Here is a 72,089-nt window from a genome sequence, read left to right on the forward strand (position 1 = left end):
TATCAAACTGAAGAAATCAGATGGTACTGCCACAGAAGGCTGGAGATGCACAACACAGTATTTCCTCAACAAACTACTTCCTGACGATGACCACTCATGACCATTCAGCATAACCAAACCCACATCGCCCTCCGCAGACTACTTTAGCGGTTGCATTGGTAATATACAAAATAAAGAACGAAAAGGCTTTGGGGTAGGATTTCATCCAGCCCGAAACCACCAAAAAAACTGCTCTACTTATCGTACCACATCTGACAGACTCACTGCAAGATGCTCTACTAGAAGAACGAAAACCGAGTATGGAAGACAGCAAATGCAGTTATAATAATCAGGAAAGCAGTGCACAAAGACCCGACTGACCCTAAGGCATACGGACCAATATGCCTCGTTAACATTATGGCAAAGATACAGGAGAGATTGCTGTGCTACAGTCTTCAGTCGCACCGGCAGCTCATCAGCCTCAGCCGACATCAGTTTGGTTTTAGACCACATAAATCCATCGACGATGCAGTAAACAGGGGCATAGAAATGACACAGGCAATACATGACGAATACACAGTAGCAAACCTAATTGACATAGATGGTGCTTTCGACAACCTTTGGTGGCCGGCACTGTTTGCAAGACCTGGAGAAATGAGTGTTCCACTCTGCACCACAGCTATAGAGATTATTGTAAAAACAGAATAGTGTAATCGTCGACTGGTCGTGAAAAGGTTATACAGATGGTAAAAAGGGTTGTCTGCAAGGATCCATATGGGGGCCGATTTTCTGGGACACAGTCATAGAACGTTTACTCATCGTGGTTCAAAATGGCTCTGAGCACTATGGGACTTAACTTCTGAGGTCATCAGTCCCCTAGAACTTAGAACTACTTAAACCTAACTAACCTAAGGACATCACACACATCCATGCCCGAGGCAGGATTCGAACATGCGACCGTAGCGGTCGCGCGGCTCCAGACTGTAGCGCCTAGAACCGCTCGGCTACCCCGGCCGGCCGTTTACTCAACGTACTAGAAGATAACGACACGGCAAAAATGGGAGGTTGCGTACGCTGATGACCTTAAGGTCACGGTATCTGCAAACTCCAGGTCCCAATTAGAGAGTAAAGCCACGCGGCTCCACTCGTTCATCGGTGAATGGTGTACGAACAACAAGCTCGTAACAGCAACTAACTAAACTGTTAGCCCACTTCTAAGAACCACACTGAAAAGAAATCCAACTACAAAGCTAAACAACATATCTGTGAAAACGAAAGTTATGACAAGATATTTCAGCATTTATATTGACTAGCATTTACATTTTAACGAACATGCCAGGCTAACAATTAACAAAGCGACGAAACTTGCAGGACTTAACACTATACGATACAGACTAGCGTTCCAATAAGGACATATTACGCAGCACTCTTTGAGTCAATAACTTGTTTTGCGCTAATCACTGGGCACATCGATTGTACTCAGATACGCATAAAAGCGTTGTGAGGCGCTGCCAGAGGAGTGTTCTACTCAGAAACTTGGGGGCGTTAGGCACGGCCTCGATTGAGGCTCTGTATGTGGTACTGGGTGTTTTCCTATAGACATTGCAATTCCCTTCAGAGTAGCGGCCTACTGGCTGAAGAGGAGAAGACGTGACAAAATAAGAGAAATAACTGGACAAGATATAATCGACAAACAGAAATTAATCAAGTGGAGAAATGATACTGGCACACAGAATGGAGCACAACTAATAACGGCCGGCCGAAGTGGCCGTGCGGTTCTAGGCGCTGCAGTCTGGAACCGCGAGACCGCTACGGTCGCAGGTTCAAATTCTGCCTCGGGCTTGGATGTGTGAGATGTCCTTAGGTTAGTTAGGTTTAAGTAGTTCTTAGTTCTAGGGGACTGATGACCTCAGATGTTAAGTCCCATGGTGCTCAGAGCCAGCCAATGAATCGAATCAATCTGAAAATGTAACGATCTATGTAGTTGATTGTTATACCATTTCATAGCATGTAACACTGTCTCAAGATGTAACATTTCTTTTTCTTTCGCTGCATCAGGTGTGACTGGCTCGAAGTTTATTGAGACCTCGCATCTGATGCAGCTGACTGTGACACATTAAATCAACTCCCAATCTCCACCGTTACCTTAAGTTCGGAAACACATAAATTACTTAATTAATTAATACATTATTAATTAAGTATCACCACAGTCAAGACAACATATGTAACATACGTAACGGTACATGTAGATGGTGTAAAGGGAAGAACTGTCACATCATATCTAAGTCAAATTACCATCTCTTATTTCTTCCATTAAATATAATTTTAATTTTAACCTAAAACACATCCAGAACTTATTAAGTATATATTTATTATCATTATCTCAAAATTGTAGATATACATTTGTAGTTTTTTACATTGTTAAATTTTTTTATTTTATCTTTTCGTAAAATTCTCAAACAATATACTAGTAATAAACCTAAATTTCTATCATATAACATGTAACTTCACTAAATGTGCGACCTGCTGTATAACAATAAGCAGCAGGTCTTTACTCGAGCAATAAATAAATAAACTTCGGCAACCAAGAACAGAGTAACAGCCTGTTGGTCCTGTTTCGACGCATTTGGTATTAGCGTCACCATAGTTCACATTTTAGCAAAATAAAGACACAAATTCCACACTCATCTCTTGCCCACATGTCGGTGTGTTGCGTATACACTGCAGCAACACCCTCAAACTAGAACTTTTTGATCGCCCCTTATTGCTCAGAAATGGAATATTAGCTACATATTGAGAATTTTTTTCTATGATGTTCGTGATCGTGTATTTCTCGACAAGCTTGTGTAAGACTATTGTATTTTACTAGTAGTTCTCATTTGTAAGTGTTCATACCCCTTGCGTGTCCTGGAACCACCGTCGTGTTTGTGACGACAGCTGCACAGTTTCGTGATTTGTTGGCTGAGGAAATCACAATTGTGTGTCGTAACTTATTTCTTTTGTTCCTAGCAAATAGGACAGCACCGCTGACAGTGTATTCACAGATCTGTCCGTGACGTCAGCGTGATCGTGTAGCGGCAGGAGGTGTGGTCGCCAGGTGTTGCTGCGGTAAGGGCGAGCGGCGATCTGTGACTCTGGCCCGGAGTAACACAACAAGAAGCGCATATAAAATACGTCATCTGCCAGCTGGGCGTCGCTCCGTCTGGGGACCGGCGTGATTCAGTGTTTAATTTCCTCTAGGACAGACTTAACGCGCCGTGACTCCAGTTACTGCGTTAAACAATCGATTCATATTCCACAGAATGAATCAAAATGTATTGTAAAACCAGGAATAAAAGTTGACAGACACTCATCTGTCACGCGACATAATATATTTTCAGTTATAGTTTCAGCTTATCCTTCCTTCTTCGTTCAAAATGGCTCTGAGCACTATGGGACTTAGCTTCTGAGGTCATCAGGCCCGTAGAACTTAGAACTACTTAAGCCTAACTAATCTAAGGACATCAGACACATCCATGCCCGAGGCAGGATTCGAACCTGCGACCGTAGCGGTCGTGCGGTTCCAGACTGTAGCGCCTAGAACTGCTCGGCCACTCCGGCCGGCCCTTCTTCGTCATAGATTATCTTCTGACTACGTATTAACTGGATTTCGGTATATAATTTCTTCCTCACATTACAAGTTGCTCAATAGAGGATTATAGAACATAGTAGATCAATGCTTCTGCCACTATTAACGTAGTACCTGTGTATTTCAAGTCTGACGTAAGAGCGTAATTTCTTAATTAGTCGTCGAATAACTTTCATTGAAGTGCAGTGCGTCCTTCAGATGTCTTTCAACAACCGTTCGTTTTAATGCTCTTGGTCCAATCACATTAATGTGGCCACAGCCTGCGTTCGACGTCATTGTGCAATAACTAGTCACAGATGACAGCTGGCAGCACTAGCAGTGGAGGGTATATAGAGCGTGCCGGGGGGACACAGCAAACAGTGCAGTAGCTGCCGGAATGTGGGGACGGACCGATTTCTCTGACGTCCAAATGGACATAATCGTTGGCTTTCGAGCAAAGGGCAGAAGCATTTAGGAATTGGCTAAGTTTTTAAACTGTTCGCCTGAAAATGTGGTTCGAATGTATCGCGCTTAGGAAAATGATGCTATCCAAAGCCGACGCCGAGGCGTCTGTGGATCACAAAGGGCCAAAAATGACAGGGATGAACGGTGGCTGGAGAGACGTGTACGGACGAATAGACGCGCCACTGACGAGAAACTGACCACACAGATCAACGAAGGGGCTGCCAACAGTGTCTCCCCAACGACCTATCAGCGAACGTTGCTGCATATGGGCCTCTGCTGCAGGCGCCTGGTTCATGTACTCATGCTGACTGCTTTTCATCGGCGACGACGGTACATCTACATCTACATCTATACTCCGCAAGCCACCCAACGGTGTGTGGCGGAGGGCACTTTACGTGCCACTGTCATTACTTCCCTTTCCTGTTCCAGTCGCGTATGGTTCGCGGGAAGAACAACTGCCGGAAAGCCTCCGTGCGCGCTCGAATCTAATTTTACATTCGTGATCTCCTCGGGAGGTATAAGTGGGGGGAAGCAATATATTCGATACCTCATCCAGAAACGCAAACTCTCGAAACCTGGACAGCAAGCTACACCGCGATGCAGAGCGCCTCTCTTGCAGTCTGCCACTTGAGTTTGCTAAGCATCTCCGTAACGCTATCACTCTTACCAAATAACCCTGTGACGAAACGGGCCGCTCTTCTTTGGACCTTCTCTATCTCCTCTGTCAACCCGACCTGGTACGGATCCCACACTGATGAGCAATACTGAAGTATAGGTCGAAAGAGTGTTTTGTAAGCCACCTCCTTTGTTGATGGACTACATTTTCTAAGGACTCTCCCAATGAATCTCAACCTGGCACCCGCCTTACCTACAATTAATTTTATATGATCATTCCACTTCAAATCGTTCCGTACGCATACTCCCTGCACCAAGTGCCTATCCGCTGCAGATCTTCCTGCATTTCGCTGCAATTTTGTAATGCCGCAACTTCTCTGTATACTACAGCATCATCCGCGAGAAGCCGCATGGAACTTCCGACACAATCTACTAAGTCATTTATATATATTGTGAAAAGCAATGGTCCCATAACACTCCCCTGTGGGACGCCAGAGGTTACTTTAACGTCTGTAGACGTCTCTCCATTGAGAACAACATGATGTGTTCTGTTTGCTAAAAACTCTTCAATCCAGCCACACTGCTGGTCTGATATTCCGTAGGCTCTTACTTTGTTTATCAGGCGGCAGTGCGGAACTGTATCGAACGCCTTTCGGAAGTCAAGGAAAATGGCATCTACCTGGGAGCCTGTATCTAATATTTTCTGGGTCTCATGAACAAATAAAGCGAGTTGGGTCTCACACGATCGCTGTTTCCGGAATCCATGTTGATTCATACAGAGTAGATTCTGGGTTTCCACAAACGACATGATACGTGAGCAAAAAACATATTCTAAAATTCTACAACAGATCGACGTCAGAGATACAGGTCTATAGTTTTGCGCATCTGCTCGACGACCCTTCTTGAAGACTGGGTCTACCTGTGCTCTTTTCCAATCATTTGGAACCTTCCGTTCCTCTAGAGACTTGCGGTACACGGCTGTTAGAAGGGGGACAAGTTCTTTCGCGTACTCTGTGTAGAATCGAACTGGTATCCCGTCAGGTCCAGTGGACTTTTCTCTGTTGAGTGATTCCAGTTGCTTTTCTATTCCTTGGACACTTATATCGATGTCAGCCATTTTTTCGTTTGTGCGAGGATTTAGAGAAGGAACTGCAGTGCGGTCTTCCTCTGTGAAACAGCTTTGGAAAAAGGTGTTTAGTATTTCAGCTTTACGCGTGTCATCCTCTGTTTCAATGCCATCATCATCCCGGAGTGTCTGGATATGCTGTTTCGAGCCACTTACTGATTTAACGTAAGACCAGAACTTCCGAGGATTTTCTGTCAAGTCGGTACACAGAATTTTACTTTCGAGTTCACTGAACGCTTGACGCATAGCCCTCCTTACGCTAACTTTGACATCGTTTAGCTTCTGTTTGACTGAGAGGTTTTGGCTGCGTTTAAACTTGGAGTGAAGCTCTCTTTGGTTTCGCAGTAGTTTCCTAACTTTGTTATTGAACCACGGTGGGTTTTTCCCGTCCCTCAGTTTTACCCGGACCGTTCCTGTCTAAAACGCATTTTACGATTGCCTTGAACGTTTTCCATAAACACTCAACATTGCCAGTGTCGGAACAGAAATTTTCGTTTTGAACTGTTACGTAGTCTGAAATCTGCCTTCTATTACTCTTACGCCAGTACCGCAACTGGATGTCTACTGAGTATCGACAGGTGGCCTTTTCAGATGAATCACTTTTTATGCTACATCAGACAGATAGTCGTCAGCGAGTGAGGCATGCGAAGTCCGAAAGCACACACGATGCAACAGTCGTCGGAAGGGTACAGGTTGGAGGAAGGAGCGTTATCTACATCTACATCTACGTCTACATCTATGTGATTACTATTCACAATAAAGTGTTTATTCCCAACGTAAGTAGCATAGTGCACTTCAGTAATTATAGTTATGATTAATGCTATTGTGATTTCATTATTTGTTTAACCCATGATCCTAAAATTTCAACATTATATGTAAACTCCTTCTTATGGCAACGAAATTGTCAAAGCATATGTCCGATGCCACCTTATCACGGTTTAAATATACTCATTGATTATATATATATATATATATATATATATATATATATATATATATGTATAATTATTTACAAGAGAGTTTAGTGAACAACCCTCCAGCCCTCAAGTTGTCTCTCTACCGTTCCATTCTCTAATGGCACGTGGGAAAAACACGCACTTATTTTTTTCTGAGGGAACCCAGATTTATCTTATTTTATCGTGATGATCATTTCTTCCTGTGTAAGAGTGTGCCAACAGAATTTTTTCGAAATCGGAGGAGAAAGCTGCTGATTGAAATTTCGTGAGAAGATCCCGTCGCAACGAAAACCGCCTTCGTTTTCATGATTGCCACTGCAATTCACGTATCATGTTTGTGGCGCTATCTCCCCTATTTCGAAATAATACAAAACAAGCTGCCCTTCTTTCAACTTTTTCGATGTCATCTGTCAGTCCCACGTGATGTCGATCCCACACGGCACAGCAATACTCCAGAATAGGGCGGACAAGTGTAGTGCAAGCAGTCTCTTTAGTAGACCTGTTGCACCGTCTAAATGTTCTACCAATGAATTGCAGTCTTTGGTTTGCTGTACCCACAACATTATCTATGTGATCGTTCCAATTTAGGTTATTTGTAATTGTGATCCCTAAGTATTTACTTGAATTTACAGCCCTCAGATGTGTGTGACTCATCGCGTAATCGAAATTTAGCTGATTTAGTTTAGTATTCGTGTGAATAACTTCACACTTTTCTTTATTGAGGGTCAATTGCCACTTTTCGCACTATACAGATGTCTTATCTAAATCATTTTGCTATTCGTTTTGGCCATCTGATGACTTTACAAGACGCGAAATGACAGCATGGTCTGCAAACAATCTAAGAGGGCTGCTCAGATCGTCTCCTGTGTCGTTAATATAGATCAGGTATGGTCTAGGCGGAATGTTTTCGTAATATTCCCTTGGGGATCTTCTCATTTTGAAGGTAGAAAGATCAGCACAAGTGTGCATCTATCCTCTGAACCTATGTCCATCCCTAAATACAGTTACTTTTGTTCCCGCGATGGTCTCTACCTGCAGGACACTGCAGCATGTTACACAATTCACAGTGTACGTACGTGGTTCGAAGAGCACGAGGATGAGTTTATAGTTCTTCCATGGCCACCAAACCCCATCGGGCCTAAACCTAATCGAGAATTTGTGGGAACACCCCCACAGGCCAGTTCGCGGCATGGAACCTCAACCGAGAAACCTAGCACAGCTGGTCCACTCGGTCAGCGTCGCTCCACATCCCTGTCACAATCTTCCAGAACATCACTGACACTTTTCCAGGAACTCTCGCAGAGCTCCTTGCTGCAAATTTTGTTTATTCAGACTTTACACAGGTGGTCACATTAATGTGACTGAATTGTACACCTTCTTTAACGTTTAGAAAAATATTCCCATTCAAAATTGTCGCTTCAAATTTGGATCCAGTATTCACTTGCATAAGTTTGTCAGAAGACTATAAATAATGCTAAACATGATTTTACATTAAAAATGCCGCTTAATATAAACCCTTCTCTTTGCTTATAAGGAATATGAAATGAACACAGGTCAGCTAAAGTTGGATGAAATTTGTCCGTCACAAAACACAATATACGGCTATACATCCGTTAGTATGAAAACCCGTAAATATTCATTTACTGAATTGCAAATAAGACCGCCCTAAGTTTTCCAAGAAAATCTTAAAGGTCGTTCAACGTAATGATGAATAGCGTGCACATTGCAGCATTTTGTCGCGAAATCACCTGCAGATTGTACCTTTGACCACGCGGTGATTACTCGTTGTGTGAAGTGTCATTCCTGTCGTCTACGTAAGAGTTCGCTATTCCAAAATTGTGGCAGATCTTGATTGAGTATGAAAAATAACTTCTACATTACTACATTACTAGCTTATCGCCAAAATCATTATCATTAGTTGTGTAAACGTACTTTGGACAATATCTCTGCGTACAGAGAAAGTAAAAATTAATGTAACTGAATGAGAAGTTCTGTCGACGAGTCGGTTGTTTGCGACGGAGGACAGGGCAGATGAGAGTATCTGTCGTCTGCCTTACGAAGAAATCATCCTGGCTTTTCCCATCAGCTGTTTAGAGAAACCATAAAAACCATAAAGCGCGATGACCCTACAGGGATTTGAAGTGTTGTACTCCAGAGTAAGAGGCTAGTTTCGTTACAACTGCGCTGCTTCATCAGGCACTCCTACCGTGAAATCAACCCTCAACGACCAAGCTCCTGAATTCTTGCCCTAAGGTTCTGTGACAACAGCAGAAGCAGTATAAAAAAAAAATATATCAATTACGATATTCGAGCAAAAAAATCGTCATCTGTATATATTTTGCCCACATCTTCAAAATAACTAGAGATCAAAAACCTGCACCACCCGTAAAGCACAGGCGTGACTGATAAAGTCTTGAGCCGAAATGTTTCGACTAGTGAACCACTGCAGACGTGTTGATACAGCCCAAAAAGCTTGAGGGATTGTAGATTTACATTCCGTTAGGCATAAAGAGAAAATTATGTGCTGATTTTTGTGTGTAGAAACCCGTTAAGGGGAGCCGGAACGTTCTATCTCCTCCCTGTTAATATCAATAAATACGAGGAACATTTTTTCTTAAACAATTAAACATATGGCTTCAAAATTTGAACAATATTTTCAATCAGTCTTTCTCTACAGAGTTATAATGCCACGACAAGAAATATTTATTAGTTTTTGTTTTACAATTTTTTTAAATGTAGTCAATTTTTCTTTCGTCTTTTCTTCTATAGCTCCTTAATTATACAATATTTTTTTACAATTTGTTATAACAATGGAGAAAATGAAATTAACGGTATTGTGTATAATTATGATGCATTTGCTGTTAGTAGTTTGTTAGAAAATTGTCCTTAAATATGAAAATTTGAAACTGAGAGGGAAAGGGCTTCCAAAGTTTTTTAATACATTCCTGTTCCATATGATGAATCATCAGCATTCTCTTCTTTTTTTAGTGTTAGTTTCCTTTTTACAGGTCTCTTCTTCCCATTTGCTGCATGTTGTATTATTTTGCCTCTTCTTGCTGCAACGCTTAGTCTTTCTTCATCAATTAGGCACGTTGTGGAAATGGTGTTATGCCCTGGTTGGAAACCTAAGCCTTTCAGCACAGAACGTTTTATAATGTTTCCAGCATTGTATGTTGCAACTGCATCATAAACTCCAAAGTGCAATGTTTTTATGTGTACAAACACTGGTTTTGGAATCCTATTCCAAATTAAATTGTTCACACTTTCATAGAGGATTTTGTGTTTTCCTATGTACGTACTTATCCAATAAATTTAGCTGTGACAATTCTCTCAATATCGACTCAATTACATCAGTTACAGCATTTGGCAAACTGTTTTGTGATCATATTCCTTTTCTGATTGGTACTTACACCTGTGGGACATAGTGCATGTTGTGGGTGCTCATTTGTTGATGTAGTATGAAAAAAATAATGTCCTTACTGCTTTCCTCATATGCTCAGTGCTTCCTGTATTTTGCGTAACTGCACAACCATAATACCTCTTCAATCTGTAAACTGTATCATCTGTTAGTCTCCCTGTTCCTCCTAGAGTCTTACCATGACTAAACTTTTGGGATCCTAATGTCTGCTTCAGTTTGCACAAGCGAGCCCACATGTGCTTCTGCACATGTCTAATGCATTCCTGTATTTTAATGTGAATTTCTTTGTCGTAAGGTTTGAGTTACTCTACAGTCTTATATCCCTTAGACTCCCCGTCCCATAGACAGTTAGTATATCGTACATTATACCACTCATCTGATCTGGCAAAAAATTTCATTTCACGCCATCTACTTCCATCGCTCCACTTGTCCCATGAAAATTTGCTTCACAACCTTCACTATGTTCCTCCTTCGCATTGCCCTTACATCTACAATGTCTGGAGAGGATAACAACACCAGTAACTTTGCACTGGTAGCTGTCACGTCTCCATTTAGAGATTTATGACCTCTACATTGCCATCGTCCATCTAAAGCAACAGTTAAATCTCTACAATTTCCATTATCAGTCACAGTTTCTTCAACTGCTTTCTTCATTATTGCTTGTGCAACATCTTCAGCAGAAGATCCCACCAATTCATTATAATATCCAAACTTGGTTGGTGGTTTGGGCAAGTTCATATTTCCACATATCATTCTTCCTGCAGCACTACCCTTTCCTATGCAACGCAAGTCGTACACTAGCCTAACATTTATGTCATACAAGTTCTTTCCACGATTGACACTAAGAGGAATACTATTAGAACTATAAAACCAAACTTCTCCACCACATTTGTCACATTTCAGTAACGTTTATGTGCTAAAGCCATGTGTGAAAGGAATTCGATTCCTCTTTCTTTACAAACTTGGCACAATGCATTATGTTTTAAAACACTAGACAGCAAAGAAATGTTATTTATTTCATTCACATATTTACTGTCACTTTCATAGTTTTCAAATTTTTCTTTGTTCTCAAAAAGTTTGTTGCTGGAAGAAGTTTTCTCACACAGATATGGAGTGGTTGGTGAAGCAGACGGAACAGCATCTCCCTTCGAAACAACAAAGGATTTCTTCTTCCACTCATTGCGTATTTTCTTATACACTCGATTGATGAAACGGGGCATATTTATATCCACAAACCAAATACGTAAAACATATACTAGCAAAATTTGTCAAATACGCCAAATTGCTGGGCCGAACAGCAAACACATAGCAAACTTCATAAGTTAACAAACTCTGAGTGCCACTTATGTTTACGGATATGAACATTCACTTGACACAGAGATCAAGACCTACAACGTTGGGAAACAAAACACTTGCGAATTCCGCCAAGAAACGTTGCCTAAAGACAGCGAGCGGTGCCGTCAGAGATAACACACCAACTCGCTACAGCCATTTACACAGTCTTACCATCACTAAGCTTCTGGGATCCTAATGCTTCAGTTTGCGCAAGCGAGCCCCCATGCTCGTTTTCTAATGTAAATTCCATTGCCATAAGGTTTGAGTTGCTCAATAGTTTTATATCCCTTATACTCACCATCCCATAGACAGTTAGTTTTAAAACAACGGGAGATAACATAAAATAAACGCACACAAAATTATGCGATATCTCATTTGTTTGGAAAGCTCTCTCGTTTAAGGATCGCACAAAATTGTAAACACAGATTTTAGTTGCTCCTGACTGATAGGCAATACACCATACGATAGTGTATTGCTGGAACCATAGTTGGTAGAGGGAAGAATGAGCCACCGATGGCACACGCGACCCATTGGGACGATTTAGGGTGAGCCACCGTGGTACACGTCCGCAGAAACTTAGTAAATTACGGATGTATCTGTCTTCAAGTAATTCTGAGTTGCTCGTAAGCTAATACAGTCTGGCCCAAGAAACAATACACGACTGACTGTGTTGTCAGAAATGTAAACACAAGATCCAATTTAGGAAACAAAAAGGGTTTTTCTTCAGCATTAACTAATCATTACGTTTCCTGCTGTTATATTTTATCTTCGCTTGCCTCTATTTTTTGTAATTTTGTTTATGTGCTCTCTTCAAAAACGAAAAGCAGGGGAGACGTGGTCTGGAGCTCAGCACAATCATTTTATGTACTGGAAGTAGTTACACAAACCACTCTTTGTCTTTATGATGGCTTTGCACAAGTACAGCGAAGAGAGCCGAAGTGATGCGTATATCTGGCTTACATGTACTAAATATAAACTGTTCTTTTAAGAGCATAATATTCCTTGTCTATAGGTAAATGGCATGCGTGCGAAGATGAATCAAGTGTGAAAAAGAGAGTTTTTGTATTGTTTGTTAATACAAATGGCTTATGTGGTAGTAAATTATTCTTACTCTGAAGAGTAGTCTACAATGTTTATTGTTCGTAACATATCTGAGATATATTGTTTCTGAGCAGTAATACAAAGTTAAAGAACGGAGATGAAATCTTAATCATTCATTTTGTTAATGTTTAGCTAAACGGCTCTGTATGTTTATGTACAGCTAGCATGCAAAATATAGAACGTAACATTTTTTGTTTTCAAGATGATATACACCCTCAACTAGACAGTTTAGCCGTGGGTAACTGCGTGACAGGAATCTTAGCAGACCTATTCATTGATCATAACGACAAAGTCGTTTATTACAAATTTTACACTGATGACACTACAATCGTATTAGATGGTAAAGAAGAAGGCATAGCCAACATACATTCACAGCTCCATAGTATACATGATAAAATCAAATTAACCAGTGAAACTGAATAAATAATCTATCACCTTTTTAGATATCACAATAAAGAAAGAAAATTCAGTTCATAAATTTGGAATTTTTCGAAAACCAGCCATTAAAGACATTAATCAATAACTAATCATGCCGCCGAGAAATCCATGAGAACGCGTATTTTCACTCAGTGATACGAAGATAAATATTTTTTCAATTTGTTGAAGATGAGTTCAACAAATAATTGGAAATATTACGAAATTTAACCAAAGTACGTAATTTTAAACCACGAATAACTACCATAAATAAATGTACAGACAGACATTGAAAGTTAAGCAAAATCAGACGCAAATGATATTACTCTAGAAAGGGAGAAGGCCAAACATAAAATTAAATGTTTAGTTCTGCTACATTATGCAATCACTTCTAATAAATTAAACAAAAAATAATCAACACTTTTAAAAATACGAATATCAAAATAGGGTTCCGCGCTGCAGAAACGTTAGTAATATTATAAGATGCGTCATCAACACAACAAACCTATTTAATAAGTCAGGGATATGCAAAACTGGATGTGACGATTGTGACGAAGTATACATTGGGTCAACTGGTAGAATTTTTCGGATATGTATTAATGAACACATAAAATCTAGCAATAAGAATGCAAGTGCCCTTCAGTACATCTCATAAACAACAAACGTACATCCAAAATCATCGATAAGCTCCAAATTTTACATTACACTAAGAAAGGTAAGCAAATATAGAAGAAATTGAAGTTTTCAGTCTTTCAAAAAGTCAGCCGGATACGCTTCATAATGGGTAAAATGATGACACAACTTCTGTTACATTCTGCTAATGACCAATGAAAATCGTCTATACAATAACATGTAATCTTACCTCGTCATATTTTTTAATATTTAATGTTTTTTAGTTTGTATTTCATTTTGCATACCATGTATTTCTTACTATTTTTAACTCTCCCTAAATAAAGTAATAAAGAAACAGTAACAGTATTTGAAATTGTTATTCCATTTGTTCCGGGCTTGTCTCTAATCTTTGATAAACGTAATACCTTTGTAAATGTCAAGCTGTCAGTCTGTTAAACCAACAAGATAGTATATGTGAACGAACACGAACAGAAGACCCATATTGAAAGACGCTACCATTTCAGTGAATATGGCGTAGTTTTCTACTGCAGGTAGACGTATTTACAATAAGTTTACCTTCGTATCATTAGGCGTTTCTATTCGCGAATATCCCACCTGCTTAGCTTAGTGGTAAGTGTTTGCCTACCATGCACCGGGTCCGCGTTCGATTCCTGGTCGGTTTTTTCCGCTCGTGGACTAGGTGTTGCGCTGTCCTCATCATTTCATCATCACTAGGGCGCAGGTAGCCCAGTGTGGCGTCATCTGATCTGCACCCGCCGGCCGTATTTCCCCGGATGGAGCCTCACGGCGGTCAATACCACACGATCATTTCATGTTTTTTATTCGCGGAGGTGGTATAAGATATTCCATTTTGTGCAGAATCGCAAACTCACTCGAGAAGAACCTAGAAGGCTTAAACTATTATCAGAGCAAAAGTAGAAAATGTCGTCTTCTTTTAATAACACATGTGACTTCAGCTCGTAATAGCTAATCTTTAATACGATGGTTGGAACTTAAATAGTGGCAAGTATTTATTCACAACCGATACAAAATAGTTACATGTTTGCACCTGTTAATGACCTTCAAAGTAGTCACCAGCGTTGTGTAGAACCCGTTGCCAGCGATGTGGAAAGCGTAGTATACCGTTAGCAGAGCCTGTTCTGCTGATGGTGCGAATGGAGCGGTCTACTGCCTGTCGAATCTCTAGAACAGTTCTGAAGCAAATGCGACAGCGTGGTTCCTTCATCTTCGGAATTAAATTAAAGTCACAAGGACTTACGTCCGGGGAGTATGGTGGATGGTACAGCACTTCCCAGTCCCATCGACCGAACAGAGCAGTTTTGGTAATCACTGCAATCACATGGTAAGAGTTCAGCCACAATTGTATAAATGGCGAACTAAGGTTCTACGCAAAATAATTTTAAAAAGTTGCTCAATGCAATACAGGGTGAAACCATATTCAAATAAGAAGTACTTTCTAAGCAAGAACAGCGCTGACAGACATTTGTAAATTTTTGTGATTACTTAATTAATCACGGCAGAGGTAATGGTTTTATTTAATTCCCATGATATGGGTTATGTAGAAACTTTGACTCTAACCTAACGGTTCAGAATTTGGTTTGACCCGCTGTGCAGTAGCAGGAATAACAGTATGTGTTACCAGTGATGAAATTGTGAGGAAGCTGCAGTTGGTGTCTCCAGCCCCATAGTTCTGAGCAAACAGTCGCACATTCAAATAACTTGGATATGCTTTTGTATCGCTACAGACATCGTTTCCAGAACATGTATCGCAATATTTGGCCTAGTAGTCCTGCACACGTTTGTTCTCGTTGTGTGATGAAACGGAGCTCTACCTTACGTTACACCATCTTCCAGTATTATACTCGTAATCCAACGGCCCTGTCTGCCTGACGGAAGAATATTTGCCAGAATTTACAAACATATGGTGAAAGTTTCAGTTCAGGATTTTTTAAAAGCAGTGCTGACGGCTTAATTTTACAATTAAAATAAAATTCTATTTTAGCATCTCAGTATTATTTACTCAACAATGTTACCTAATCATCCGACAGATGCCTCACCTGACCTAGAAAAAGACTGCACGTTAATCCCTTCGAGCATTTACAAACTCAAAATAATTATGGGTGGACTGGTCCATGATACCACAGGTAATTGTAACAAAAATGACAATAACGTGAACATCAACAATGTGATCAAAAATGTCCAGACATCCCCATGTAATGCGGTACTGACCACTGGATGTCACTAGACGCACATCCAGCAGTACAGTAAGAAGTGCAGAGTATTTGTTTTCAGTAGTGAGGGAGTAACATCGGAATAGGTCCGCCAGGAGTGCTCAGTGTCATCGAACATGGACTAGTCAGCGGATGCCACCTGGCTAATAGATCCTGCAGGCGCATTTCAATTCTTCTAATGCTGCGCAAGTCGGCTGATGTTGACTTGACTCTGAAGTAGAAATGCTAAGCAACAAAACCAAGACCAGGTAGCCTTCATATCCGTCAGGACATGAATAGTAGAGCGCTGAAATGAGCGAGAGGAATCACTAGTAAGTTTCGAAGCTCTACAAGCACTCCATCAGCAGAATGACTCCGAGTAATATCACCGTCTTCTCCAGTTTTGGCTCTTGATGAAAAATATGCTGTGAAAAATATGCTGCCATTGGGCACCTCACTGAAATACCCGCAACAGAGTTAACGCCGTCATAAAGACAAACGTTGGTCACACTCCACATTTATGTCCAATAGTAAGTGTCCAGATACTTTTGATCAGGTGCTGTTCCGTTGAGTCCAGAGTCAGAATGTAATTTCCACTTGCAAGATATTTACTTCTTGTCTTGACTTATGTCTGCAAAGCTGATATGGTCGTCACATGAAGAAGCCAGCAGTGTTGGGCACAGTTCACACTATCAAAATGCCATTCTTACAAGCTGAGACATAGTCACGAATAAAGACAGCTATCCAAGGTGTACAGAATTTGTTTCTTTAATTTTAACCAGTTTTCATTAATAAATTGTCGTCAGACAATAAAACAGAAGAAGTCTTATATTGTTCTAGTATGATTATGCCAAAGTGGCATCGTCATAAATCGTAGAGTTGGCTGGGCATCGTCGAACAGGCTGGCTTTGTGTACGTCTTTTGACAGTGTTACTTCTTTCAAATGACAGAGCACAGCAGTCAGTCGTCCTTTTCCTGCAGTTCTATTAAAGGTCTAGATTTCTGCTATTGCCTAGCCATTATCAATCCACTATTTCATGGTACCAGTACATGTCCTAGTACGCAGTACCCCCTTGTTCACAGTTCCATGTTTGGAACAGCTTGAAATCGAGACGAAAGTCCGACCAACAGGGGACTGATGTAATAGGACCTGCATTGACACTATGAAGTAGTGCATTGATAATGGCTAGGCACTAGCCGAAATCAAGATTTTCCTAATAAAACCTGAAAGAAAAGGATGCCTCATTGCTGTGCTCTGTCATTTGAAAGTCATATCACAGTCGTTTAGTGCACCGATATTCCTAATGGGAGGTAACTCGGCGGTGATACTTCTTTTGATTCATACTAAGATAATATGAGGCTCCTGTTTTACTCGGATCTGAAGCTATGTTGCTATGGGCAGAAATCGATAGTATGTTGAGAATTTCGTTCTAATTATCAATTAATAAAGCAGTCAAAATCGTAATAATCCTTTATTTTAACTGATGACCGTTTTCGGTGTTATGCTGGCCATCTTCATATCTAACGAACTGCACAGGTATACGGAGTACGAAATTAAATAGGGAAGTCAGAAAATAACACAGTGCGCAAAAAAAAAAACAAAGAATAACAAGAGTTAAAATATTGTAGTATTTAGCCACATGACTGCAGCAGGTGGTGCACCGAACAGTTGCGTCAAAAGACAGTTGTTTACTGCTGCTAATGGCTAATTCAGCTAATTCACCAGGGATTAAAAAGGGTGGGAAACGTGGCTTGTCCTGGTCAAAGACTTAATTAAGACAATAATATAAAAGTATTTGTATAACATTATACCAAAATAAGCTAACAGATAACTGCATCAGTTCGTTTATAGTAATCGTGGAAGCTAAAGACATTTCAAATTAAAAGACCCAATGTTTTAGGCTGTATGGTAATGGATCGCCTGAAGGCATTGGTTGCTAATTTCAAGAACGCTGTTTCCGCAGAGAAATCATCAAGATGGCTGGTGGTAGTCCAGGAGGACAACGTGCGTTGTAATGACGATGACGTGTGGTTATCGATATGCATCGGCAAGGATGCAGTAGTGAGACACCGCATACTGTGTTGGCGTCAGGGTATTGGTAAGTTGTCGCCAACAGTAGGCCGTTTGTTGAATGTTCATAAAAGAAGCCAAAAGGTCACTCATTCTAGTGACGACTATAAGGCGAAAAATAAGTATTAATAAAGGCACTTCCTAAAAATATAACACCATAATGAATAATTGTATAATTGAAAACACTGAAAATTGTGGCTTTCTGAAGCACGAGGATCTACTATAAAATACTTCGCTTTCGATTTTAAATTGTATACGCATTAATATTACAAAATCAGTAAGTAGAAAACGATGTATCAAAGAAATTATAATGAGAATACAGTAAAAGCAGGACAGAAATATCGTGCCATAAAAATATTACCATGGAGCCTGTCACATTGGCTCTTTTAAAAAGAAATGTTTTAAGCATATATGATTATTATCAGCGAACTGATTTAGTTATTTGTAAGCTACTTTTCGTATAACGTTATACAAGTACTTTTATATTTCCTTTCACATGTTTATTGGTACATATGTCATTTCCAGTGGCTGAAGCTCAAGTCACGCGCATAAGCGCGTGTTTTAAGCTCTACTTAATCCGTGGTAAATCAGCTGCCAGCAGAGGTAAACGACTGTGATTTCACGCCACTGTTAGGTGCACCGCTGGCTGCAGCCATATGGCCATGTACGCTATTTTAATTCTTGATGAGCTTTCTTTTTTCGCACACTATGTTATTTTCTGACTTCCCTATTTAATTTGACACTTTTTATATCGTACCAGTGTGTTAGATATGAAGATCGCCAGCATAAACGCCGGAACCCGTCATCATTTTTAAATAAATAATTATTGCAATCTCTTCTGGTTTGTTAATAGATGATTTATAATAGATCGCTATTAACTGTGTAAACCATATTATCCGAAATTATTGGTTTACCCATTGACTGGAATTAGGGTACGTTAGTAAGCAATGCTTCAAAAATTAAAATGAACAGTACGTTAGAAAATGCGTGCACAGGAACGTAGGATAACGTCACCACTCTCCGTACTACGTCGAAACGGCGTGTGTTTGTCCGTGAATGCGTTTGCCGCCTGTACATTATATTAAGGTACTGTATGTGATTTCGGGCTCAGGTGAACAATAAAGTACATGAAAATACTTTCTTTCACACAGATTGATTTTTCCTAGGATTCATTTTAACTAAATCATTAGCAGATCACAAAAGTTGATCGTAATCTTGCGTATAACGGATCGGCTGGGTAACTGAACTATGAACTCGTTTTTTGTGCGGAATCTAACAAAAAGCTTGTCAGTATTAGCAATTTCTAAGTTTCTTGTCAAAGTTTCATTTGAGGACGAGTGAGAACCCGTTAATTTCGTATTCTTTGCAAATATTAAGCCCCACGTATGAGCCTGCAAGACTGTATGTAGTAAGTAAACATGTCTCTGTGGGATATTTATTTCACGGAAAGTTAGCCGACGGCCTCCAAAGTACTGCTCGTTGCATATCGGCGCTAGCGCAACATTTCGTGTCCGTACAAGATGACTGTTGCCTAGCTCTGCGATCGAACAGTGGTGGCAGTGTTGCAGCTTGGCAAAGCTCAGCCGTGGAGAACTGGCACCAGACTTATTTTGTCCACGTATTATTGAGATCGATTGTGGTTGAGCTAAGCTATCTTTGCTTTTCGCGTCTCTTATCTTCCGGGTTGGCGGGCGAAGCGGGTTGGTTATTAGCCTTCGTCGGGTAACCCTCGAGATCTCGTGTCATTCGCTGAGAGACGAGTGTAAACGGTTGCCGAACGACCGTGATGACCTCTACATATTGTAGTGCGAAATTGGCTGGGCGTTTTGGCGACATGGGCAGCTTGGAGATACAAGTTCTGTGACCTCGCTGGGAACAAAATTTAAATTGAAGCGGCGAAGTTGTGGAACACGCTCCCTAGTATTGTGTACGTGATATGAAGTAAGTGGTCGTAATTGTCTTTTGTTGACCGACGCACTCACAGCTATTTAAACTTTATTATTATGGTGATACTTTCATAGTCGAACTTTAAGATGGTGTGGAAGAGTTCAGTTGCCCTAGTTAAATGGTGGCCGTTAACTGAAAGTTATCTCAGAATTTTACTAGTGCTTTGTGTCTCTTGTAATCAAATGATTTTATGTTGGCATTTTCAAAGCCTGCACTCTATTAATACAGTTGTCCATGTGTAAAATGCCTAATGTCAAAGTTGTGATTTTGTCAGTAGTGTAACGTGTTCCTTCACACGCTTACCCATATATCGAGTCAAAGGTTCTGCCCAGTGTTTCTATGTTTCAGAGTTACTGGAATGTCTTTGTGATTCGGGCAGAAACTTTTGATTGTGCCAGCACCTTGGCGGGGAGTGAAATGTCACCCGTGGTCTAGGCCTGGCAGTGTCAAAGAACCTGGCCACTACCGGGAGATGTTCACATATCGCCTTCCGAAGTTGAGCATTTATCTTCCTTCCGCCAAGGCGGGTTAAGCTGATATATACGTATATATTGTATGTAACCTGTTCGTACATGAACCTGTTTCCCTAAATAGTCGGGACTGGCAACTGGTTAAACCTTAAGCTGCATGGCATCTGCTGAGTTCCTTGTGCAGGTCTTTCCAGTGATTTCTTATTAACACGTCTGAGCTCGTGAACATCTATTTTTAAAGATCAGTGTTTCTCCTGTAGTTTTTTTTTATTTAAGTGGCTCTGACGTGTTATGTAATTGGATCTTAGCCTGGCACATTAAGTTTTTTTTTTATAAGTGTCTCTTAAGGGACTGTTTGTTTAAGTACTGGGTACGTTGGGTTTCTAACTGTATCTGCAAAGCTTTATCTAGTGGCTCGTCCACAATTGGTATTGCCAAATTCCTTAAAAGAGCGCGATGTCAACAAATTATCTTAATTATAAATTGTGACTACCAGCCATGATTCCATCCCTCTTCCTTTTTTATAGTCTTTAAGATATGGTGTGTATGTTTGGTACGATTCAGGAAACCACATACAAAAATCCTTGTGTTGTGTTTCAACTTGTTCTGCGTGAAGTGGATTGAGTGCAATAAAGTTCGAAAGTTTATGTAAGAGGCATTTTTTTATATTATTTGTTGACGAAGCTTCAAGCTACCTACCCAAATAGTTTTATTTTAGTGTCAAAAACTGGTAATTTGCACTAAGCGATATGAATTTAACAAGCAGTGTTGAATTAGACCATTTTGTTAACATAGTTGATAATTTAGAGTCGCAAAAAGTTAGTTTCAATATGGATGAGCTTTATGGGGAAATTGCGTTACTAAACAATATTATATCATACAATGCATATTTCTGAACGTTTTGACGAAATATCCACAGTACAAATGTGGCAACAAAGACAAAAATCAAATGGCTGCCAGCACTATGGGACTTAACTTCTGAGGTCATCAGTCAGAACTTAGAACTACTTAAACCTAACTAACCTAAGGACATTACACACATTCATGCCCAAGGCAGTATTCGAACCTGCGACCGTAGCGGTCGCGCGGTTCCAGACTGTAGCGCCTAGAACCGCTCGGACACTCCGGCCGGCGCAACAAAGACAGAAGATGATTTTACATAGAGAGATATTTTTTCTATGATGAATATAACGTATTGGGACAAAAGAAACAAAGCATAGTGTAATGTGATAAAAAACGAATTATTCTACTATCGTAAGTACCGACCCAAAGAAGCTGTGAAGCTATTTCGAGCTGATAATTATTTGTTAAATATTGTCAAAAACAATAATCACATTTTTAAACTAAATAATTAAGCAAAATAAATAGTACTTTAATTTTGTACAATGTACTTCCCTTCATCCCTTTAATGACCGATTACTCGTCTTGCTGAGAAAAAAAAGGAAAACGAAGTGATAGGTCTGTCTATGAAATCACACGAGGCGTGAAAAGCGAAAGAGGCCAACGAGTATATAACTCAAAACAGGTGCAGGCCGATCGTGGTCGCGCACGCCGGGTTCCCGGCCTCATTATGGTGCCGAGTGCGCAGGGTCTCCACGTCCTTTCCCCCCGCTACCGCCTTCCCTCTGCTATGGCAGACAGCTGGGCCTAATTGGTTGACCGCGGCCCGTGCCGTGTCATCGCGCGGCCCCACTGCCGTGGGAATGCGAGCAGTCGATCTCTTTTCCCGCGCGCATACGCTCTCTTCCTCCCTCCCCGCGAGTGGCGCGTAAGTATTTGTTAGTGCAATGGCCGTAGTGCGCGCAGCTAATTTCGGGGCAAATGACGCCAGGGAAAATGCGGCCGCCTGCAGCGGGAGGTGAGGGCGCTTTACGACCTGCTGGCACCGTTCCCCCAGTTCGCCTTTACACTTGCAACGCCTGTTCTCACGAGACTGCATTTTTCGTGTAGTATGCCGAACAGTACATAAACGTCTGCGAGGAAAGTTCTGTAGGCCAAAAATGTCTACGGCGTCATTGAAATTTTAGAGGAATTACTTTACTTCTTCCAGCTATTGGAAGGTGACTATTTCATCTTGGGCTAGGGGTTCAACGATGACTTCGTTAATGACAAAGAAGGACAGCACAGAAGAAAACGGTCAGTTTGCCTACGGGCGAGCAGCCGGTGGCCCGCGGGCTACCCGGTGCACAATTGCTTTAAATCCGACACGCGGAAGAAATTCGCGAAAGAGAGAGCGAAGAGCTCGCACTGTTTTCTTTTTACACGAAGAACCATGCCTAAGCGACCAGTCATAATATCTTTTTGGGACAAATACACTGAAGTGCTAAATAAACTGGTACAGGCGCGCGTATTCAAACACAGAGATACGTAAACAGGCACAATACGGCGCTGCGATCGGCAACACGTAAGTAAGACAACAAGTGTCTGGCGCAATTGTTAGATCGGTCATTGCTGCTGCAATGGCAGGTAATCAAGATTTAAGTGAGTTTGAACATGGTGTTAAGCAACTCAATATCATAAACTGCATAATATTTTTAAATATGGTTGTCGGACTTACCGTCCGCTTTTATTGTTGTATCTCTAGAGAAACTCTCTAGTTATCCCAGATGGTAAAGCAATTCAATATCATAAAGTGCGTAATAGTTTTAAATATGGTTGTCGGACTTACCATCCACTTTTATTATTGTATCTCTAGAGAAACTCTCTAGTTATCCCAGATGGTGTAGCAACTCAATATCATAAAATGCATGCACAATCACATCGGGTTTGCATTGTCACAGAATAATCTACAAACCCTTGAGAGCCACCGACTATCGTCCCAGTGCCGTCTGAATGTCACTCATGTATACCATATCTACAAATGTTTATAAAACTCAAAAAGATAAATGATCCTAAAATAGCCTATGAACTTTCTTAGGGTTTAAGCTATCTCCACACCAATTTCATCGGAATCGTTTCAGTGGTAGAGCCCTGAAAACGTGACAGACACAGTTACTTTTCAATTTAATAATATTGATATAAGTGTGGATGTGCGGATTAAACACGTTGAGAATTGAACAAGCATTGTATTGATTATGTTGAATCATATTACGTAGAACACAGCAACCATTCAAAGCATTTTTACAAAGACGAGTTCGGTTTGGAAAGTAATGTCCGATCAATCACGAAACGGAAACCACTGTGAAAATCAAAATTTATTACTTGTAACAGCTACAACCTCCAGCTACTTCTCTGCATAGTCGTCGCTCCGACTTAGACATTTGTCGTAGCGTTGTACCAACTTTCCAATACCCTCGTCGCTCAAGGCAGCCACGTGTTCTTTCCACCAATTCTCTACGCTGGTCTGCAGCTCCTTGTCTGTGCCAAAATGTTGTGCTCATAGCTAACGGTTCACGTGAGCAGAGATGAAACTCAGAGGGAGCCAAGTTCCAATGGAAACTCTGCAGGAGCATCTTCATTGCCCCTGCAGAGTGCGGCCGAGAATTTTCATAAGGAAGGAAATACATGACAGTTACGTTAAGTGGGCTGTGTGACTTCAGGCGAAGTCTTTCACAAAGCACTCATACTTGGTGGGAGGCACTATTTTCTAGCAATCTTCGCATGCTCACTGTGGGCTCAGAACTGAAAAGAGAAACATGACGCGATCAATGAGTATGCTACAGACATTGTCCAACACATCTCTGCACTGTATAGGATTTTCACTGTGGTTTCAGTTTCCCGCCTCATCGGATCTTACTTTCTGAATAGCCCTTTTACGACGAAGTTGAAAAATGAAAGAGTAAATTGCATTCTCAAAGAGTAAATATTTTTCTTAATTGGCGTAATATTCGTTAACTCAATAAGTATCTTGTACTACACACAGTGTAAAGTAATCTATCCTCATCCTCAGCGTTCAGGCTATCTCATACCAAATTTCATGGATATCGGTTCCTTGGTTCAGTCGTGGAAACGTAACGGACGGGGTTACTTTCGCATTTATTGGCATGGAAATATGGATTCCTATGGATTAAACACGTCGAATATCTTATAAGCAGCATATTCTAGTTATTACCCGTGGCTGCACACGGTTACGAGGAAAATGAAATGAAATGTGCCCACAGCTTTGTTGGCCGGGAGACCCTCGTCAGTATGTTCGGAAGCTTGGTACTAGTTTTTTTATTTGACGTCACTCCTGCGACTTGCGCGTCGATGATCACAATATAATGATTAGGTCAACACACACATCCGGTTGCCAGCGGATAAAAACCGACCCATTCGGTAATCGAGCCCGGGAACTCGTGATCGGGACCTGTAACACTAACCAAATGACAAAGTCTGTTAGGGGAAATAATAGTGCGACTTTATAAAGTTATTGGAGACTCAGCACGCTCAGAGGCTAAAATGGACGGGTTTGATATTGGTTTGGAAATATGAATTAAACAGGAGAAGGATTGTATAAGCATTGTGCTCGTTACGTTGAATCAAATCATGTAGAACAGATCAATAAAAGCATTTTCATTAATATGGTAAAGTTCAAAAGTCAAAGAGTAAGTACTTTTTTTCAGATAGTAATTATTGTTCCATTTTTCGAGTTATAGTCTTTAGATCAGTACATATGTTGTACTACACACTTTCTAAAATAGCCTACGTTGTTCGTCAGCGTTCAAGCTATCATCACACCAAATTTTAACTAAATCGGTTCAGTGGTTTAGTCGCGAAAGTGTAGTAGACAGAGTTACTTTCGCATTTATAATGTTAGTATGGATTAGTTGAAACCAGTTGCTTTTATAGGCGTTTATTTTTCTACAATGGCGTTTCAAGATGTCTGGTATCTCATGTTCAGATGTTTCCATTTATTTACGTGTCGTGAACGTTATTTCTCTACTAAAGGCGTTGCAGAATTTATCAAGGGAAGTTTTTAAAACAGCTATTGTAGAACATCGTAAGCAAAGAAATGATGCTCACGACCTGTAAATAAACGTACGTTTGTTGGCGCGGCGTGTCAGAAAAGAGGTGCCATTCTTGTCAGTGCGTTACACGGTGAACATTGTCACAACGTAGTTTTGATTTGATGCACTAGGAGTGCAGCTGTCGCGTCACGTGACGTGGCAGCCCAGAGCTTAATTATGTGAATCAGGCTTGCGGGCCACCAAAATTGCTCTTTCCCAGACTCTAGTAACTATATGAAGCATTAGGTCTGGGACTGTAATTGAAGATCCTCTGGGCTATTACACCACTTGGTGTTCCTGTTCAAACTTCTTTTCAATGGTCGACATTTCAACCCCCGTGGTAGGGCTTTCGTCAGGACTCTTCAGATATCTACGGTTGGCTGTACACTGTGGAAAACCAGTGCCGCGTTCACTTAGAAAGGATGTTTTCCCCTGCTTATTCAGAAGCGGCACAACTGCAGGGTAAAATTATTCAGGCTGCTGTTCGTGGATCAGCTTTACTAGACAGGGTGCGATAATGGGTAGTGGAAGAGAGTAGGGAATGTTTATCAAAATAATCTTATAGTGCCACCGAGGTGGAGTCATGATAGTTTGTATTTCTCGCATTGAGTTATTACTTCCCTAACACCGTGAAACAACCCAGCTGGAATCTTATTGTTGTCATATCTCTTGTGATTTATTTCAATCTTGTAGATCTCATTAGGTTCTGGGACTTACATTTCATAAACGATATATTTTTTAAATGACACTCGTACACTGTTAAAATTTGTATCCTGGTTACAGTCCTGTTTGTACTTCGCTTCCAGTGCTTTCACCCTTTGATTTAAATTCGCGCTGAACTGTCTGCTCTGGAACATGCCGGCCGAAGTGGCCGTGCGGTTAAAGGCGCTGCAGTCTGGAACCGCAAGACCGCTACGGTCGCAGGTTCGAATCCTGCCTCGGGCATGGATGTTTGTGATGTCCTTAGGTTAGTTAGGTTTAACTAGTTCTAAGTTCTAGAGGACTAATGACCTCAGCAGTTGAGTCCCATAGTGCTCAGAGCCATTTGAACCTTGCTCTGGAACATACCTGCACCAGCGTTGTCTCTGTCGTTAGATCTGCCACGGACCCTGATCTGTATTCATAGATGCTCATGACAACTGCACAGGAGCAAACAGAGAAACTTCGCCGTTTCCGAGATGCTACATCTGAGTCGCCGCGCCGTAGTGCCCCGTTCTCTCTCAAAGCGACTTATGCTCGTGAATTTGCTGATTTGTGGCGCGTTTTGTTGCTAGAATGATTCCCCATTCGTCTCTGCTTCGTTTATATACTTTCCTATTGGTCTCTGTTTCGAGTATATACTTTCCTTGTCGTGTATTACGCACAAAACGACAACAGGTGGCATTCACTCTTGCTGTGAAGAGTCGTCATAATGTTTCGGGTTCTCACTGTAAGTTAACGAGTATCCTGAATTCTTTTCATATCACTATAAACTAATTAAAACCGTAGTTAATGAAAAATTACTGATTTAAATGCATATGCTGTTCCTTAATTAATAAATGTGATTTGCTTCGACTCCTCCCTCGGGCATGGTTGTGTGTGTTGTCCTTAGCTTAAGTTAGGTTAAGTTAGATTAAGCCGTGTGTAAGCCTAGGGACCTGAGCAGTTCGGTCCCACAGAACTTAACCACAAATTTCAATTTCCATTTTCCATGATTTGCATGAAGGTGCCCGTTGACTGCTCAGTGCTGTTTGTAGTGTCGCATCCTAATTTTAAAATGGGCCTAAAACTGATGTAGTAAATGGCACGCGACCGTTTCTCGGGAAACAGTCATGTGAAATACGCAAATTCATATTCACAGATCCATTTGACCCGAATATTTAACTGACACACAGGAATACGACGTACAGCAGTATTAGTGATTGATGGTAAATGACTAATACAACATTGCATACCTTGTAGGACTGAGAGAACAATGAAAGAACTCTGAATGGTGCAAGCATGTAGACGCAATGGGACAGTAGAAGCAATTGCGGCCTCTAGCCCCAGTTCGCAGAAGGCCTGGCAATGGAGAGGCGAGAGTCAATAGCCCACAAGCCATCAGCTGTGCTTTTGTAGTGCCACATCGCGACATCCAGCTCTGTTCTGAACGAACACACATAGAATTACCTGTGGTGCAAATTCCTGGTGAAAACAGCTTACAACCTGGGAGTGAAGAGAGGTGGTTCTCTTTTCAGCACAAGACACTATTGTGGCCAAATTTTGAAAGTTTGTTACTCCAAGAAGCACTGGACGCCAGAGATAAACATCTTAAAGACGGATTGGGGACCCATGGCTTGGGGCCTTTGAAAGCGTGAGACGCCGCAGAATGTACTGACTCTGCAAAAAACAAACGTTGACGCGATGTAAGAACCACCAGGGTTGGGTAACGCATATAAACTCAGGTTAGAGAGAGAAACGTGGTAGTGAAGACAAAGATCATGTCATTGGTTACAGAATAAAACCGAGAGTGTAGCGACTCTTTCAGTGGTAAACGGTAGGACGTACGTTACTGATTAACCAGCTAGAGGAATGCGATTCGTTTTTTCTTAGGAGCACTTTTATCAGTCATTGCTCGGAAGATTTGGAGCCCAGCCAATCTGCATTTAGTAAGAGACACAAAACATGGCATTTTGTGACGTTCTGTTATAACTAATATTCAATCAGAAATCACTCGATCGTCGGGAGCCTCGGCTTTGAGACTTCCACGCTGAGAGCCAACATCGGCTCTGCCAGCCTGAGCTGATTTACTAGGGACTTAGAAAAAATTCGAGCTGATCTGCACTTAATTGCTGATGAAGGTCGATCGTTCCGCCAATAATTGACTTTACAGCCACTTCAGCCTCCACATGCAATGCTACAGTGCGATCGAGCAGTAATCTTGAGACAAAAATGCAATTATTTCAAGCTTCACTTTAAATATTTGTACTTCAACGTAAATAAATACCCTGCTTTAAACTACATCCAGGGTGTGACGTGCTCCCTTTTGTAGTACAATCTGCTTTCAATCAAAATTATGACGATAACTGCGCAGTTAGCGATCACAATTAATTCGATTGTGCAGTTATTAGCCCTATATCCTAAATTCGAAGGCCTAATTATGTTAATGTTGCCACTGTTTTTCATTTATTTTTAATAATTTGTAGGAATAAATCATTTAGTAGCGACATGTTTCCCCAGTCTTTATCTAGGAGGGCACCCCTAATAAAACTGCGACATCTGCTAGGGTTACCTTGCAGTTTCAAAAACAAGCGACCTCGGACAAAAAAACACGTCAGTGCAATTCGGGAGGGCTTTCTGACTGTGCCACACCACAGCACGCTGTGCCATCCCAAGTCTATTATCTGCACAGATTGTAGAAATTGAATACACCCCTGTTCGTGTTAATTATTTAGGCCGTTTAATACAAACTGTCTTGCCGCAGTGGTAGCACTGGTTCCTGTTAGATCACCGAAGTTCCTAGGCTTGGCTAGTACTTCGAGGGGTGACTGTCCGGGCCTGAGAGTGATGTTGCCAACTTGACTGCACTCAGCCCTTGTGTTGCCAACTGAGGAGTTACTTGAATGAAAGGTAGCGGCTCAGGTCACGAAACTGCACGGCTGGGAGAGGGGCGTGCTGATCACGTGCCCCTCCACAACTGTGTCCAGCGACGCCTATCAGCTGAGGATGACACAGCAGTCAGTCGGTAGCATTGGGCCTTCCGAGGCCTGTTAGTACAGAATATTAGTACTATATGTAGTAATACAGGTAAATATATTAATTGGCGAAGTACGAAATCATATGTGTAGTTTCTGAAGCACGAAATGATGCAATGTCCGGTATCATTTCAAAAACAGGGAGTAATTATTTCCGTTGCATTAATTGTACTGTCACGGTTCCATACATTTTAGAAAGGTACCATATGGGTGCGGACTAAGAACATGCCATCGATAAAACAACTAACACATCGATTTATCAGGATCATGTCAAACAATTCTCATAAATTAAAACTGCCACAAGCAGAGAACCAGGGAGAGTACCCAGCGAAAATTTATAAGACAGGTTAATTCGGTCTTTTGTGGCATTATCGGTCCATGCCAGCAGAAATTGGTTGCGGGGATAACTGCAAGAAACCCTGTTGAAATAGTTTAACGGAAAAAAACAGGATACTTCAATAGATCGATCGTCTAGTGCAAGAGCGGCAAGTGCGTCTCACAGCCGCCAGACAGCAGAAATGCATAGCTTCAGAGAGTCACAGCAACAGCAGCAAATTGCACGAGCGGCCCCGGCGATGGATGGTCCCGCCGTAATGTAAGCAGCTTATACTCGTAACATGCAAACTGTCTACCTAGGCACCCACAACTGATCACTGTCATCATGGATCAGACAACACGCTCACTGTCGCATACCACATGCTCAACAGTCACCGCAAGAGGGTGGACGGTCACCATGGTGTCGCTCTAAGCACACAACGCCGGCCGGGGTGGCCGAGCGGTTCTAGGCGCTACAGTCGAACCGCGCGGCCGCTACGGTCGTAGGTTCGAATCCTGCCTCGGGCATGGATGTGTGTGATGTCCTTAGGTTGGTTAGGTTTAAGTAGTTATAAGTTCTAGGGGACTGATGACCTCAGAAGTTAAGTTCAAATGGTTCAAATGGCTCTGAGCACTATGGGACTTAACATCCGTGGTCATCAGTCCCCTAGAACTTAGAACTACTTAAACCTAACTAACCTAAGGACATCACACACATCCATGCCCGATGCAGGATTCGAACCTGCGACCGTAGCGGTCACGCGGTTCCAGACTGAAGCGCCTAGAACCGCACGGCCTCACCGGCCGGCAGAAGTTAAGTCCCATAGTTCTCAGAGCCATTTGAACTATAAGCACACAACTGTTTTTGGCACGTCACAAGCAGTTTTAGATTCAAGATATGTTTGACGCATGATCTGCCCTTTCTGCAGTCTCCCTGGTGCTCCCCAATTTGTGTACTTAGTTGCACTGTGTTAAGCAATGTTGTTCAGAAAATCTTACAGGTCGCAGGTATTAGCGATACTCCTTTGTACAACCCAGACTCACAAGTGCTTGCTTGTTTTGTGTATGGGCTAAGTTAGTACCAAAATCCATCCATCTGGAAGCTGCTCTTCGTATCAAATTTTACTTACTGTATGTTAATTCGATGACCAGTTTCTCATTATTGTATAGTACTACAGTATTTCTCCAGTGATTAAATCTTCCAAGGAACTTAATTGGCCTTCGAATTTGTAAAGTTCGTAACCCCTCTCCAGTTCGTGGTTCGGAGTATTGATTTGCTTACTTCTGATTACAGTTGAACGTCTCAGATAGTGCTTCACAGGTTAAGAGCTTTTCAAATGACTGTTTTCCACCTCAACATCTGCATCTACATGAGTTCTCTGCAATACGAAATTACGTGCGTGGCAGACCTTCACACTATTTCTCTGCCTCTCCACTATCTAACAACGCGCGGAAAAAAAACAACAATTAAGTTTTGCCGTGTGAGTTGCGACGTCCCTTATTTTATCATGATGACTGAAATTTCGTGAAAAGATCTCGTGGAAACCCAAAACGCCTTTATTGTAATGAGTTGCACCCCAACACCCGTATCACATCCGTGACACACTCTTCCCTGTTTTGCGACAGTACAAAACAAGCTGCCCTTTTTTGAACTTTTCCGATGTTATCCGTCACTACTACCTAGTAGGAAAAGCAATACTCCAGAGGATAAAGGACGAGCTTAGCCTAGGCAGTCTCTTTAGTGTTTCTGTTGCGTCTGCTAAGCGTTCTGCCAATAAATCGCAGTCGTTGTTTCGGTTTCCCCACAAAATTGTCTATATGCTCGTTCCAATTTAAGTTTTCCATAATTCTAATCCCTAGGCATTTACGTAGTTGAATTTGCAGGCCTTAGGTATCTGTGAATCATGGTGTAACCGAAATTTGAAGTCTTATTAGTACTCATGCAGATGACCTCACACTTTTCGTTAGTTACACTCAATTGCCACTTTACATACCTGGTAGATATTTGGTCTACATCATTTTTCAGATTGGCTTTCATCTGCTGATGACGTGATTAGACAGTAAATGACTTGTGCAACATTTGCAAACAGTCATTAAATGTCAGCTTAATCGTTTAAACAGTTTCGAATAAAAAGGGCCAATAACACTTCCTTGGGGACCTGCAGATATCACGTCTGTTTTACTCGGCGACTTTCCGTCAGTTACTACGAACTGTAACATTTCTGACAGGAAATCACAAAACCAGTCGCATAACTGAGACGATACTTCACAGGTAAAGTAGTTTGATTTGTAACCGCTTTTTAGGAACGGAAATCTATGAATATGGAATCAATCTGAGGACCCCTGTCGACAGCACTCATTACATCATATGAATCAACAGTTAGCTGTGTTTCCCAAGAACGATATTTTCTTAATCCATGCTATGTGTGAAGAGATCGTTTTCTTCGACGTAACTCATAATTTACCTAGAGTTACAGGTGGATCAAAGCAGGGGTACTCTCTTGGCTGCTCAGTGACTGCGCTCTGTGTGTCCTCAAGATTCGTTTACCCAACGAATTTATTTTATAATACGATGAGTTGCGTGCAATGTTGAAGGAGATGGAGCATCACTGTTCTTGAAGCTGAGACTTCGAGGCTTATATAACTTTAGTCTTGTATTTTCTATAAAAAATCTCACATATTGTTCTTTCACTAGTCCTCTTCTACATGAGCCAGACGCTAATTCTCATATTTTCTTTTGAGATTCCTAACAGTTTTGGTTACCATTACGCCTCAGTGACCGAAAGGTGGTACACCACTGCCTATAGTTTAGTCGGCGTAAATTAATCCCTGACAGCTGCAGTGCGATTGGCGTGGCAGCTTCGCAGACCTACCTCACCAATAATGTAACACGATTTCGTAAACGTGTATATGGCAGCGCCTCAGTGTTGTCAAAGCTCAGTAGACGGCTACAGTTCTCTCCTGCAGCCGCTACTGCTTTGCAGTTCAAAGTTGGCAACACTGGTGCGGTCACGACTATGATAGTTTCTTTTCACCTGTTTCCCACAGACGCATGATTCTGTTGGTCAACAGTAAGGATACAATATGTAGGGCGATGGGACAACCAACCACCTGATTCGGAAGACAATCAGGTATGGAATTTCTCATCACACGTTAGTCCCATCTTCTCCATTTCCCTCAAGATTGCATGTCAAAAATTGGAAATTTGTGGTAAGGTCTTATGGGACCAAATTGCTGAGGTCATCGGTTCCTAAGCTTAATCTAACTTATAAAAACTTACGCTAAGGACAATACCCACGCCCATGCCCGAGAGAGGACTCGAACCTATGACGGGGGGGGGACGGGGGGGGGGGGGCGTGAGCCGCGTGGACCGTGACAAGACGCCTAAGACCGCACGGCTACCCCGCGTGGCGATTGCATGTAACTCTGCATTATATACAGTACATTCGTTTGGTAAACTAATCTAGAGGACCCCTCAGGATAATCACTGAGCAGCTAAAAGCTAATCTGAACCGTGGTTCTCCCTTGATGTGTGCTCACGTATCTAATCTGTTGTTGCAGCAATGGAGTGCTAATCGCCATTTGACACGTGAGAAGAGGTTCTGAGGACACCAGTGGCCAGCGTGTGAAATCACCTATCCTTTCCAGTCGCGTAATCCCTAAGAAGGTTAGGAGAGTCTATTTACAAGAAAGTGCAGATAAGCAGTTGTTAGCATCCCATTTGGACAATGAATGGGCATCATTTAGTTCCATCATGATGGACATAGAGGAATATGACGGGAGTTTAAACTGATTGTAAATAGCGCTCTGGAGAAGTATGTGCCGAATAACCAGATTAAGGACGGAAAAGACCAACCCTGGTTTAATAAAAGAAAATGTTCGGAAAATGTTGAGGAAACAGACCCTGTTGCACTCTCGGTTCAAATAATAACACACAAATCACGACAGCAAAAGTTATTAAGAATTCGAGGGTCTGTAAAAAGGTCGATTTACTTAAGATACAACTTCCTCCGGATTCCATTAGCAAAAGATCTGATATTACGTAAAATCAATAAGCGTTTCGAAAGCATTAATCCAGACACTCGTTGACTAGGCTGGTGTGGCAATAGAAGACACCCAAAAAGGGAGCTGAAGGTCTGAATTTCACGTTTAATAAACCGTTCACGAAGGAGTGTCGTGGTAACGTACCGTGGTTTACTACTGCACAGACTCCCTTGTAGAGGAGATAATGATAGGCGTCCCTGTCGTAGAGAAACGAATGGAAGCTCAAAACAAGTAAGCCGCCAAGTCCGGGTGGAATTCAGATTCACGCCCGGGTTCCCGGGTTCGATTCCCGGCGGGGTCAGGGATTTTCTCTGTCTCGTGATGGCTGGGTGTTGTGTGCTGTCCTTAGGTTAGTTAGGTTTAAGTAGTTCTAAGTTCTAGGGGACTGATGACCATAGATGTTAAGTCCCATAGTGCTCAGAGCCATTTGAACCATTTTTTGAATTCAGATTCGATTTTATGGAGAGTACCCATATGCATTGTTCCCTTACTTACCTTGCATTTATCGCAAATTCCTCGCACAGCTCAAGTCACATGCGACTGGAAAAAAGCGCAGATGACACCTGTATATAAGAAGGGTAAAAGAATCTATCCACAAAACTACAGACTAATATCCTTAACACTCGTTTGTTGATGGAGAATTTTTAGCAACATTCTAAGTTCGAACATAATAAATTTCCTGATATTACGTAAAATCAATAAGCGTGTCGAAAGCATTGATCCAGTCACTCGTTGACTGGACTGGTAAGGCAATATAAGACACCCAAATCTGTCCACCAATCACACGGACTTGGAATTTATGTCTAGTGCGAAACTCAGGTTGACCTTTCCTCACACTGGAACGCTCTTATTCCCTATGTACATTAATTACCTAACGGAAAGCGTGTGCAGCAAGGTGATACTGTTGTACGGAAAATTGTAATCGTTAAGTGACTGTAAGAGTATAAAAGATGACTTGGACAAAATTTCCAGTTTGTGCATTTAATGGCAGTTATCTCTAAAAGTAGGGAAACGTAAGTTAATGCAGATGAGTAGGGCAAACAAACTCGTAGTGTTCGAATACAGCGTTAGTTGCTTGGTGTTTGACATGTTGTCATTGTGGTCTTCAGTCCGGATACTGTTTTGATGCAGCTCTCCATGCTACTCTATCCTATTTCACATAGTCACGACTAAATATCAAGGTAACGTTGCAAGGCGAAATGAATTGCCACTGCCTGGAAAAAGGCGCCCTCAGTTCGGGAAGTTCCAGTGAACACAGCAATGCGTAAGGGGCACAACTTACTATGTCATTCTACAATCTATGGCTCTACCCCATGGTATGAGAGGCGTTCAGTAAGTAATGTAACAATTTTTTCTGAAAGCAGGTTGCTACTTTTTCAGGATTCCAGTACACTGTATTATTCCTCATAGTTTTGGCTCAACGTAATCTCCGTTCAATGCGAAGGCCCTATGCCACCTTACTGGGAGGGGTTGTAGCCCACATGGTATCAGTCTACTGGTCGATGTTGGAACCAACGTCTTGCCGCATCAATAACCTCCCCATCTGCTATGTACTGCTTCCCGCAGAGTGAATCCATCACGACGGGGCCAGACCGATGGAAGTCGGAAGGTGCGAGGTCCTGGCTGGAGGGTGTAGAAGGAAGAACAGTAGAACAGTCCGTTCAAGTTTTCTGACCTCCTGTCTGGTGAGCGGACTGATTTGAGGTCTTTTCAGGGACTAACACGCTGATTCGTTCCTTCAGTTTCCAGAGGATAGCCCAACACACTTCTAAGTTGATCGCTGTACCATGAGCGAGGAGGTCAAACAAAATGACACCTTCAGAGACCCAGACAATCGTCGTCATGACTTTACCGCCTGAGGGTGCGGCTCTGAACTTTTTCTTCAGAGGAAAGCTAGTGTGGTGCCACTCCATCGATTGCTGTTTTGTTTCTGGTTCCAAGTCAGCAGCCCATGTTTCATTGCCTCCGACGATGTTCGACAAAAAATTGTCACAATCTGCCTCGTAACGTGCAAGCAATTCCAAACAGCTGGTCCTCCGTTGCTCTTTATGGTCTTGTTAGGCGGCGACGATCCCAGCAGTCTCACACCTTTACTTACCCCACCTGGTGGACGAGATTGTTAGCACTGCTAACAGTGACATCTAGTTGTGTAGCGAGGGGTTTGACTGTAAACCGTCGATCTCCTTGAATGATAGTGTCCGCACGTTCTAACACTGCGAGAGTCAGTCCTGTGCGCGGCTCGTCGACAAGCGGGAGATCGGACAGGTTTGAGCGACCTTGTTGCGGTGATAACAGACACCCCGCCCAACGACTCACCGTGGTTTTGTTCACTTTCAGATTTCCGTAGGTATTCTACAAGCGGCTGTTAGTATCTGCGATGGTCTGGTTTTCCAGAAAAAGAAACTAAATAACAGCTTTCCGGGTGAAACACATCCTCGTTACGGACGCCGTTTTGAAAGCTGTGTACAGTGCCAATAGTTATCGGAACTTCATGATACTAATGGTACTGAAGCGGGAATATTCCACGATGTCCCACAAAAAATCCACAATTTTTTCAACTGACATTGGCCGAGAAAAAAAATGTGTTCTACATCTAGATTTATACTCCGCTAGCCACCCAACGGTGTATGGCGAAGGGCACTTTACGTGCCACTGTCATTACGTCCCTTTCTGTTCCAGTCGCGTATGGTTCGCGGGAAGAACGACTGCGGGAAAGCCTCCGTGCGCGCTCGAATCTAATTTTACATTCGTGATCTTCTCTGGAGGTATAAGTAGGGGGAAGCAATATGTTCGACACCCTATCCAGAAAAGCACCCTCTCGAAACCTGGACAGCATGCTACACTACAATGCAGAGCGCCTCTCTTGCAGAGTCTGCCACTTGAGTTTGCTAAACATCTCCGTAACGCAATCACGGTTACCAAATAACCCTGTGACAATACGCGCCGCTCTTCTTTGGATCTTCTCCTCTGTCAACCCGACCTGGTACGGATCCCACAGGCCGGCCGCGGTGGTCTAGCGGTTCTAGGCGCTCAGTCCGGAACCGCGCGACTGCTACGGTCGCAGGTTCGAATCCTGCCTCGGGCATGGATGTTTGTGCTGTCCTTAGGTTAGTTAGGTTTAAGTAGTTCTAAGTTCTAGGGGACTGATGACCACAGATGTTAAGTCCCATAGTGCTCAGAGCCATTTGAACCATTTTTGCACCTGTGCTCTTTTCCGATCATTTGGAACCTTCCGTTCCTCTAGAGACTTGCGGTACACGGCTGTTAGAAGGGGGGCAAGTTCTTTCGCGTACTCTGTATAGAATCGAATCTGTGTAGAATCGTGTTGCATTACTTATTGAACGGCCTCGTAGTTACATGCGGCGTCCTACTTAAGCAGTTGAGTGTCCAATCTCAGAGCAACATCTACGGTCAATGTTTCTCCGCTCTCACTAAAACGAGGGTTTAGGGGGCCGAGTGTCTGTGTCTGAAACCTCCCGTCGAAAACAGACGGATGAGGGAACAAAAGCGGCTAGCGGCGAACAATGCGGCGCCAGCAGAAGGCGAGAGGAGTGGAGGCGTGTCGCAGCCGGCGGGGACGGCGCGCCGTGTCACCGCACGTGTTGTGCGACCGCCGCGCAGCCGGTAGCCTTCGCCGGCAGCTCGCCTGTCGTTTTATGACTTAGCACGCCTCAAAAGAAAGTTACAGGAATGCCTTTTTATGTATCCCCGTGTCGAATGCGCTCCGCTCCCGTGTAGCACTTTTTTTCTTTCCTCCTCCTCCTTTTTTGCCGCTTTTGCTCTCCGCGCAAGGTGCAAAAGGAAAGAAGGCTGGCCGCGTCGTAAAAAGGAATAAGAAAACAAATAGCCTGAAAGACACAATTCTTATAAAGCGAAATTAAAGGTGCTAACCTGGTGCAAGTGCCGTACGGCCGACTGTGTTGGTCTATAGCAGTAACAGCTTTTAATGTACGCCTTTTAAATAGCACGGCATGTACTAAAGCGCGCTGTTGTTGCCCGTTCAAATTAACACACGAGTAGTCGGTTGTTAACTTTTTCCCTTTCGACCACACGTGCGAAATGGGAGAAGCCGCAGGAGGCTGTTCGGTCCAGTTGCGTCAAGGATCTCGCCCCGTCCTTGGGACAGAGAAATTTTGACTGTGCGGCCTCTGGTTTGCAATTGTGGGCAATGAATTAGTAAGTAGAAACTGACAACGCAGTTGAGCACACTGAAGGCAATATTCCACTGGCTTACCCCAATTATCTAAGGTGCTGCAGTCATGGACTGTGCGGCTGGTCCCAACGGAGGTTCGAGTCCTCCTTCGGGCATGGGTGTGTGTGTTTGTCCTTAGGATAATTTAGGTTAAGTAGTGTGTAAGCTTAGGGACTGATGACCTTAGCAGTTAAGTCCCATAAGATTTCACATACATTTTTTGAACCGCAATTATCAACAGTTGTTGGCATTTTGGACTGGCGCTGTAAAGCAAAAAATATTTTCTTTACAAATAGTGTTCAGCAACAGAATTCAATTACTGCACTCTATTACCGATTTCGGTTGTCACGGCAAACATACACAATTGTATTAGTGCATGACTGTTTATTAGCAAACCGTCCAATGTTCAAATACACGCGCCTTCAGAGCCGGACGATAGTTTTACCGTTTCATGCATAAGAACGTATAACAACCTTTGTTTCAGTCCGTCACTATTTTGACTGGTTCGTCACTATCTTGCAACTTTTCCTATGTTGTGGTACTCTTTTCATCCCAGGACAACTACTGCGAACATTCCTTTTATAACCCATGTCACATGTTCCAGTTTAAAGTGTAAGGAGCTAGGTGATGGAGTGGTAAGGTGTTCGACTTTAATAAAAGAAACATGGTTATTTAAATAAATTTATTTAAAACATTAAAAAACCCAGAGTAATATTGTCCACCACGCGTAGTAAGAAATACTAATCCTAAGGACAATGAATTTCATTAAAACGACTCCAACGAAAAGCAGTTATTAAATTCACAGTTAAGGTACTTAAACAACTCCTACAGCAAATGATGGTCCCTGAACTTTGAAACAATAGGAAAGTTATTCTTAAACAAAAACAACTACAGATTTACAATAGCAATTTTCAACCCTGGCTCATGCAAGGTCTCGTGTTAAAAGAGAAGACCCAGCGGCAAGGTGGTCACAACGAACCACATCTGTGTACCACAACTTAAGCCACGTCCTCCACGTAATAGCTTATAGTTTCAAAAATTTTAACAAATAATAATAAACTATTTGCAACATCACTTATTTATAAGAACAAGCACAATTAATACAAACATGCACTAAAATAATCCGTCCTCACTTCAGCAACTGAAAGTAGCTAAAACTTGAACACAATCTTTAAATGACAACAATCTTTCAATTGTCACTCAACGGCCACAGCTGAATGGGCCACCAAACATAATGTATTTTGCTTAAAATAATTTTCTAACGGCTCCTGTAATTTAGAGGCCAAAAAAGGAAGTAATGATTAGTTGTACTATAACTTAATGGCAGCAGCACCCACCTGTCACTCGGGTTAGCATGACACAGTAATTTTTACTAAATCACAGCGCTTTCTTACTAGTAAGGCTGCAGAAAGCGGATTATTTGATGCTGCACTTTATTCTATATACAGCTTATACTGCACTGCAGTAAGCTCTTAATAAACCGCAATACAACTGATAAGAAACCAGGACGATTTAGATAGGTAGGAGGCCTGGAACAAACGGGACAACTTTTGAAAGGACACGGCATTGCAGATGCTCATCATTCTAACACTGACGCAATTCAATCGAAGCCAGCTGGTCAGATACCATAACAGGAACCACAGCGGTACCGAGTGTCACCTTGAACATACTGCCCAGCTGCCCTGTTGTCCTCGCAACGGCTCCTCGAAACCCACATCGCTGTAGAGGTAAATCCATACGCTATGCCCCTGGCTAGCGAACCTTCTCGAAGAATCTCGTCTTTTCACGGGAGGCCGAGCCCTGCTGATGACTGCCCAATAGCACGCTGCACTAGGCCTCTCCTGAACTAGACTATACCCAGAACCACTGCCGACAGTCCTAGCCGAGAAGACGACGCTTGAACAGCTTGTGGACAAAAGCACTACTACTTGTTGCCAAACTAACAGCACTGTCACCATAGACCACTACCTGCGCATGCGCTTCCCTGCATCCCCCATCTTCCGCCTGCCACCTGGTGACAACTAACTAAGATCGACTACCAATCCAGAGCAAGTATCTCTTATCAAATGGAACTACACTAGAGAGTCAAAGAAAATGGTACACCTGCCTAACATCGTGTCGGGCCCCCTCGAGCACGCGGAAGTATCGCAACACGAAGTGGCATGCAGCTAATGTCTGAACCAGTGCTGGAGGGAATTGACGCCATGAATCCTGTAGGGCTGTCCATTAATCCGTAAGAGTACGAGGGGTGGAGACCTCTTCTGAGCAGGACGTTGCAAGGCGTCCCAGATATCCTCAATAATGTATACCTGTAGTCACTCTGTAGCAATTCTGGACGTGTGTGGTGTCGCACTGCCCTGCTGGAATTCCCCAAGTCCGTTTGAATTGCAGTGGACATGAACGGGTGCAGGTGATCAGACAGGATGCTTACGTTCGTGTCACCTGTCAGAGTCGTATCTAGACGTGTGAGGGGTCCCATATCATTCCAACTGCACACGTCCCACACCATTGCAGAGCCTGCAACAGCTTAAACAGTCCCCTGCTGACATGCGGGGTCCATGGATTCATGAGGCTGTCTCCACACCCGTACACATCCATCCGCTCGATACAATTTGGAACGAGAGTCGTCCGACCAGGAAACATGTTTCCAGTCATCAACAGTCCGACGTCGCTGTTGACGGGCCCTTGCAAGGAGTAAACTTTTGCGTCGTGCAGTCATCAAGCGAATAGGAGCCCATATCGAAGCCCATTTCGATGATATTTCGTTGAATGGTTCGCACGCTGAAACTTGTTGATGGTCCAACTATGAAATATGCAGCCATTTACGGAGGCGTTGCACTTCTGTCACGCCCGGAGGTGTTGCACTTCTGTCACGTTGAATGATTCTCTTCAGTCGTCGTTAGTCCCGTTCTTCAGTATCTTTTTCCGGCCGCAGCGATGTCGTAAATTTGATGTTTCGTCGAGTTCCTAATATTCACGGTACAATAGTAACATAGTCGCACAGGAGACTTCCCAATTCGTCGCTCCCTAGCAGATGCTGTGTGCTACACTCATGCGCCGACTATAACATAACGTTCAAAGTCACTTAAATCTTGATAACCTGCCAGTGCAGCAGCACTAACCGATCTAACAAAACCATCAGAAACTTATTGTCTTACATAGGTGTTGCCGACCGCAGTGGCGTATTGAGCCTGTTTACACATCTCTGTGTTGGAATACGCATTCCTATACCAGTTTCTTTGGCGCTTCAGTGTGGTTGATCCCAGAGGCATTTTGATATCTGAACAAGTTTAAAAAATGGTTCAAATGGGTCTGAGCACTATGGGACTTAACATCCGAGGTCATCAGTCCCCTAGAACTTAGAACTACTTAAACCTAACTAACCCAAGGACATCACACACATCCATGTCCGAGGCAGGATTCGAACCTGCGACCGTAGCAGTCGCGCGATTCCAGACTGGAGCGCCTAGAACCGTTCAGCCAGCGCGGCCGGCTGAACAAGTATATATGCAGACAGAAGCAACCAATGAAAATTTGTACTAAGGCCAGGATTCTGACCCAGGTCTCCTGCTCACTATGCAGATGCGGTAACCACTGCGCCACTCTAACAGTGGCTTTGCGCAACTGCGCGGTTCTCTTCTCCATCAAAATTTCCCTTCATGCGTGTAACCTCCCCACCGAAATTTAAAAGGAAAAAGACAATACTTAATACAAATGGGAGCCAAGTGTAACCTCCCCACAAAAATTTTAAAAGAAAGGACGATACTAATTAGAAATGCTGATGGACATTGCTTTATGCGTAACCTGCCCACAATGAAATGTACTGACAATGGCAACAAAAATGTGAAATTCGCAATCTGACTCAAATATAAATTCCTCATGAAAAAATAAGGTCCATTCAGTGATAAGAAAATTTAATTAAACCGAAATATCGGTCTTTGGCCCTGTGTAAAACAATCAGAATTAAAGTCTTACCTCAGAATAAATGGATGTCACATTTCTGCTCTTGTTGTTGCGCACCGCTTGGAGGAACTGCATTGCAAATAATAATATTCTCTTTTTTTGTGATTTTAGTGGAATTTTTCTTCAAAAGAAGTGGAATGAAATGGGAAGTGCAACGAAATCTTGATTTCAATAAAAAATTAAATTTTTGAGAAAATGCTTTTGAAATAAAAATTATTATTGGGGGACTTGTTGGAGAATGATTACAATAAATAAATTTTTTCATTATCTAATGATTATATTAATTAATAGTATACCTTATTCACCATCTTGACCAGTGTTGCCGACCGCCTACATCACACAACCGCACTGGGCTGCTACTACTGACCGACCGCTCTGCATGACGACTATTAGCATACTTCACTGCACGACTACTACTAGAGTACTGCACTCAACTAGACAGAGCTACAGACTCGCAACGACTGACTGACAGACTGAGAACCGCTCGCAACACTCGCGCGGTCAAGCGCATACTCTCTGGTCACAGATGCTACAATGCCTCGCCATCGCTGCTATGTTACATACGTGTTTCATAACCCTCCACTCGGGGGGCAAAAATTTGGCAGCGATGGTGAGTCATTTGGACTTGCCAAGCGCGGCAAAATTTTTCTTAAATTAACAGAATCCTACAACTTACAGAATATTTAAATGTTGTGCACACGCACTAAGTACAAAATATATCAGACAAAGACAAAATGTGAATACAAAACATAGTAGCAAATCAGAAAAATGTATATACAAATTTTTTGACAGATAACAAAGTGCACAGGCACTGAAAAAATTCTTTAGCATATTCAGAACAAATAAACAGACTGGCAAAATATTATGTTGACAAGTGACATGAGTGCACATGCACTGTAGTTCAGAAAATAAAAAATGTATATACAATATAAAAGACAAGAGTGTACATATACTGTACTTCAGAACAAATCGAAAAATGTCTTTAGCATTTTCGCAATAAATAAACATAATGGCAAGAACCCCCCCCATGAACCATGGACCTTGCCGTTGGTGGGGAGGCTTGCGTGCCTCAGCGATACAGATAGCCGTACCGTAGGTGCAACCACAACGGAGGGGTATCTGTTGAGAGGCCAGACAAACGTGTGGTTCCTGAAGAGGGGCAGCAGCCTTTTCAGTAGTTGCAAGGGCAACAGTCTGGATGATTGACTGATCTGGCCTTGTAACAATAACCAAAACGGCCTTGCTGTGCTGGTACTGCGAACGGCTGAAAGCAAGGGGAAACTACAGCCGTAATTTTTCCCGAGGGCATGCAGCTTTACTGTATGATTACATGATGATGGCGTCCTCTTGGGTAAAATATTCCGGAGGTAAAATAGTCCCCCATTCGGATCTCCGGGCGGGGACTACTCAAGAGGATGTCGTTATCAGGAGAAAGAAAACTGGCGTTCTACGGATCGGAGCGTGGAATGTCAGATCCCTTAATCGGGCAGGTAGGTTAGAAAATTTAAAAAGGGAAATGGATAGGTTAAAGTTAGATATAGTGGGAATTAGTGAAGTTCGGTGGCAGGAGGAACAAGACTTCTGGTCAGGTGACTACAGGGTTATAAACACAAAATCAAATAGGGGTAATGCAGGAGTAGGTTTAATAATGAATAGGAAAATAGGAATGCGGGTAAGCTACTACAAACAGCATAGTGAACGCATTATTGTGGCCAAGATAGATACGAAGCCCACGCCTACTACAGTAGTACAAGTTTATATGCCAACTAGCTCTGCAGATGACGAAGAAATTGAAGAAATGTATGATGAAATAAAAGAAATTATTCAAATTGTGAAGGGAGACGAAAATTTAATAGTCATGGGTGACTGGAATTCGAGTGTAGGAAAAGGGAGAGAAGGAAACATAGTAGGTGAATATGGATTGGGGGACAGAAATGAAAGAGGAAGCCGCCTGGTCGAATTTTGCACAGAGCACAACATAATCATAACTAACACTTGGTTTAAGAATCATGAAAGAAGGTTGTATACATGGAAGAACCCTGGAGATACTAAAAGGTATCAGATAGATTATATAATGGTAAGACAGAGATTTAGGAACCAGGTTTTAAATTGTAAGACATTTCCAGGGGCAGATGTGGACTCTGACCACAATCTATTGGTTATGACCTGTAGATTAAAACTGAAGAAACTGCAAAAAGGTGGGAATTTAAGGAGATGGGACCTGGATAAACTAAAAGAACCAGAGGTTGTACAGAGATTCAGGGAGAGCATAAGGGAGCAATTGACAGGAATGGGGGAAATAAATACAGTAGAAGAAGAATGGGTAGCTTTGAGGGATGAAGTAGTGAAGGCAGCAGAGGATCAAGTAGGTAAAAAGACGAGGGCTAGTAGAAATCCTTGGGTAACAGAAGAAATATTGAATTTAATTGATGAAAGGAGAAAATATAAAAATGCAGTAAATGAAGCAGGCAAAAAGGAATACAAACGTCTCAAAAATGAGATCGACAGGAAGTGCAAAATGGCTAAGCAGGGATGGCTAGAGGACAAATGTAAGGATGTAGAGGCCTATCTCACTAGGGGTAAGATAGATACCGCCTACAGGAAAATTAGAGAGACCTTTGGAGATAAGAGAACGACTTGTATGAATATCAAGAGCTCAGATGGAAACCCAGTTCTAAGCAAAGAAGGGGAAGCAGAAAGGTGGAAGGAGTATATAGAGGGTCTATACAAGGGCGATGTACTTGAGGACAATATTATGGAAATGGAAGAGGATGTAGATGAAGATGAAATGGGAGATATGATATTGCGCGAAGAGTTTGACAGAGCACTGAAAGACCTGAGTCGAAAGAAGGCCCCCGGAGTAGACAATATTCCATTGGAACTACTGACGGCCGTGGGAGAGCCAGTCCTGACAAAACTCTACCATCTGGTGAGCAAGATGTATGAAACAGGCGAAATACCCTCAGACTTCAAGAAGAATATAATAATTCCAATCCCAAAGAAAGCAGGTGTTGACAGATGTGAAAATTACCGAACTATCAGCTTAATAAGTCACAGCTGCAAAATACTAACACGAATTCTTTACAGACGAATGGAAAAACTAGTAGAAGCCAACCTCGGGGAAGATCAGTTTGGATTCCGTAGAAATGTTGGAACACGTGAGGCAATACTGACCTTACGACTTATCTTAGAAGAAAGATTAAGGAAAGGCAAACCTACGTTTCTAGCATTTGTAGACTTAGAGAAAGCTTTTGACAATGTTGACTGGAATACTCTCTTTCAAATTCTAAAGGTGGCAGGGGTAAATTACAGGGAGCGAAAGGCTATTTACAATTTGTACAGAAACCAGATGGCAGTTATAAGAGTCGAGGGACATGAAAGGGAAGCAGTGGTTGGGAAGGGAGTAAGACAGGGTTGTAGCCTCTCCCCGATGTTGTTCAATCTGTATATTGAGCAAGCAGTAAAGGAAACAAAAGAAAAATTCGGAGTAGGTATTAAAATTCATGGAGAAGAAATAAAAACTTTGAGGTTCGCCGATGACATTGTAATTCTGTCAGAGACAGCAAAGGACTTGGAAGAGCAGTTGAATGGAATGGACAGTGTCTTGAAAGGAGGATATAAGATGAACATCAACAAAAGCAAAACAAGGATAATGGAATGTAGTCTAATTAAGTCGGGTGATGCTGAGGGAATTAGATTAGGAAATGAGGCACTTAAAGTAGTAAAGGAGTTTTGCTATTTGGGGAGCAAAATAACTGATGATGGTCGAAGTAGAGAGGATATAAAATGTAGGCTGGCAATGGCAAGGAAAGCGTTTCTGAAGAAGAGAAATTTGTTAACATCCAGTATTGATTTAAGTGTCAGGAAGTCATTTCTGAAAGTATTCGTATGGAGTGTAGCCATGTATGGAAGTGAAACATGGACGATAAATAGTTTGGACAAGAAGAGAATAGAAGCTTTCGAAATGTGGTGCTACAGAAGAATGCTGAAGATTAGATGGGTAGATCACATAACTAATGAGGAAGTATTGAATAGGATTGGGGAGAAGAGAAGTTTGTGGCACAACTTGACCAGAAGAAGGGATCGGTTGGTAGGACATGTTCTGAGGCATCAAGGGATCACCAGTTTAGTATTGGAGGGCAGCGTGGAGGGTAAAAATCGTAGAGGGAGACCAAGAGATGAATACACTAAGCAGATTCAGAAGGATGTAGGTTGCAGTAGGTACTGGGAGATGAAAAAGCTTGCACAGGATAGAGTAGCATGGAGAGCTGCATCAAACCAGTCTCAGGACTGAAGACCACAACAACAACAACAACAATGGCAAGAAAATCATGTCCAAAGTGCACATGCACTGAAAAATGTCTTTAGCATTTTCACAACAAATAAACATAATGGCAAACATCATGTCGACCAGTGACATAAGTGTACTCGCACTGGAGTTCAGGAATCGAAAAAAATGTATAACCTACGAACAGAAATGATGTTACCAAAAAAAAATGATTTTCATTATGTGACAAGAATTAGGATAGGAAAGGGAAGGATTGCATCATGGTTGTAGCACTTTAGATTGCACACAGCTGTTCTGAAAGTCCATACCTTTCCACAGAAGTACAACACCAAGTGACACAACTTGAAGTTCTTTTCCCATCAGAATTTATCAGTGTAGCCAAGACACTGAACTGTCGTAGTAATGTTCCATGTTTTCATTTTGGCAGTACATTAGGTACACCAAACAGTGGGACCATAATAACGTCTTCATTGCTCACGGTGGTGGACAGCATGTCGTGTCAACACCACGCTCTTACAAGGCACACCAACGTAGAATTAGTGCAAAACCAAAGATAGTGCTCCATGATCACTAGGATAAACAGGACAAATGGACATTGCAGTAATTCAGGGTAGTTAGCTTATGAGGTGAAGGACATCAAGTCACATAATATTGACAATTACAGTCTTCATGAGTAGTTTGTGGCATTCATAGCCTAGTTATTGAACATTTCTGTACCAAGTATGTAGTATTACAGAAAAATGTTCATTAATTGTTTTACATAGAATCAGTAGCCTTCTTTTCCTGGTTACAAAGTATTATGAAATAATCGCATTCTTTTCAGTTACAGAGTATAATTAAGAATCATTAACCTTCTCCTAATTACAGTTAATTAATCATTTGTCATTCCAATAATAATCATTAGCCTTTTCCTAATTACAGTTAATTAATCATTTGTCGTTAATTAATCATTTGTCTAATTACAGTTAATTAATCATTTGTCGTTAATTAATCATTTGTCATTCCAAAAGTAAGAATCATTAGTCTTCTCCTAATTACAAAGCATTATTAAACAGTCACATTCCTTTCTGGTTACAAAGTATCAACATTGGAAACAAGAGCTAATCAATGGCATAATTAATAACAATTCGTGGAGTGACATTAATTATTGGCACTCAGTGGCCAGCAAGTATTGAATAGAATCATCATTCAGTATTGTTCAGATTATTACGAAGTCATTATTAAAAATCAGTTAATTAGTCATAGCATTAATTAATAACAATTCTTCAAGTGACATTAATTATTGGCACTCAGTGGCCAGCAAGTATTGAATAGAATCATCATTCAGTATTATTCAGATTATTACGAAGTCATTATTAAAAATCAGTTAATTACAGTCAAATCATTAATAATCATGGGCATTATAAGTAGTATCATTACAATAAACAGTGGCAGTTATTAGCTAGTGACAAAGCATTATTTTGAATATAGTCTCATTAAGAGGTCATTACTCAAGTGACATGCTATTCAAAGCTAATCAGTATTATTCAGAATTATCATAAACTAGTGACATTATGTGGGACTGGTAATACATTTTTTTTGGTAGCAATGCATTGCGTTGGGATCGATAATTAATTGGTGAGGCATAACACTATTTGCTTTTGACCTATTGCTGCAAATGAGGATAGGTAACGTCATTCGTCATGAGTCAGCTGTAGCAAGATTATGTAACAAGGCAGTATGTGTGATCACATTTATAAATGATAAACACAAATGGGTAAAATACAAAAAAAATGCAAGTACTAGAACAGGTATAATAAGTAACAGGTTTAGTAAGTATCATGAAAAACTTCTCCTGGAAAAATTGCAAAATGGATTATTAACCTGAAAGAAGAAACGCACACTATGCTGAAAAGTAGTGAACTTCGAATTAACAGGTAGTGAAATGTGTATAAAATATGTTCCATAGCTGTCCTTTCCAAAACTTTCCGTCATCCTACTATGCAATATAACACCTGCTGCCAAAGCAAACTGCAACAAATACTTAAATAACTACGTAGCATAAATACATAACTTCAACACTATCCTCATCTGTAAAGAAAAAACTTCATTATCCATATCATCATAACTTCACTATTATCATCATCTGTAAAGAAAAACTTCATTATTCATAACATCATATCCTTCATCATTATTCATCAGTATTCATTATCATCTGCAAAAAATCACTTCATTACTCATTACATAACTATTCCTTATCTCTAGCATATTTCATCACTAAAACTAAGATGTGTAGTTCAGTCTGACAGTCTGCATCAATCACCTTGTATTCTGAAAGAAAAAATTAGTTAAGACTGCTATTCTGTGATGAGTATAGTATATTCTTGTTAATGCTTGTTAATCCTGATCCATTTACTCTTCCTCATGAAGTTATTGCATCTCCTTTCGTTTATCCCGTAGGTGAAATTCCCATTTCTGTTGAATTTATTTCTTACATGCATCATTTCTTTCTGAAATTGATGACAGAGATTAATGTCCTGCATTTAAATCATATACCCACTAGATAATGACTGGTTTATGGTAACATAATTAACCATACAGTATAACATGACAGAAAACGTAATATGTCAAAGACGTTGACAGTGTTCAGATGCAAAAATGTACACAGAATAATACAATGCAGTAGCAAAAAAAAAAAAAAAATGTAAAACAGTCACGATGTTGAGATGTCATAGGGCAAAAAAAAAAAAAAATGTCAAAGTCGACTGGTGTGTGTTATATCTTAGCTATTTCACAGTGCATACAAATAAAACTGAAGTACAATCATACACACGAAAAAAAAAATGGAAAATGTGCACGGTCTGATGTGTAACGACAAGAAAAGCGACCTGCTAACCTTACCTTGCCGGGCACTTGCCAAGAAAAAATACGATAATCATCAGTAATTAGTCAGGTGAATTAATTGCATTAGTAAATGACATCATAGTGTGTTGAATCATACAGTGGTTTCACTCAATAAACGGTTTAATGTTTGAGATATGGTGATTGCCTTTCGATTTTCTGGTTCTCAAAGTTTCGACGTGTACAACATTGGGGTGAGGGATGCTGCGAATCCGATACGGACCTGCGTATAGAAGTTCAAATTTACTGCACTTACCTTTTAATTTACTGGATAAATAGTGTGTACGTACTAGTATCTTCTGTCCAACGTGAAAGTCACGGCGTGTACAAACCTGTTTTTGCTGTCTTCTCCGGCGCTCTGCGGCACGTTTGATGTTGTTCAGCGCAATGTCAATTATTTCGTGGTGTCGTAATCGACGAGATGTAGGAAATGTTATTAATTCTTTAATTTTGTTAGGTGGTTCAGCATTTTTCAGTATAACAGACGGAGATAGCATAGTGGATTCATTTGGAATGGAATTAATTACATCTTGGAATGAGAGTATGTGTGTATCCCAATCAATATGTCTTTTGTGGCAGTATATTCGGCACAGCTTACCAATTTCTTTCATTAATCTTTCACAGGGGGTCGAAGAAGCGTGGTACTTGGATATATAGATCGGAGAAATGTTTCTGGCTCGTAACATGCGTGTCCATATGCTACTACGAAATTGAGATCCATTGTCAGAAATTACTTTCATCACATGCCCTACATGAAACAGAAAATGTTTTACAAATGCTTTCGAAATAGTTTTAGCAGTAGCTTTGCGTAACGGAGTGAAAGTAACAAATTTTGAAGTGAGCTCAACAGCGACAAAAATGTAGCAAAAACCTCTGTTAGTTCTCGGAATCGGACCAAAAATATCTACTGCGGCCATATGTCTTAATTTAACAGGTATAATGGGATATAATGGAGGAATATGTGAAGTGGTGTCTGATTTAGCTTTCTGGCAAATTTTACAAGACGCTAAAACTCGTCGTATACGTTTCTCCATGTTGGTAAAATAACAGTTCTGTCTCAGTATAAGAAAACATTTTCGTGCTCCGTAATGTGCGTAGCTTAAATGAGTGTACCAAATTAATTTGTTGACCAGTTCGTCAGGAATGCATAATAACCAATTGTTGCTGTCAGGATGAGAGCGGCGAAACAGAATGTCATTGCGCACAGTGTAATGGTTCCTAATCGTAACATTTTTCCTATCTTGCCAAAGGTGTTTAATCTCTTTCCACACATTGTCCTTATTTTGCTCCTTTGCTATGTCATGTAATGACGATGAAATAAAGTTTTCAAATGCAACTTGCTGAATGTACATGACACTGAAATTTGTTTTGCAGAAGTTGGTTGCTACGTCTTGCTGATTGTTGCCGAGAGAACGCGATAGTGCGTCTGCTATAACATTTTGTGTGCCAGGAATGTGAACTATTGTAAAATTAAATTCCTGTAAATAAAGTTTCCATCTGCTTAATCTATCATGCGTGAATTTGGCCGAAAGTAAAAATTGTATTGCTCTGTGGTTTGTGTAAACGGTGGTATGTCTGCCATAAAGAAAGTGCCGAAATCTCGTAAAAGCCCATACAACACATAATGTTTCAAGTTCTGTAACGGAGTAATTTCGCTCAGCAGGTGACAAAATGCGGCTTGCAAATGCGATGTTTTTGATTACTATTGAACCATCTTCTTCAATTTCCTGAAAAATATGTACGCCTAAGGCGGTGTTGGAACTGTCGGTGGCAATGGAAAAATTTCTAGTAAGATCTGGGTGCGATAATAGTGGTGCATTCAACAAAGCATGTTTCAGGTTCATGAATTCAGAGTGTGCTTGCTTATCCCAAGACCAAATACTGTTTTTACCTGTTAATTGGCATAGTCTAGGCGTGTCTAAAGCAGAGTGATGAATAAATTTGCGAAAAAAGTTAATTAAGCCTAAAAAACTGCGTAGTTGCTTTTTTGTCGTAGGAACAGTAACGTCACGTAGAGCTTGAAGTTTTTCCGGATCAGGTGCAATGCCTTCTGCTGAAATTACATGTCCAAGAAATTTTATGGAAGTTTTGCCAAAGTGCGATTTACTAAGATTAACTGTAAGTCCTTGTGCATGAAAAGTTTGTAACAGTTGTTCAAGAATCAGATTGTGTTCAGACCAGTTAGCTTCTGCGATAAGAATGTCGTCTACATACGTCGTAATTCTGTCTTTAATTTCTGTCGGAAGTATTGTGTTCAAACCGCGAATAAAAGCTGCAGAAGAAATAGTTAAGCCGAATGGTAATTTGCAAAATTGATAACAGTCGCCAAAACAGAGAAAAGCTGTATATTTTCTACAATTCGGATGAAGTTGAATTTGCCAAAATCCCGATTTCAAATCTAATGTGGAATAAATAGCAGTGCCGTGAAATTTCTGTAAAAGTTCCTCTAATGTCTGTGGTCGGTCTGTTTCATTAATAATAATGTCATTAATGTGACGTGAATCAAGTACAAGGCGAAGTGAGCCATCTTTTTTCTTAACAATATGTAGCGGGTTTATGTACGGACTAACTGCTGGTTCTATAATTCCTTGGTCGAGCATATCCTGCAATTCTTTTTTAACCTGTTCTCTGTGAATGTATGGAATGGGATAATGCTTTGCTTTAAATGTGTCGTGCTGTTTGACTTGAAATTCATACATAAATCCGGACATAGTACCAGGAACATTGTCAAAAACTGGAGCTTGCTGTAAAAGAATTTTGTGTAACTGCGTTCGTTCGTCGTCTGTAGTTGCACTGCTCTCTTTAACTTTATCGGAAATCATTTGTATTACGTCGTAGTCCACTTCGTCTGGAGTATTATAGTTGTGTACGTACGTATCCGTGAACAATGTGGGATTACAGTCTATGTCACGTGTTGCGGAAATGACCTCTGTGCGGTTAATTGTTTGCTCTTCCGCAGATAGTGAGTGCTGAAATTCTAAAGCAAGTTGTACATTTTCATCCTTTAACATTAAATAAGAATTCTGAAAATCAATAACTGCGTCGTGTTGTACCAGAAAATTCGTACCTAAAATAACGTCTGTTGTCAATAAAGGAACAATCCAAAAATTAGAGTGAAAAGTATGACCTCCAATACAAAATGATAAATGCGTCTGTAATTTAACGTCTACTCCTTTACTCGGTACTGCTCCTTTCACTTTTGTTTTGCCTAAAGGTAATGTCGGATAGGTATTCTCTTTGTTGCACTCGTTGAAAGTCTCCTCATTTATTACTGATATTGGTGATCCGGAATCAATTACTGCTGAGAATTTCGATGAACCAATTTTAATTTCGATAACAGGATGTGAAATGGTTTTCTGAATAACTGGTCTTTCCTGTAAAAGAGTGTCTCTGATGTCGTCAAAAGTAATTACATTTTGTGAACAACATTTTGCGTGTCTAAGGGAGTGCTTGTATTATTGGAAGATGCGTCCTGTACATTATCTAGTCAGATTCTATCTGACGTGTTATTGTTACTAGGAGGATTCTGTGGCATTTCTACTATTTGAACTGTTCTATTACTTCTTCCAGACGTGTTACGCTCTGGATGGTACCTACTGTCGGGTTCATTCATGAGAATATGTTCTTGCGTATGATTTTGCTGTTGGTGAGACCGACTGTTATTATATGTACGCTGGTAATTGTGCTCATCGTTTTTACGTCTGTCGTAATAATCATTCCTATACGGTGTATTGCGATAGGAATTGAAATACTGTCTTCTTTGTACATAGTTGTTTCTCTGCTCCCGTGCGTTACTATTTGTTGAACCAGGGACTATACGTCCACGCGGCGAAACATTAAAGCCTGGTTGACCTTGTGTATTCCATTGTTGGTTAGGTATGCTAACCGGCTGGTTTTGATGTTGTTGTTGTGAAACACCTCTATTGTTACCAAAGTGTTGTTCCTGTTGCTGAAAATTTTGACGGTATTGATAATTAGAATTTTGCCTGTTATAAAAGTTTTGGTAGTTGTCGTTCCTAAAGCGTCTGTTATCTTTCCGATTGAAATTACGTCCCTGATCATAATTGTAGTACTGTTGTTGACCTTGGTTGTTACATGAAAAGTTTTTGTTTACAAAAGAATAATCGGATTGCTGTACTTCCAAGAGCTGTAAAAGATCTCTGAATGCTGAAATGTTTTCTTTTTGCTGGCCCGTTAGAAGTGACACTCGTAATGACCGTGGTAATTTAGAGATGCATAGTTGTATAAGTGCGGATTCACTGTACGGTTCACTTAGGTACTGGTTTTGTTGTACCATGTGCTCAAAAAATTGCGTTACACTGGGAAAATTTGAGTTTTCATAGTTTGGCAAACTAATTAGTTGATCTTTAATTCCGCGCTGTGTCGTCTTCGACCAGTACGCTGACAGAAAAGCATTCTGAAATTCCTCTACCGAGTAACACTGTCTCGCGATCGGTCTCATACGAGCTGCCGGTTCGCCCTCCAAAAAACTGCAAATAAATTCAAGTTTATGTGTTACAGGCCAAGTCGGTGGAAGAGCAAAACTAAACTGTTGAATCCAATCCAGTGGGTGAATCTGCGTTCTATCGTTTTTAAATATTTTGAACTTTCTTACTGACAGAAAATGTTTGTAATCGAAATTATCATCTCTGTGTGATGCAACAGGTTCAGGATCGTAAGAGTATCTATTGAACTGTGGTTGTTCGGAATCTAAGTCCCGAACTCTCTGCAGATTACCCAAATTATACGCGCTGCGTGAGTCTGACACATGTTCATAAAGTGGCGTCTGTTGTGGCATGTTATTAACTGAAATGTTTTTCATCTCTGTTACTTCTTGTTGTAAATTTGATAACTTCCTACGTAACGTGTTGTTAGATGAATCGATTTCATTAATTGTCTGCTGTAAATTTTGAAATTCAGGTGTTTGGATAAATGAAACCGGTGCAGTATCGTCTGATTTATTGTCATTAGTATTTTCGATAACATCAATACGACTGGCCAATTCATCACATTTTTCAGTCAGTAATTTAACCTGATCATCGGTTTTAGAATCGGACGCATTAATCTGTTTTTGCAACTTACGCGTAGTTTCGCTCAGTTTTTTAACATCAGCTTTGATGACATCGCAATCCTGTGTTAAATCTAATTGTTCGAATCTGTCTGTCACTGTTTGAATATTTACTCTGTGTGTATCTGTTTTTGATTTAAGATCAGAAATTTCATCCCGTAATTCAGCGTTCAACTGTTCTATGGTATTAATTTTGTCGGACACTGTAGTAATATTATTGTCTACATACGTCTTCGCTTTCGCGAACATTTTACGTTTGTCCTCTTGTCTTTGTGCAGTGATTGTTTCCATAACCTGACGTTTGACTTTATTTTGATCCTGAATAAATTTGCGGAAACGCGTATCACTGTTCTGTATGTGCTGATTAAAGCGCTCGTTAATCTGAGTGTTCTGCTGTTCGAATTTCGAGTCTATCTTTGCGTCCATTGTGCGCGAAAGTTCTACCGTCATTGCTTTAAACTCGTCCCGTAATTGTGTAGCTTTTTCAGAGCACTGTTTGGCGACTCCGCTAATTTCGTCTCTGAGTCTTTCTGTTGCGGCTGTTTGCATTTCCCTTAATTCTTGCGCAACAGACTTAATTTCTTCGCTATTTTTTTGTGAACAAGCCTCAATTTCCGTGCGCAACTGTTCCTTAGTGTCATGGCACTGCGCGGCAACGTCTCTAATTTGTTCACTAAGCTGTCTGTTCTGTTCCCTAAGTTGTTTGAAATTTTCACTCTGTTGTCGGACCTGTTCGCTAAGTTTGTCTTGTTTTTTGTCATTATTGTCAAGTTTTTCGTTCTGTTGTTTGAAATTTTCATCAATTTTATTAAATTTTTCATTAAACTGTTTGAAATTTTGCCGCAAAAATGCCATAATTGGATCCGATTCAAAATTAGCATTTCTATTCTCTGTGCTGTTCAATGGTCGATCTGGAATTGTCTCGTTTTGCGTGACCATTTGGTCATTCTGTAATTTACAAAAAGGTTTGCCAGTTAAACATACACTGTCAGACCCTATTTCGGAATTAAATAAATCCGTCGTACTTTCACTACACTGACCATTTTCATTCGAAAAATTTGTTTGTATGTTACTTGAATTTTCCAAATCGGGTGTGTTAAGCTGGGCAGCGCTCATTACAATAGAGCGTCCTGCGTCATCAATTGTCGTCAAATTAACAGACGAGACAAATGAGTTCGTTTGTTCATCATTAAGGTGAAATTCATCATTAGTGGTTGGAATGCACTGATTGTTAGTGGACGCAGGATTGTCATGATTACACTGCGTGTCACTAGTATTATTGGTGAAGTTATTTAATTCGCTTATTTCGTTCATAATACCTCGCGATACACTATTCACAGTCTTTCGCGGCATTTTAACAACAGTCACAATTATTCACAAAACAAATAATCACAAATGCAAAAACAACACACAAATACAACAGAGCAACGAATTGCCGTTGACCTGTAGAAAAAAGTCACAAGTTAATAAAAGCGTTGCGCCAAATCCTAATTATATCTAAGCAAATAAGAGCAGATATCTGACTGTTGCTCAAAAGACTCTCAACGAAATACGATCCTGGACTGGGTGTCGCCAAGTGTAACCTCCCCACCGAAATTTAAAAGGAAAAAGACAATACTTAATACAAATGGGAGCCAAGTGTAACCTCCCCACAAAAATTTTAAAAGAAAGGACGATACTAATTAGAAATGCTGATGGACATTGCTCTATGCGTAACCTGCCCACAATGAAATGTACTGACAATGGCAACAAAAATGTGAAATTCGCAATCTGACTCAAATATAAATTCCTCATGAAAAAATAAAGTCCATTCAGTGATAAGAAAATTTAATTAAACCGAAATATCGGTCTTTGGCCCTGTGTAAAACAATCAGAATTAAAGTCTTACCTCAGAATAAATGGATGTCACATTTCTGCTCTTGTTGTTGCGCACCGCTTGGAGGAACTGCATTGCAAATAATAATATTCTCTTTTTTTGTGATTTTAGTGGAATTTTTCTTCAAAAGAAGTGGAATGAAATGGGAAGTGCAACGAAATCTTGATTTCAATAAAAAATTAAATTTTTGAGAAAATGCTTTTGAAATAAAAATTATTATTGGGGGACTTGTTGGAGAATGATTACAATAAATAAATTTTTTCATTATCTAATGATTATATTAATTAATAGTATACCTTATTCACCATCTTGACCAGTGTTGCCGACCGCCTACATCACACAACCGCACTGGGCTGCTACTACTGACCGACCGCTCTGCATGACGACTATTAGCATACTTCACTGCACGACTACTACTAGAGTACTGCACTCAACTAGACAGAGCTACAGACTCGCAACGACTGACTGACAGACTGAGAACCGCTCGCAACACTCGCGCGGTCAAGCGCATACTCTCTGGTCACAGATGCTACAATGCCTCGCCATCGCTGCTATGTTACATACGTGTTTCATGCGTCAGCTAAATGGAATTCCCCTGAGAGGATTTCACAAGGTTAAAGTTTCTTTCAGTTACTAGTTCCCCGAATGTTTCATGATCCATGTTTCCTTCCCATCTACATCCACACTTATATCAATACTCTGCAAGCCATCTTAGGACATGTAGTGGAGGGTACGTTTCGTGTCAGTCATTTTCCCCCTTTCCTGTTCCATTCGCGATGTTGCACTGGAGGACCAGTCGTTGATTACATTCCGTGCGACAAGGCATCTAATTTTGCCACCACATTTCCAGAAAACATATGTAGGACAAAGCAGTGTTTTTACTCTTCTAGGAATATACACTCTCACAGTTTCAATAGTAAAACACTCAGTGTTACCAAACGAGTCTCTAGCAACCACTGACCCTGGAGATACAAGATCATCATTGTGATACTTTCGGGCTTCCTGGAGAAAACCATGCCGTCCGCGGTGGTCTAGCGGTTCTAGGCGCTCAGTCCGGAACCGCGCGACTGCTACGGTCGCAGGTTCGAATCCTGCCTCGGGCATGGATGTTTGTGATGTCCTTAGGTTAGTTAGGTTTAAGTAGTTCTAAGTTCTAGAGGACTGATGACCACAGATGTTAAGTCCCATAGTGCTCAGAACCATTTTTTGTCCATGCATCACTATTCGACGTTCACTGATTTGAACTTGGTTGCTCTATTCCTATCTAGGTCTCCTTCTACAAATTTTACTCCACCCCCCTCCTAACTTCATCAGATCACCCAATTGACAATTTCTTGATGCTTCACTATGTGTCCTTTCAACCGATCCCTTCTTCTAGTCACATTGTGCCATAAATTCCACTTTTCTCTAGTTCGATTCAGTACCTCCTCATCAGCCATTCGACCTGCCCATCTAGTTATCAACACTCACCTATAGCATTACATTTCAAAAGCTTCTATACTAGTGTTGTCTGGACTGCATGTCGTCCACAATTCACTTCCGTGCAGGACTACTCACAGAAACTTTCAGGAAAGGTTTCCTGGCAGTTAAATTTATATTACTTCTTAACAAATTTCTCTTTTTCAGAAATGTTTTTCTCGCTATTGCCAGTCTGGATTTTATATTCTCTCTAGTACAATAAGTTACTTTGCTGCCCAAGTAGCAAAACGCATCTCCTGCTTTTAGTGTCTCGTTTTACCAGCCTAATTCGCTCCGAGTCGTCTGATTTAATTCTACTACATATAATTACCTTTGCTCTGCTTTTGTTGATGTTTATCTTATAATCTGTTTTCTAGACACTATACATTCGCGTAAACTGCTCTTCCATGCCCTTTCCTGTCCCTGATGGAATTACAAAATCAGTGACAAACCTAAAAGTTTCTGTTTCTGCTCCTTGAATTTTAATTCCCTTTCCAAATTTATCCTTGGCTTCTTTTACGGCCTGCACAATGTACAGATTGAATAGCATCGGGGATATACTACAACGTCTCTCATTCCCTTTTTATCCGCTGCTTCCTTTCCATGTAATTCGACTCTTACAGCCATACTCTGGTTTTTGTACAAGTTGTAAATTACCTATCGCTTCCTGTATTTATCCTTGCAACCTTGATAATTTCAAATACTGTATTCTAGTTAACATTTTCGAAAGATTTCTCTAAATCTAAAAAACGCTCTAAATGTCGGATGTCCTTTTTTATGCCTACTTTCTGACATACGTCGTAGATCCAGTATTGCCAGGCATGATCCTATATTTCACCGGAACCCAAATGAATGTTCTATCAGTTTTTCCATTGTTCTGTAAACAATTCGTGTCAAAATTTTGCAACCGTGACTTTTTGACAGATTGTTTGGTTGTATTCTCACTGTCAGCGCCTGTCTTCTTTGGAATTGGAATTTTTACATTATCCCTGAAGTCTCCTGTCTCATGTATCTTGCACTTCAGGTAGAATAATTTAGTCACTGCTGGTTCTGCCAAGAATTTCGTAATTCTGAGGAAATGTCGTCTACTCCTGAGGCCTTCTTTCTGTTCACATCTTTCAGAATTCTGTCAAATTCGTCTCGCAATATCGTATCTGCCACATATATGTACCCAGTACCTCTTCTCTTTCTATAATACTGAGCTTTTTGTTCCTCCGTGTAGATCCTCAATGTACTCCTTCCATGTTTCAGGTTTCCCTTTTTTCTTGCTTAGTACTGACTTTTCATCTGAGTTCTGTATGTTGAACGTGAACTGCCGATGACTGTATCTTGTATCCAAGCCATCCTCTGCTTCAGACGTGTATTTTCAGGAACTTTTTCCTTATTTCCGTACAAGTATGATACCTGTCTAGTTCTTTTATTGGAAAAAATGTTTGTTTCTGATTTGTCTGTCTACATCTAGTATCTTCTTTGCTTCAGTTATCCTGTGTGATGCTGGTTCTTAGACAGGAGAATCCTTTCACTTCCGCACTAGTTGGTTGAAAAACTGTGGTTATAAGCTCCAAGACTGCCTTACACCATTCTTAATGCGAATTTCTCTTTGTTGACGTTCCAGCTTTATTGTACCCATTTTGATTTCTCAAGTGTTGTAGAGAATATCAGTTTAGCCCAAATCTTCTAAGGATAATCAACAGCTTATTGCACCTTACATTGTCGAAGTACTTCTTTAGGTCCACAGATGTTAGCAGGATATCCTGGTTTTTCATCAGTCTGTCATTCATCACTAAATCTTTCACAACTAAAGGGAATATCAGGATTGCGTCTCTAGCAGCCTTTCACTTCCTGCATCTCATCAACATTTCTTTCTAGTCTTTTTTGGATTGTTATGATGGACAGTCGTGAAGCATAAATTCTTAGAACATTTATTTGGGCGGTAATTATGATGTCACGCTACGTAATGCGTCCTTCACAGTTATTTCCACAATCAACAAACTGCAGTTCAACAACAACAATAACAACGGAACCAACAGTGGGCATCATTTTCTGTTCCCTTCTCTACGTTACTAGATGGTTTTGAGATATCCATTTCCGTGTTGCCCTTATACCTACCAGAGTGTTGTTTGAACGAGCAGTAACCGCTATTTCGTAAAAGTGCAGCACTTACGTCGACTGTTCTTTCTATATGCAAGCATAAACTTTGCAGCTCTCTCTTTAATACAGAAATTTATTTAGAGTGGAGTTTGTTAAACTACTACAGTAACAACAGTGTCTCTACGTATCCGGTGTGAACAAATGTTTAAATGGTAAATAAACCGTACCTCTAGTATCTTACAATTCCAGTTCTGCCGCTTGCCCAAGAATGCATGGATGGAGCGGCTTTTACGCTGTGAACCATTAAGGAACGTATCACATTAAGATACTTGCACGTACGTTTAAGATGCTGCGCGAACAGGTCTTCTTGCTCCAACCTGTTAATTGGAAAGAATCGCAATCCGCTTTTACGCACCTAGTTTCATTTCGTAATCGGTGCTAACACGGAAGCTGGCCGCATGTTGACATGCTGGTGCTGCGGCCCTGTGCGCCCAGCTGAGGGCGGAACATTACCCTTTACGACTGAATGTGTTCAACATCAGATCTTTTGTAGTTAGTCGCACCTAGCGGTGAGGTTCGAACTGGAGTTTTAAGTAAACATTTTCACAGCAAACAATATTCCTTCGGGTGGTTCAGTGTTGACCGCCACGTTCACCCTTTTTTCTTAGTCTTATTTGGCTTTTACAGTTCGCGCTAAATCCCTAATGTGTAGGCCAATAGACAGTCGTGTGCTAGGAAGGACGCAAGGTCGTACGCTTCGCAAATACGGTTCTGTGAAAAAAGCGTTTCAGGACATGCAGGCGGGCATGACGCAACTCACCTCTTTCCTACAGCAAACATAAAATACACACAAGGAGAAGGAGGTGTGTCCCTGTGTGTGTGTGTGTGTGTGTGTGATGCGCGGGCACACGCGCGCATACACGCTCGCAAGAGAGAGAGAGAGAGAGAGAGAGAGAGAGAGAGAGAGAGAGAGAGCATGAGAGCTGTAAAGTAACCCAGTGTCACGAAGTGACTGCCAGTTCCGAAGTTTACTGCTGGCCGAAAGGAAGAAGGAAGTGTGAAACTAAACGTACAGCACGTGTCGAAGTCATTAAAGGCTGAGCACTAGTTACAAATGGATAGAGATATGGAGTGAAACTGGCAATAGTCTTGTTTAATCTTTCAACTGCTTGCGACTCATATGCACGTGACAAATTTACGCGTGCCCTGTGTTAACGACGTATATATGAAGCAGGAGTCAACAGCACTTGCAAAAGTAGGACATACACTTTTCAACGTTTTATCGCAACATGAATGTACGATGAGTCGTGTATTGGCCTTCAGCTTTGTTATATCCCTCAATGATGCAAAAGAACCTCTCTTGCACGCTATTCTCCACCCATGGTGGAATTACTACGCTGGAGCATGTAACGAACGGTTTGAAATCGTGCTAGAGCGGACTGCTAAACTCGGAAGTAGAAAGGTTCCTTATGAATAGCGACAGAAAGGATGTATTTCATTTTCCTTAATCATCTTAGGCCACTGTAGCCGTAGTCAGTCCTGTTTCTTCTGCAAATCGAAACCAAGAAAATAGTTGTCCACGTTTTCCGCCACCCTTTTTCAGCGATAAAAATCTTCAAGTTAACATCTGCTCACGGGTACGTAACGGAAATGTTTAAAAAAATGGTTCAAATGGCTCTGACCACTATGGGACTTAACTTCTGAGGTCATCAGTCCCATAGAACTTAGAACTACTTAAACCTAACTAACCTAAGGACATCACACACATCCATGCCCTAGGCAGGATTCGAACCTGCGACCGTAGCGGTCGCTCGGTTCCAGACCTTAGCGCCTAGAACCGCTCGGCCACCCCGGCCGGCGGAAATATTCAGGTCTCACTGTATTTCAGCTACTAAAGCTTATTTAGCAAAATAATGCTACATACTTGTGGCTATAAAGTTTCTGGAATGGTATGCACACTCTGCGATGATAACTGGTACCACAATTTCTAATCTGCAGACATTGCAGACAGAGAAACTAATGTAGTAGATGCAGTTTGCTTGATTAGCAACAAAGGTAGCCAAATCTCATTCCCATGTAGCAGAGAGGAAATTGGAAATTAGCCTCACGTGCGTACTGAAGTCTCTGCAGTGGCGCGGCAGAAGAGACAAATGAGCACTGATGAGGCAAAACACTATGACAAGCTGCTTAATATATTGTTTGTCCTGCTCTGGAACGAAATACATCACTTATTCTGCGTGTCATGGATTCGACAGTTTGTCGGTAGGTTTGTGGAGGTATGTGATGTCACATGTCTACGCATATGTCATGTAATTCACGTGCAGACTGGCCTGCTGATTTCCGTACTCGATGGTGGCACCCGATAGCAACACAGATGGGATCCTTAAATTTACATTAGGTGAGTCTGGCCGCCGAGACCCCAACATGAGTTCATTATAAAGCTCCTCAAACCACTGTACGGTTCTGGCTCCTAGCAATTATGCTGCAGGAAGATGACACTGCCGTCGGGGAAGACGCCAAGCATGAAGGAATGCAAGTGGTTCGCAACTGTCTGTGTGTCTTCTGTTACCATCACAAGTCCCACACAAGCGCTGGGGAATGTCTCCCAGAGCGTAATACTGATTCCATCAGCCTGCGTCCGTGGCGCACTGGACGTTTCGAGGCGCGATCCCTGACGGCGTTTGTGAAGACGACCATCGACCTAGTGTGGCAAAAATGTGATTCACCCGGTGAGCGGACACGTTTCGATTGATCGTCGGTCAAATCCATGTGGTCCGTGCCCACTGCAGTCGTAGTCGACTATGTCGGGTCAACATGTGAACACGTAGCGGTTGTCTGCTGTGGAGCTCCATGTCGAACAGCGCAAGATGCAAGATGTGCTCAGAAACAATTGTGCGTCCACCAGCACTGTGCTCTTTCTGCAGATACGCCGCAGACCACCATCTATCCTACTTTACGGAGCAGACAAGCCTCCGAATCCCACGTTTTGTGGAGCGTCGTGGACGTCCAACCATTTAGCACCTAGTGGTACTTTCACGGTCCCTCTACTTCTTTCCTCAGAAGCTTAAGACAGAAGCACATGGGCATGCTACCAGCTTCCCCTGTTTTGAGTTACTCATTCACAGGCTCTGCGTAATAATAATTTGCCCTTTGTCAAAGTTCCTTATCGCAATGGGTTTCCCCATTTAGAGCCCATATCTTCGCCAGGGCGATGCCCCGTACGTGTCTTCTCGGCTCATATAGATTTGTTACCACGTCACGTGCTCGCAACGCCACCAACATCGCTGTGGGCAGCAGTCACAATGTTTACGCTCATCATCGTATAACGATCGCGCACTATGCAGCTAAAATAGCATCCAATGTTAAGCAGACCTCCAACGCACTCTAGAAAAATTGAACTGGAAGTGGGTATGGGACTAAACTTAATCGTTGGCAGCCGTAGGCAACCGTAAGTGCAAATGAATGTGATTGAGAACACATGAAATGGTAAATAACTTTCGGATGCTAGACATATGAGTAATAAATTCTCATGTTATTTAAAAAGTGCATACGGAAATGAAACGTGTGAATATCTGAGTCAGATTATTAGTGAGATTATACTGAAGGATCACGAAGAAAGAACAAAATCCAGGAAATTTCCCTAAGACAGCAAGGACAGCTTTTTCCTAGTACCATTGAATCATCGTGAAAATAAATCTACCCTCGGGGAAAAAGCAATGTTCGCAGAAAGAAAAGCAATAGGGAAGAATCGCGGTAGTGGCGTAAGCAAAGCCATGTGTGAATACGGCTTGTTCTCCGGTTCTATCTGCGCCATATGCCAACGAATTTATGAAGTGTAACTTCTTCTTTCGTTGTGAAGTTTTGTTCATGTCAGCAAACAAATACAAAGATACGGCAGAGGCGATCATTTACAGGGTCAGGCGCTGCCCGCTACGAACAGAGATGACCTCTCAGAGCAAGCCGGAACTGACGTGGCGCGGGCCACACTGCTCGCAGCAGTCGCACTGCTGGCGCCAACTAAGGAGCTAAGGGGTTAAGGAACCATATGGCATCCAGGAAACTCCAGTACACGAAAATCAGAATAGCAGTACGCTAGTTCACTGTCTTAAAAATTGTGCTGCGTAGCTTAGTGTTCCTCTTGAATAAACAGTTGTTAAGCTCACCGTTTCCCCTGGCTCCAGTTCCATTTTGTATAATTACGCTTTCTAAATCCATACCAGTAAGGCAGCTTACGATGTGTGTGTGTGTTTGTGTGTGTATCTGTGTGTGTGTGTGTGTGTGTGTGTGTGTGTACGTGTGTGGAGGGTGTGGGGTACTTCGGGTGCTACTTTCATATCCTCCCTTTCCTATTGCAGCACTACTTCCGTTGAGATCGTTCAGGTATTTCTTGATATACTTTTGGGGTTGAGCTTACGTACCCGTACGTCCAGATTTAAGTCAGTGAATCAAATCAATTCCTAGTGAAGCCTGACATTGTCAGGAAGGGGACCACGATCTTAACGTTACATATTAGATAAAACGTTTTTTATGTAAAATACTTTTAATGCCTACACTGTAGTTTACCCTTTTCTTTTTTTGAGTTAGTCTTCTCACCGGTCGGTCGCGGCCCACCACGAATTCCTCTCCTGTGTCAATCTTTTCCTTTGAGAGTAGCAGTTGCAACCTATGTTCTCAATTATTTTCTGGATGACTTCCAATATATGTCTTCCTCTATAGAGTTTACTCTCCATCGAGTACTATGGAAGCTACTCCCTGATGTTTTAACAGGAACCCTATCGCCCTGTCCCTTCTTCTCATCAGTATTTTCCATGTATGCCTATCCCCATCGATTCTACGGAGAACTTCCTCATTCCCTACCTTATCAGTCTACCGTATTTTCAACATTCTTCTGCAGCAAATATTGGTTATACATTTAAAGCGTGATGACTAGTTTCGGTTGGTTTCTACAACCATCTTCAGTTCCTTCGAATGTAAACTGAGAAACGTCTACATTAGCTACAGTCATGTAATGACTTACGTTCGTATTATGGACCAACAAGACTAGGACGAGCTCCTCAGGAGGCCATAAAGGCGCAAAGGATGTCCACCGACCGCCGTGTCATCCTCTGCCTTGCCACGGATGCCGTATGGAGAGTCATGTAGTCAGCACATCGCTCTCTCGACCGTTTTGCAGACTTTCCAGACCGTGGAGCCGCTACTGTTCGGTCAAGTTGCTCCTCAACTGGCCTCACGCGCCTGAGTGCAACCCGTCCCAGTTCACCAACGAAGGAAAATTTGTTGCGTTGGTCACTCAGGTACGGAGGCGGACAAAGAGAAGTACAGTATGTAGTTAAAAGCCTCATTGGGTGTGAACCAGGTTGTAAACTTTAATGTCGCGAGATGCAAGTAATACAAATAAAATGGCCAGTTGTATTAGCATTTGACGCAATTTTGCTAATGCAGCTGGCCATTTTTTTTCTTTTTTCCTGGCATCCTGCGAGATTATGGTGTATGACCTTGCTTATTCCCAGTTAAAAACTGCATGCTGTCCGAGTCTCGTTGGTCCATAATGCGAATGAATGTCGTCGAATGGCCGTAGCTAATGATAAGGTTCTTCAACGCATATTTGGCCGATCTGAAGATGGTTGTACAAAGTAACCGAAACAAGTCGTCATGTTTTAGTTGCATAATGAAAACTGTGGCCTAGGCATTAAACATTTACTTTAAAAAATTATACAATACGAATCAGCTCCCCTACCGCGACTGAATCTGCAGGTAATTCTACTGATAGACGGAAGCAAAGAAAGTAAGATTGTCGAAATGGAAGAGATCTGTACATATAAGAGTGGTTAAACAGAGTCTCTGACCTGGAACTTAACCGAGACGCGACCTGCATAGGCTGCTTCCTCAGTATTTCAGCACACTAATTAACCTATTTTTCTCACTTCTTCCGTGTAACTAGCGTAAGTCGTGTGCAAATATTCGTATTTGTTTCGTAGTTATGGAAAATCCAAGTGAGTTAACGATAAATATTTCTGGATACGCGCTTTAAGTTGACGCCAAGGTACAGACGGACCACAGAAACTTATGCTATGTGCATCTAATTAATGGCTTTGGTTTCAAAACTAAGGCTTAGCAAGCCCATCAACAGATGATGCAATTCATAGTAGAGTACAAGGTGCAGAACGTGGATCTCACCGTGAAACTTGCGGTGTTCATAAACACGTATCTCTTCACCTAATATCTGACACTAAATCGACAAATATGGCAATAGAATCGTTGGTGCTACTTAGGTGTCGTGGAATTAAAAACAGATTTCGAATTGTTTTTAAATTGAAAACAATGTGTCACTCGTAGCCAATGGTTGGGCACTTATGTTCCAGTGATAACTGCAATGTTTTATTGAATAGAATTCTACGAATCATTTGTTAAACCAGCAGCGTATTAGACGTGCTAACGTTTACAGTGCTACGCCGATGCTTTTCCATACGCTTTAGTAATATGAACGTAAGAAAATTTGGTGTTTGTTTTACTTGAGTGCTCTCCCTCTTCTTGGTCCGCTCACAATACAAATTTCGATCTAGTTGTCTTATTCCCAGCCAGTTTCCTCTCGTTGGGTGTCGGTCGTTGCGTATATGGGCCAACCTACGAGGACGTGCTGAAAAGTAATGTCTACGATTTTTTGTGTGAAAACTCACAACGCTCTGTAAATAAAACAAACCTTATTAACAATCTACATCTTTATTCTTCACGTATACATATTTGCAGCCTTTTGCCGCTAGAGAACTCAGAATTGTAGCGTGTACAATGGCGATGTGTAACGTAACTATGTCGGTATGTGAGAAACAACGAGCTGTAAACAGAGTTTTGAAGTCGAAGAGTTAGTACACACGCGAGGTACCGTCTACTTCACTATGTTAATACCAGACAACACACGAGCGCTGCGACATCTGCGACAATTCGACGTCTTGGGTTCTCTGTTATCGACCATCCTCTATACAGTCCCGACTTGGCCCTGTCTGATTATGATCTGTTTTTAAAACTTAAAGAACACCTTCGGGACTTCACATTGATTGTGATAAAGACGTGCAAGTAGAGGTGAGGATGTGTCTCCGTCAAGAAACTTGTCTCTCGTCGGGAGAAATATGTTCGTTGGCCGGTGTCTGTTGGCAAACAAATATGTAGGCATGAAGACTAAAGGAGTAAAATTTTGATAACTTCTTCTCTGAAAAAAAAAAGACTTTAAGAAATAAATTTCCTTGCAGAGTGCCGGCCACTCTGACCGAGCGGTTGTAGGCGCTTCAGTCCGGAACCGCGCTGCTGCTACGTTCGCAGGTTCGAATCCTGCCTTGGGTATGACTGTGTGTGATGTCCTTACGTTAGTTAGGCTTAAGTAGTTCTAAGTCTAGGGGACTTACGACCTCAGATGCAAAGTCCCATAGTGCTTGGAGCTATTTGAACCATTTTTATCCTTGCAGAGTAAAACTGTGTATCGGACCGAAACTCGAATATGGAATTCTGCCTTTAGCGTACAAAGTGCTCCACGGTATGAGCTACTCGTCCTCACAGTTCTCCTTTCGCCAGTAACTCATGCCCTACCTTTCAGACGACTGCGAATCTAGGAACACAGGTTAAATCTATCAGGAAGTTTCATATGAGCACACACTCCACTGCAGAGTGAAAATTCCAGGGCAGCTTTAAGAGTTTCGTATAAAAATTCGGAGTTCTTATTTTTCAGCAGACGTATTATGGCTTTTCACGCCCTCGTTTACAATTCGTATCCTGCCTTCTGTATGAAGCAAGGGGTCATCGGTCCAGGTGACCTTCCATGGTTCTAGCGCCCAGTGACGGTGACCCTGCCCCATTCTACTCTCCGTGATCACGTTAAGTGCCGTAAGGAAAGGTACCACGTGTGGAGCGCCGAGGTGGTGATTTGGGTGGTATGGCTACTCGTTAACTGCTGTGGTCATCAGTCCCCTAGAACTTAAAACTACTTAAACGTAACTAACCTAAGGACATCACACACATCCACGCCCGAGGCAGGATTCGAAACTGCGACCGTAGCGGTCGCACGGTTCCAGACTGCAGCGCCTAGAGCTGCTCGGCCACTCTGGCCGGCGACGAATTACAGAAGTTTGTCCGCTGACATCTTCGGAAGTGGACGAAAACCGTTGTCCATAACTATTTGCTGGGCGTAGCAGTTCCCATGGTTGTCTACCAGTCGAAGTAGTAACGTTGGGCCGTTAACTTGGGGCACGTGAATAGTTAAATGCAGCTTGGAGGCGGAGTGTCCCATTGCTCAAGCATCAACGATGTGACTGCGGTAAAATGCACTGATAAGCGGCGAGCTAATCCTAAGCTTAACTACCGCGGCGACAGGTAATGGACGGTGTTTCTACAGTCGAGTCACGTGACTCGCCAAACTACACTGACGGAAAATAATCGCAACACCAAAAATAGTTAATGTAATGTAATTTCGGGAATACATATCTCTAGGTAATATATTTAAATAAATAACACTCCAAGATTACAAGTTAATATGAGCGCCAGATAAGCCTTTGCATATGTGACATGCTGATCCATAACTGATGTAAGTTAATCGCCCGAATATGGAATGCAAGCATGCAGACGTGCGTGCATTGTGTTTTACAGGTGCCGGATGCCTGTTGCATTTGGCCCGTAGAAACAAGGACGGTTAATGCTGGTTGTCGATAACGCTGGAGTTTTTCTACAGTGCACGATTCGGGACACATCTGGTGTTCGAGCAGGCCAAGGCAACATGTCGAAACTGCGTACAGCGTATTGGGCTACAACAGCGGTATGAAAGCGAGCATTATCCTGTTGGAAAACAACCCCTGGAATGCTGTTCGTGAATGGCAGCACAACAGGATGAATCACCAGATTGACGTACAAATTTTCTGTCGAGGTGCTTGGAACAACCAACAGAGTGCTCCTGCTGTAATACGAAATCGCACTCCAAACCATCTCCAGGCGTAGGTCCGGTGTGTGTCTAATACGCAGACAGGTTGATTGCTGGCCCACAACTGGCCTCCTTCTAGCCAACACTGCCGCCAGTGGCACCGAGGCAGAAACAGTTTTCATCAGAAAACACAACAGTCCTTCGCCCTGCCGTTCAATGAAATCTTCTTTCACACGAATAAAGTAGCAAATGGTTGTGGTTTGGGATCATTGGAACGCACGCTACAGGCCTCTGACTCGGAGTTGTACTTGAAGTGACCGATTTGTAACAGTTCGTGTGTCACTGTGGCGCCAACTACTGCTCAAATATCTGCAGCAGATGAGGTACGATGCACCACACGCATAAGCCGAACACGATGGTCTTCCCTCTCGGTAGATCCATATGCCTGTGCGGACCCGATCTTCTTGCGCCGTACATACTCGTGACCACCACTGCCAGCGTCATTTGCAGTGGCTACCTTTCCGTCAACTTTTTCTACATTATCTCGGAAGGAACTTCTAACTTCTTGTAGCCTTATTATATGATCTCGTTCAAACTCAGTGCGGTGTTAAAAAATGGTTCAAATGGCTCTGAGCACTATAGGACTCAACTTCTGAGGTCATCTGTACCCTAGAACTTAGAACTACTTAAACCTAACTAACCTAAAGACATCACACACATCCATGCCCGAGGCAGGATTCGAACCTGCGACCGTAGCGGTCTCGCGGTTCCAGACTGTAGCGCCTAGAACCGCACGGCCACTCCAGCCGGCAGTGCGGTGGTAATAAGGGCATCTTTGTTGTCTTAACCTCATTCTTCATTGACATCAGTTCATCAGCTCTAATCTCAAAGGTCAGTAGCATTCACTATCGTTACTGTGTGAATTTGAAGCTAACCTGATTTGCGTCTTTATAGTGGTGCAACTAACGCCATTCTTATGCGGCTGGTGCGAAATTTGATTAGACGTCATGTCAGATGGCGAAACACGCCTACCTACCAATTTTCGTTTATGTCGCACAACTCCTTCTTTGTGCTGCGATTTTTTCTCCGTCAGTGTATTTCATTCGTCGGCGCGACACGAATAATCTTTTGTTACAGCACAACTGTGACGAATTTAGTTCCTCATGATATTATTTTTGAACAGACCCCAGAACTGTGGACCTGTTCAGTGGGCCGGGAAAACCACGATGCATTTGAAAGAAAAGGGAGATTCAAGTTTATCGTCGCCTCGACCACGAGAGAAGGAGCACCTGCTAGGATCGGGGAAAGATGGGGCTAGGTAACCGGTCCTGACGTTTTGAAAGGAACCATTCCAGCATTTAGGGAAATCACTAGAAAAGTAATTCTGTGTGTTCGGACGGGGATTTCAAATTCCATTCTCCCCAGTGGGAGTCCAGTATATTACAAATGCGCCACTTCCTTTGACGTGTTGCCTTTAGAAACTACGCGAAGTGCGGTGTATCCAGGACTTACTTCTGCATTAATTTTTTGTTCACTGCCCGGAGAGACAGGAACGCGGGCTGTAAAACGTTATGCTGAGTACACGGTTTTTCTTTAACACTGAATACGTTATTCACGCATTTCTATTCCAAGGACAGCGTGAAATAGTTAGGCATTCACCACGTTAAGGCGGGGTAACCCAAACATTTCGGTAAAAAGGTACAACAGATAAACATTATATTAGTATTATGACATATGAAAAAGAAATGACTTTCAAACTTACTGCTTCCGGTAGCTTTCGTCTTCTAACTATACAACTGCACAGACATCCTTGTGCAGCGAAATTTATGTTAAACAGGCAATCAAAATAACAAGAAACCTTATTGTTGACAGACTGAGGTCGTTCTAAGGGGCACATAATGTGGTGTTAATAGTTGCTGCACACGGGCAGAGGATTGTTGTCCTACTGAACTAGGAATATCCTGATGGATGGTTAATAGTGTGGATTGTCGTCACCTTGTGCATTCTCATCTCGTTCCCAGCATACGGTTCCTCAGCCTTCACGGCTTATGTATTACTCCTAGAAAAGAAAATGTCCTCCTTCATCCTCAGGTGAAGTTAACTGTGCGTGTGTGAAATCTTATGAGACTTAACTGCTAAGGTCATCAGTCCCTAAGCTTACACACTACTTAACCTAAATTATCCTAAGGACAAACACACACACCCATGCCCGAGGGAGGACTCGAATCTCCGCCGGGACCAGCCGCACTGTCCATGACTGCAGCGCCTAAGACCGCTCGGCTAATCCCGCGCGGTGAAGTTAATTGCGTGAAGCATATCAGGAAGAGGAGAGAAGACAAAGTCTGATACTTAATAACGAAAGAAATATCTAAAAAAGAAAACCGTCATTGAAAATCAAATGCGAGGGGAAAGAAATAGATATACATGAAGCTAGGACAAGCTGACTGAATTGAGGGAAGCACTATATTATCAAAGAATACATGTAATTATAATTAAACTTTCGCTACTTGAGAGAATTCCATGAAAAGCGAGTGAGCATAGGACAATGAAACTTTCTAGAACATGCGGAGGAGAAATATCGAATAAGCCATTGAGAGGGTAGTATCTGTTAATTGCGATCCTGGCTTACGTTCCTGGTTACAAACGTTGTTCAATGTAATGACCATCAGCATCCGTGACAGCCTGGGACCGCGCTAGAGATACCATTTCGCAGTTGTTCGTAGCGCTTTTCGAATGGTGAACCATGGATGTTCAGCTGCCGTGACACAACTCTAGCACCGCTTGAGTTTCATACATTGCGTCCAGCATTCTCAGCCATGGGAACAGTAACATATCTAAAAATTTGTGGCATAATTGACAAATAGCCAGTTAATTCGTACTTCCGAATAATCTTCTTCAATCGCGGCGTGGAAGGAGGACCTCTTCGTATTCCTTTAGTGCATCGATACTCGCGAAAAGCGGCGGCACTGCTTCTATTGTTCTGATAAACAATTTTAGGAGCAAAAGCCCTGCTCACGTAGTCAAGACCCATGTTGACTGTCTGCAACTGTAGTGCACACTAATGCTTGTGTTTCAACCGTACCTCCCGTACAAGGTAGCGGAGCCTAACGGCAGGTCATGACAACAAAGAAAATTCTGCGGCGCACAGTCTGAACATCTTTTGTATAGAGCTAGGTATCTAAACGTAAACAGCTACCCGTCCACACTGGCTCAAGTAGCGACGTTTTAAGTCACCCTGTATAACATTGCGAAGACCATAATTCAGCAGAAACTAGTCTAGCAGTGAGACGGGCGGATGGAGGTGATGAGTCAGTCAGCATCACAATTTGAAGTAGAATTAAAGTTTGCCTCGCTTCCAAACAGCAGATCTTGGGAACAATAATTGGTGATAGATATAATTCGTTGACCAGTTAGGAACTTAGGGAGAAAAACTACGTTCGATAATGAGATTATTTTATTCTTTTTGGTGCGAAGTTATGTCGCTTTAAAAGAAAAAAACACGACAATATAAAATATAGTTGATAGTCTGTTTCTTACCCTTCGGAGAATTCGACTGAAGTGACACTATTCAGAGTCAAGGATGTGAGCAACCTTGAAACTTGTATGCCTCCAGTAAATACGACTCATAAAGAATGTTGTAATCAAGTTTTAAATAATAACAAAAATATGATTTTTGAAAGGTACGTATGTTATGTTATATCATTCACACTTGAGATAAGCTTCAGTGAGTCGACACTCATTTTTGAACAGAAGATGAAGTGTTTATACCAATCGCTGTCTTTGTTTCTTTTTTTCTCCGACGGTTATGAGTATCTTCAAATTCGTTCGCAAGATGGTTCGCTAAGTCAGGCACTGACATCTTTGACTTACAGCAATGTCAGTAAAGGAAGAATCGACACGTTGTGGTAGGAGAAAGTATATTTGTTTTTCTGGGCCCAGGCGATAGTTCCAAGTGTAGCTAATCAGCAGTTTACGTTTGGCCACACTGAGCTACGTCAGCCTGGTGCCCGTATTCGTCCATGCTTAC

Source organism: Schistocerca serialis, chromosome 4 (genome assembly GCF_023864345.2).
Source record: "Schistocerca serialis cubense isolate TAMUIC-IGC-003099 chromosome 4, iqSchSeri2.2, whole genome shotgun sequence".
Classification (NCBI taxonomy): Eukaryota; Metazoa; Arthropoda; class Insecta; order Orthoptera; family Acrididae; genus Schistocerca; species Schistocerca serialis.